The sequence below is a fragment of the Neomonachus schauinslandi genome, chromosome 4 (assembly GCF_002201575.2).
Source record: "Neomonachus schauinslandi chromosome 4, ASM220157v2, whole genome shotgun sequence".
Classification (NCBI taxonomy): Eukaryota; Metazoa; Chordata; class Mammalia; order Carnivora; family Phocidae; genus Neomonachus; species Neomonachus schauinslandi.
The window spans coordinates 132,650,474-132,722,562 of NC_058406.1; the positions used below are offsets into that span (position 1 = coordinate 132,650,474).

Below are 72,089 nucleotides of genomic sequence, written 5' to 3' on the forward strand. Positions count from 1 at the left end.
AGCTCAATTCAAATAGACATCAATTGAAAAAAAAAAATGAATGTAGCACTTACCTGAAGAATCTGTGGATTCTAGAAAAGGCATGGCTGTATCACGGGCTCTTACATCATGAGGTCTTAATTTCTCCATTTCTCCTATGCTTTTTTCTAAATCTGGATTCATTCTAAGGCAAATGACCCCTTGAGTTACCATTATGCCTAAGAATACCTTCAAGTGTACATTTGAAACTTAGAGTGACTTCAAATATTTTTTAGAATATCTTTTATATTTTCTGACTGATTTGTATGATGTATTCAGCCAGTCCTAAACTAACTCCTGTGCCCGTATTCATATGTTGCTTTGATTGGCCAAGATGGGACTCATAAACATCTTTGGGGTAGGGGTATAGTCAAAAGATTCAACCTAAGTGACTTGGACTTGAAAAATAAGAGGACTGTTTCCTAAGGAAAGTTGGGTTACTCTTACTAAAAGCAGAAGAAATAGATGATGAACAGACAAAAACTGAAGAGGTACATGCAAACCTCACAATTCCTTCATATTTCCATTCTCATAACTTTTTTTCCCCATTTGACTTCATCTGTCTTTGAAATGACCATATTTTTTTGTTCCACAGACAAGATCTGTATATGAGATTTTGCATTCTAAATATTAGTTTCTAAACACAGCCTACTATCTTTATACCTTTCCAAACTTCTCATCCTTAATCTTGCTTCCGTTTCCCCCTATACTCATTGTCCCCTTCACCCACAACTGGGGGCCTTATGTAACTTTCTTAGGCTCCAGTTTCAACCCTTTCAATAATGCTTTGATTCCATTTTTGGTTCCATTGCTCACTGTTCTTCCATAATTCCCACGTTGTCAATCTCAAATCAGGGTTATGACAACATTAGCTTCCCCTGTTACTCCTCCTGGGCCCTAATCATTGCTTAGCTAGAAAGGTTATAAAACAGCCCTACTAACTTCCCTCAATCACATGCTAGCCTGCTTCAGATGGGCCCTCTTCTGTCTAGTGATTCTTTTTTTCACTTTTGTTTGAACACTGAACAATTTTCTTTATTTCCTTTTTCTTTTCTTTTCTTTCTTTCATTTTTTAAATTTACTTCATTTTCAAGCCCCCTCCTATGAGCATCCATCTTAGGCTAAATTGCAAAACATGCATACAACTTTTTCCAGTTCAGACTCCCTTGATCTTTTCCCTGCTGATTTCAACAAATTAAACATCTTCAGCAAAAGAAGTATTTTTCCATCTTTCAAAGGCTGATCCCTCAAAAATATTTTTCCTTTTCTCACTCTCTTAATGTCATACTTCCCCATATATCTTAAGATCAATGATCTTTTAAGAATTCAAATTCACCCTCTTATTACTTTTCTTTCCATTATCAGACAATTCTCTGGAGAATAGTCTGTATCATTATCTCAATTTTTTGCCAAAACCTTAGTAATCTTGAATCTTGTTTCATACTTTTTCCTGAGACTATTTCAGTGCTCCCCAATAATGCTTAATGGTACCAACATTTTCCAATATGCAAAATTTGAAACATGAATGATTTCATGATTTCTCCATATTAATTATGTATAGCATCAAATAACATTGAAATTCCTATTAATTATATATCTTTAATACATTTTTGCATCTATCTTATTTTTTCAAAAAATGACGACTATTTTTGTCCTGTGAATTTCACATTGAAGATGCTTTTGATATCATAGGGCCTCCAAGGAGAGAGATGGGACAGCCAGAAGAGTTCTGCAAGGAATAAGAATGCTCTATGTCAGAGCAATTATGGGTTGTTTCATTGGGGAATTTGACTTATTAAGATTAATATGGTGAAACATCAGAAAAGACACCAGTTATAGGAAACTTAGTAGTCCAGGCAAGAATTAAGGAAGGTCAAAGAAAAATTAAGTTAATGCAGACATGATCATACCAGTTTTATGTTCAGTTTTACTCACCTTGTATTGAATATCCTACAGGATCATTTCTAAACCCTTGAACTGTCAAACAAAGCACTCCTTGGTCTGACACTTACCTGTCCACTTCTCTTTTTCAGAGTGTTAAAGAACTTTGTGTTTAAATACTAAAGAACTGTTTGTATGTCTATGATTATGTTAAGATCGCAATCCCAGTACTCATGTATTTTATGCTTCAACAAAAAGAATTGGTTGTATTCATGTAAAAACTCCTCCATGCCATTGTATATTCTCTTCTTTCTGACTAAAATGCCTGGAAACGTCTGGTTGTCCCTTCACATACCCTTTATTTGTGAAATAGCCCCTGACCCCTCCAGGTTGGAGGCAGGCGGTACATTTTTGATGTTCTTCCTGAATGTTTGTCTTATCTCTATTTCAGCTATATCTATGTGGGGCTTTCTACTAAGAGACAAGTCAATTTTTCAGAGGGTAGAAATGAATTGGGCCCAGGAACTCAGACACACTGACATACTCTTTCAGAGATCTGACACAAAAAAGAGTTGGTTCAAGGAACACCTTGTGTTTAAGACAGAAAATCTCTCTTGCTGAGTCATCCTGGTACTTAGCCATGACTTTGGGGAAATGGCCTCAAATGGATAGCGAGCAAAAGAGTTCTGAGACAAAGTTGTTTTCTTTCTTAAGGCTAGAATAATTTATTTGTCACTATAAAGAATGAACATGCTAGAAACTAATTTTCCCATAATCCATTTAAATTAGGGCACAAAAGTATGATCTGATCTTGGCCAAAGTAATCTAGAAGAAAGTTTGTTGGAGGGATTTTCTCAAAAGGATTTTTTCCCTAATAAAAAGATACACAAGAAACAAAGGTCCTCAACTTTAACCAGATGTGATTTTGTTTACATATGAAGCCTGAAACTGCCACAGCCATCTTTAACAATGTGTTTAGAGCAAGCCAAAGAACTAGCTGAAGATGAAGAGCAGTAAATAGAAAGAGCTTTGTCTCCTTGAAGACATTGCTGACTAGTTGAACCTATAGTCTTCTTACCAGATGATATGGTAAATATTATCTATTGCTTAAGCTACTTTTAATTACATACTGTGCTTTCCTGAGACAGAAGTTTCTGGACTGATAAGAACTCTGATCCATAACAGTAGAAATTTAGGCCTAAGGAATATGGGCTGATGAAAACTGATGATAACACTGTAGGAAAGAGTTGCTCCCTCCTCTGCTCTTCCCTCTCCTTGGGCCTGAATAATTAAGGTTGGACCAATGCTTGCACCATGCCTTGATCACTGACATAATCTCTAGGTTAGGTACACCCAATAGTTTTCTGTTTCAGTTACTATGCATTTCTCCATCAATTTAATATCATTGAACAATGAGAAAAAAAAACACACACATTGGTGGCCAAAACACCTATTCTCGACAGCAAAACTGTGGCACAATAACAACAGCAGTCAAAGGGAACAGAATTCTTCACTGACCTGAACATGCTTTTTATTTTAACCACCTCAAAGAGGTAACAATCAAATTTGATTATTTGAATAGAATAATTTTTCCATGGGTGTAGGAGGCTGGACCTTATGGAAGAAGAAGGAATTATATCAGTTATAATTAATTAAAAATACTTCTTGACTACCTATTACGTTGTAAGCTTTGCACTAAGTACTATGGGTAAAAAGGGAACATGACAAGGCAAATTTCCATTTCTTCCATTCTTGGAACTCATACTCTAGTGGAGTTGGCATTGTGCGTGTAGGAAGCTGGGTGATGACAATAACCATGGAAGCAACACAATTTTGAATTGTGCTAATTTTGAGGAAATCAAAACAATGTGAAGGAATAGGGAGGGTTGGGCTGTAGTCACGTTATTCGGATGTTCAAGGAAAGCCCCCGTGAGAGTGTGATATTTGAATTAAGAACTGTGAAGGAACAAATAATAAAAAGACTTAGGGAAAAGGAATTCTAGGCAAGGAAAGAAAGAAATGCCAAGACCCTATGGAAAGATTTACTCAGTGTTAGAGAGATAGGAAGAAGATCAAGTTAAATAGATAGAAAGAAAAATGTTGTGACTAAAAGAAAAATCTTGTGATAGGACATCAAGAAAGTAAACAAGGACCATCACATGGAGTCTCCTAAAGCTAATCCATAATGAATGGTTCAAATTTTATTCTAATTGCATGAGAAGTCATCGCAGAATTTTAAGGAGAAGGGAGAAGTAGTGTGATTTAGGCTTTGTGAAGAAACCTCTGGGCAAGTGCTCTTGGGGGTGGATGTCACCAGAGTGGAAGTCTGAGGAAACATATTAGTCCAATTGAAAAATGAAACTGGTTTGAATTTGGGCTGTCAATAGTAGAGATAGTAATAAGCTATTGGATATTTAGAGGTAAAATGGAAAGAACTGCTAAACAAAAATTCCAGTTGAAGCCTGGATTTTTTTTTAACAGACAGGGCAAGGTGGTGGTAAATCCAAAAACAGAGGTTTGATTTGAAGTGATGTGACAAAATGACTAAATTTCTAGTTACTGCTGTTGAGTATATGCATATGTATATATGTGTTTCTGTGTATTTTGCATATATGTGTTTAAATACTATCTCCAACTACTCTCCCTCATTTGTTGACTTTCCTGTTGCTCCTGCTAGTTAGGAAACAAATGAATAAATACAGAATAAAAAATGGGCAGAGATAAGAGTATAGGTAGGTGGTCCTGTTATTTTTTCTGGGATAGTCATTAAAATTAAAAAAAAAAGTATTAAAAATGCCCCTGTTAACTCCTTCTGAGAAGGAATGAAGAAACCTGGATTTCTAATTTGAGTAACATATGACATTACTTGAAATGAGTGGAATGGAGACATCAAGAATTCTGTTTAGACACATTGAATTGGATATACCTATCAGACCTACATGTGGTGATAATAAGTTGCCAGTTTGATACTAAAATCTGGTCTTCAGGTGAGATATAAAGGTTGGAGGGGTGAAGATACAAATTTGGAACACGTCAACTCAAGAATAAACATACTTTTGTAGAAAATATCTTCAGTGGAATTGTAATTCTCACATTTTGTCCTATGCTTCTTCCACTCTGTAATACGTTATTTGGCCTGAGACACATCTACATAAATAATACGTTATTGAACTCCAATGTGAATTTTTATCTTAAAATACTTTATATACTAAAGCACAGGATTATTACTAAAAATACTGGGATTCTAAATACAATGATCACTAAAAAATTTCAAAGACAAAGTTTTATTGGGAACATTTACTTAATTCTGCAGACTATAAATACAAAAATGAAAAGGTAAATTATATTAGATATATACTCCTTATATTTCAGGAACTGAACGGTATTATCTTCTATTTTGTTTTATATAGTTTGAAGGTCTGTATTTCTTCAATTCTATAAATGTAAGCAATATAATATTTCCTATGTTGCTAATGGAGCTTGAAATTAGGGCAGCAGCTTGTGTATCAGCATTATGATGATGTCAGCAATTCACATGAAAAATGAAACATAACCAATACAACTTCTACAGCCACAAAAAATAGTCAGCTTTCCATATTTGAAATTGGCTGACCATATACAGTAACAGATGGTGCAGGAAACGAAAACATTTTCTTCTCTAGGCTTTGCAAAACCAATAGCAAGCTATTGAGGAATCCTGTAAAGATATGCTCACAGTAAAACATTGACATTTGACTCCAAAGTCTATATTATAAAACTTAGTATTGGGTCTTTATATCATTGTGGGAAATAAAATTATTGATATTTGATAAAGCCCATTTATACAATCATTAATGATTTTTTCAACTAAAATTACATTATAGATTATATTCAATTGTTCTGCATTTAATTCCTAAAAATACAAATGATAACTCGATCTCAACCAAAGGTATACTGCTATGACCAAACAACAGAAATAGTGATATAAATTATCAAAATTTTAAAAAATTAAATCAGTATTCTGAAGCCAAGAAAGTTTGTTTGACATGAATTATGTACATAATTTTACATTAACTTTCTCATAACTTTAAAAGATAACTTCAATGAAGGCAAGAAACATTTTTTGGTGGAAAAATAAAACTGTAGGGGCGCCTGGGTGGCTCAGTCAGTTAAGCGTCTGCCTTCGGCTCAGGTCATGATCCCGGGGTCCTGGGATCGAGCCCCATGTCCAGCTCCCAGCTCAGCAGGGAGTCTGCTTCTCCCTCTCCTTCTGCCTCTCCCCCTGCTTGTGCTCTCTTTGTCTCTGTCTCTCTCCCTCCCTCAAATGAATAAATAAAATCTTTTAAAAATTAAGATAAAATAAAACTGTAAATGAAAACTACCCAGAATCAATTAAAAGACTTACTATTATGGGCGCCTGGGTGGCTCAGTCATTAAGCGTCTGCCTTCGGCTCAGGTCATGATCCCAGGGTCCTGGGATCGAGTCCCACATCGGGCTCCCGGCTCAGCAGGAAGCCTGCTTCTCGCTCTCCCACTCCCCCTGCTTGTGTTCCTGCTCTCGCTATCTCTCTCTCTGTCAAATAAATAAATAAAATCTTAAAAAAAAAAAAAAGACTTACTATTATTGATCATTACTTGAAGACTGGTCCTCCAGTTATAGGATATGTGAAATGTGGCTATAAAGTTATATAATTGATAATTCATTGTCATGAGGGAATGAAGCACCCTCTTTCTTGGGAAGAGTAAAGCATTTCTTTCCACAGGTGTCCAGATTGGTCTCTAGTGGAGCTCGAGCAGAGCTACTATATACCGTAGCACACATTTATCCATTGAATGTGGATTCAAGTTTTAGAAAATGTCCAGCAGAATAAGAATCAAGACTGTGCATAAAGTGATAGAAGAATTCTTCATCATATATAAAGTGTGCATTGGAGATATTGAACTTGAGTTCAGGTTCTGAAGACGACTTAAGAAGGGAGGTTCATAAGGAATTCATATTGCCCTCCTTTTGAGGCTTTCTTTCAGTCCAACTACATCAAAGGAGTAGTAATATTAGTAAAAATCTGTCTCTCTCTGTCTCTGTCTCTCTTTTTCTCCTCTCTCTTCTGTTAGAGCAACAAAATATAATGTGAGAGGAAAATCATCAAATTATTTGGCATTTTGGAATAACATCTCTTATTCGCAGAAAAATTCTCTATTTCCTTAAATCATGTGGTGTCCAGGAAATCTATAAAAATCTCCTGATGATCTGTGAGTCTAATGATCTTATTTGAAAATTATTCCAACAGTAAAGTCACACATTTGATTTATATAAAATGCATAGACAAAGCCACTTTCTTTAAATTTCAGAGTAGAGAATATTCATTTTTTAAAGCTGTGGCAAATACTGTATGACAGAAGTCTTTCACTTTCTTTGAGACTTTTTTTTTTTTTTTTACTCTTCCAGACCTCTGTTGTTTTCCTTAGATTGGATTGTGTTTATTCCTGTACTTCAGTCATCATATATTTAGGCAGTGTAAACTGTGCTAGAATTTCATCTTTTCATTTAGCCTGACTTGCTGCTTGTCAACAATGTCTTGAAATACTTCTATTTGCTTGATGAGAATGAGTTTCCCTTGGCTTACCTTTTCTGGGCCTTTTTCCTTCCTTCTTCTACTGCTTGTATATACTTTGAAAATAGAGAACAGGTCTTTTTTTTTCTCTCTCCAGCTTTATTGAAATATATTTGATATATAACATTGTGTAAGGTTAAGGTGTACAACATGATGATTTGGTATATGTATATATAGCAAAATGATTATGATAAGGTTAGTTAACCAGGCCATCTCCTACCATAATTACCTTGGTGTGTGTGTATGGTGAGAGCATGTAACATCTACTCTCTTAGCAACACTGAAATATATAATCAGTATCCTTAACTGTAGATGTCAGGCTGTACTTTCGATCTTCAGTCTCTCCATATGTAAGTTGTTCACAATGATTGTTCAATGATTCAGGTGGAATAATATAAGGGCAAAGGTTAACTTAAAATGATATGCTTTAATGTAATTATTTTATCTATGAAGGCATGACTAAGGGCTTTATGAACTTGTTCATCTTTCTCATTACCTTTCTGAGTTAAATTAAAGCAATATATCCATGCACATTTTATAAGGTATTTAGAATAGCAAAATTTGTGATTGAGGATGTATTTGACTTCTTAAAAATGCTACTTTGTTCCTCTATGTTCTTCATTCTGTGCTTTCTTTTTTATGTAATTGTCATTCAAAACACTTAATTTATATATACATTTGTTTCAGTAGAAAGAAAGTTCATTGAATCTGTACCTTTTAAATGCAGATTGCAGCAATTACTCCTCAATTTCTTACACTATCTAAATTCTTAAATCTTGCCACCTAGCCAAATCTTAAAGCTCAAAACCATTATTTCCTTTTCCTTGAACAGTAAAATAACAATAAAACCTAAGAGCAAGCAGAATGAAAGAGATAGAGGTGATTATATAAGACATCTTCTAATGTGCCTTAATCAAGGCAAAAGTAGTTCTTTCCACTTGCTAATTTACATGATAGAAATTGATCTTTAATGTTTTTCAGTATCCTGTTGGTTCTTATTGCTCAATAAATTTCTAGCCCTGTAACTATTCTAACAAAATTCAATTATAGCTAAATATTTTTATTGTCTCTGTAATTTTAAATATATTTGACCTATTTTGTCTCCCTCATTCATATTCAACCTGGCTCTTCCCTCTATGATATTTGTACAATTTTAGTATTTTTACTTTTCTCTCACGTATTCTTAATTTCTCATATCCATCTTACTTTACATAAATTTTTCCACAGTTGTCTCTCCAAATTGTCATCTTTATTACATTTTGTATTGCTGCCTTATTTTATCCAGATCATTTTCTTAGTGTCTTTCTCTTCTGTAAGGGACACCCAGACTTTCTCCCCACATTTTTAAAAAAGGTATTTTGCCAACCACTGGAATTACATCTTCCTGCAAATATATGATTTTGGATATTAGGTGAGATGGAGAGGTGAAGTTCTCTTCAAAGGTTTGGATTACTGTAGTGGTTGGTAGAGACTCAATCCTCATTCAAACGCCTTATCTGGATAGACTCTTCTAAAAGGTGGAAGGTAGATTGCTCCATCAGAGACTCTAGCACCAAGTGGGATGTTGGGAATATTAAAAATGCAGAGTGAGTGTGTTGTGTAGAAATGGACATACTTAACTTAATTTGAATTATCCATTTCCTTATGTTTTCCTAAGTGTCCTATTAACTAATAGCAGGTTTTGATATACTGTGTGTGAGTGATTCCCATCACTCACTTCAACAGCAATAAATCTATCATGCAGCTTCACAGATTCCTATTGTCTAACTCTGAAGGCAGACATTTGGTTATTCAGCATTCTGTAGAGTTTTATCAAAGTCTACCATACGCAAGGCCATTTATGATTGATGATATAACAAAAAGCAGGATTTGAATGTTTCAAATCTACCAACTCAACACACTTTTTAAAGAACAGATTGCCTGTCACTTTTCCTTCTCCTTTCACTTTCTGCCTACCCCTGCTTTCTCCTCCTTAAGGACACTCTGATGCCACATGTGTTCCATCAAGCCTTAAAGGTCTAACTGAAAATAAGATGATGATTCTCTTTTACCCTCTCTCACATTAATGTTCAATACCTATATTTTACAAGAAAAACTGCCACAAGAAAGCTACGTGTTTCTTATGTCAGGAGTCATTGATTGTTTTTTATGTACTACACTGTCTTTCTCTATGCTGTAGTTATACATCTACACAACCTACATCATATGTTTTATTTCATTTACAATCCCAGGAAGAGAAAGGAAGAAGTCAATGACACAGTTAGAGTGCTTTGGAAAACTGGTTCATATAATCAATGGACAGCCAGGCTTTGAGTATAACCTGTAAAATTTGAAAGATAAAGATCAGGAAAAGGACAACCAGGTTAGAGAAGGGCCACCTTCTTTAATTGAAGCTAACAACTCATTACTGATATGATTAAGGTGCCTCCCAGAAGTCATTAATAAATGTAAATGAAGATGGAAATTTTTTAAATTTTAATATGAAAAGGGAGTATGTTAAAATGAGAAAAAATGATATAATAACAGGTACAAACTCAATGATGATCATCATCAAAGAGCCTGGGGGTGGGTGGAGACAGAAGTTGAGGAAGAACATATTAGTATGTCTCCAGCACAGTGCCTAGGATGAGTATGCTTTAATGCTAAATAATCAGAAGTATCCCAAAATTTAGTGTATAATTCATTAGACTACCATGTTTGATAGAATCACCCCCAATGAAAATTCTCAATTCTCTTGAACTGATTCTGTATTTACCAAGCTACTCTCTCTCTGGGGGAAAAAGCATCTTGAAAGAGCCTATCTAAAAAGAAATGTACATGACCAGTGTTGATGTTTGCCTTAAATATGTCTAGTGTGCCAATTAATCACTGATTTTCAGCTCTATTCAGGAGATTGATTTGCACGTTTGTAGCGAATTTGTTTATCAGGATCTAAACAAAAAGACTACCTAAGTAGCAAGTAGAGATTGAGTATAGAAATTCAAATTTCTTTCTCTGCTATGTCAACATTACCTCCTACTTGTACTTGGGAACCTTTGAATTTAACACCTCAATTGCTTTATGTTTTTATTATTATTAAGTCCCTCTTCACCGCAAATGATGCTATGAATTCAAGTATGAGGGATAACAATACTTTGAAATATATGAAAAACTACATAAAGCAAGAAATTGTGGTTATTCACATATTTAACCTTAGGAAATATAATAAAATCGAATCTCTAACTATGCAAATGTGCACAATAATGTAAAATCTAAATATACATTCTTCTTAAATCTATCTTGACAGAGCACCCCATGATGTTCTGGAACCTTGATAAGACTTCATAACAAGAAAGAAATGTTGAAAAGAGGTAAGGAAGTCGGTAGAAAAAACAGTCACCCTTGATTCTTGTATAAGAAAAAACAGAGGAGGCAAAAGGTAGGAAAATTTGGATTCTCATTAACAAAATGTACACTAGAGGTTATAACACCTTTCCTTTGCTTCCTGTGCTCTCTGCATTCATCTAACACTATGACTCTTTCTTTCATCATCTAAGAATCTAGGGACCATCTAGAACGCATGATCCATGAATGCAATGAACTTATTTTACTCATCGGTGTATATGCTGAACCAATGAAATAAATAAAAAAAAAACTAACATAAAATTCAATTAATGTTTTTGAACAAATGTCGATTAAATTTAGTCATGGTGCTGAAGCCAGTGTTTTCCATTCTAATCCTTTGCAGCCACTCCTGGAGATCAAAGGAAATAATGCAAACATGAGTTTGCATAGCAGTTGAGAAAGATCATGTTGATATTTTAGCAAATGGTCATTGTTTTCCTATTATAATCTATTTTTTCTTCTTTTAATCCTTCTTAGTTACTGCATAAGAGGTAAACTAAACTAAATTATTCAGATAGTACCACTTACAGATTTATCTTTGATATTACATTTTGCATTTGAAATAGATTGGTAGGAATAATATTATATAATAGAATAACATTACTTATGTGAAATCACTTTCTTTGAAAGGAAAGAGAGATAACAATATATCTATACAATTTAAGATATCCCTATTCTATTTCTAGTAGTCTGACATTGAGAATGTTATTTAATTTCTATATTGCCACAGTTTCACCACCTATAAAATCAGAATATTAATATTCCCTATTTCCCATTGTTGGTAAGTTTATTAAAGGAGATGAACTCAATACACATAAACCACATTACACAAGAGATGGTGCAGAGTGAGAACTTAATAAATATCAACTACTCTAGAATTATTGTCTATTCGTTTCAGAGAATAAGATCAGGTGAATGATGGGATTGCCAGTAACTTCTAAGTACTTGTATGCGCTATTCTGCATTGCCTAGCTGCCCATGGATTATTCCATAATCAGAAATAAGCTATTTTAATTTTGAGATAAATGACTATATTTTAAGAGATATGCTATTGAATTTTGCATAATTCTACAACTTCACTTGAATCAAGTCACTTTTTCTTTTTTTTTTAAAGATTTATTTCTTTATTTGAGAGAGCGAGAATGAGAGAGAGAGAGTACATGAGAGGGGGGAGGGTCAGAGGGAGAAGCAGGCTCCCCACCGAGCAGGGAGCCCGACGCGGGACTCGATCCCGAAACCCCGGGATCATAACCTGAGCCGAAGGCAGTCGCTTAACCAACTGAGCCACCCAGGTGCCCCTCAAGTCACTTTTTCTTTAGCCTTCACTACTACTCTGAACAGTTAAGGCTTCTCTCTGAAATTTGTTTATCCCAGTTTCCTTTGCTTCAGTAGTGCTATCACTCAAATTAAAAAAAAAAAAAACAACTAAATTCATCAAATTTCTACTGAAGACCTTTGTCTATAAAAAAATGCAAATTCTATGGGGTCATTTTTCTCTTTCGGTCTTTATTATTGCTAAACATAATAATTATAAAATTTATATCTGATACAAGAGTATTCATTTATATAATTATGAACTATTACAGGAGAAATGCACCTAATTACTAAGTTATTTTGAATTTTTGAAGTTACATAGTACAAACGAATGCAGCTCTGTTGGGGCCAGGGCTGCTCATTATTCATCTTCATATTCCCAGCCTCTAGCATAGAGCATGATAAATGAAGTATTTAAATAAAATTTGCCTAAATAAATAAATAAAATTTGCCAAGAAAGTTCTCATTTCTATGGTTCCTTATAGTAAAATAAAATTTGATGATTCAAAGAAAAAAGCATCAAAAGTGAAGCAATTCATTCATACCATTTCTCACATATTTTTATTGTGCCAAAGTCAAAGGTAGTACTAAGAGCATAAACAAAAACAAAAACAAAAACTATATATGACTCAGTTTTAGCCTTACTATCAAAGGGTCCATGGCATTAACTAGTTAATTAATAACATGTTCTTCCTAAAATGTTTAAAAGTATTTCCTATATAGTAAGTGTTGCCATGTCTCAGTAAAAAACAAAATAATTAAATAATTAAATAAATTTTTAAAAGGTGACATAATTGTAGATGTATTCAGAAATTGATGGAATAACTACATGATTTGTACAAAAACCTATAATTTTGTTTCCATGTGTAGCTATCAGGATGGGCCTTATAAGTTATTAAGAACAACAGAGTTTTAAGGGCTTAAACATCTAGGAAATACATGGAAGGGAGAAAAGAAGCCAAGTCTCCAGGAAAACCCCTACCATCGTCCCAACGAGAGCAAACAAGGCATTTGCCAACTCATAAATGCTGCAAAAGCTCCCTAACTAGCATTATTGTTTCTTCATGATAAAGTCACTCTATCTTTCCTACATGAGCTTGGAAACATTACCAAACTCAAAAGGAGCTTGGGTGGAAGGATCACTCCTGAGAGCTTTCGCCTATTTCCTGTCGCTAAGGAAACCACTTCCTTTGTACATGGTCAGAATAGCAGGTTCCTTTGAATCCTGCCTTTCAAGCTCTATTTTTTAAAGCAAACATATAGATATATAATCCATTTTTTGAAATGTACACCGATTTATAATGTTTCTACTATCTGGTGAAGAAGTTTCATCCAATTAAAGGTAATACATACACTTTCAGATAGAAACGTTGGAGATAGGCAACTTCTTTTTGTTGTTTTATATTTTGTAAAATCCATAGTGGTTTCCAATCCACAAGAGTCTATAAATCTAAGATATTCCTATGGCCTGTGAATATGTATCTCTCAACATTGGCTGAAATAATTTATAACTCTTGATATTTGATAGAATTGGGAGCAACTATGTTTCATTACTCCATAGTGACAAAGTTATTATCCGTTAACTTGATTGCTTGGAAATTCTTTATTGAGACAATATGTGCCTTCTTCTTCTTTTTTTTTTTTTAAATTTAAAAATATTGTGGCAACGTCCCAAGTTTGCTTGTTTAAATATTTTGTGAAAAGATTAGCTCCAATGCTAGATTTCAGCAAATTGGCTTTCAAAGATAAAAGATGAGAATTGGAGTTCCATTATGCCACAGTGACTGCTGTGTATTTTTGCCAGCCATTAACAACAGCATATGTGGACATTGGCCATAAATACTAGCTGATTTCATAACTTGGATTGTAAATGCTATAATTATATTTTGTAATTCACATTGTATAACTGAGAATCATAGCCCAGTCCACAGCTTTATTACAACATTCTCATTAATGCCCTGTTTATTTGAGATCTTTCAAAGAATTCCTTTGAGCACCCATCATGATATTTTTAATTATACTCTTTATATCTCTTCAAAATGTTTTGGACTTGTCTTACATGCTTTGATGTGCATAGTGCCTTAAAACCACAGACTTTAAACCCGAATTACATCACCACAAAGTTAAAATGGTTTTGATTATGTATCTATAAAATAATTTTCTTCACGTGTTTATATCTATTCGGTGATTATAGCTTCCGCTGAAAAAATTTGTTTTCAATTTCAGTTCTAGAGAAAAGTATACTCCTAGGCATTAAATTGACTTATTTAATTGACTTCTACAATTGTGTACTATTATGCTTACTTATTTTACTTGACTATTGCCTTCAGTCTAACAGCCATTGATATAATGCCACATTTCCTGCAGAGACAATGTTGTTTTATGCACAAAGAAAAATGTTAAAGCATAAACATGTTTTAATTTCAAGGAGACTATTTCACTGACAAGAATAAGAATGCATGATAATTTAGTTAACTCACTGCTTTTTTTACATTAGATGTTCAATGAAGGTATTTGTTCAGTAATGGTAACCATTAACTTTAATGCAGGAAAATTGTGTGTTTATATTCACCTACTACAATTTCGGGGTGTATTCAGAGCTTCACACGTCCACTTTTTATCATCTGGTTAGGATTTGATTTAAAATTTCAATATTTGATACTATTTCATTCTGTAGAGACCCATATCCATTCTTATTTCACTAGTCAGTTATGTATTGGTACTTTGATTTTAAAAACAAAACAATTGCTTTGGTTCATCAGTTTTCTATTTTGCCTCTGGTAGTATAATGTTCGATGGCTTTTGTTGGCTTATTGCACTTTAATTAGCATGATGCTGTGTGCCTTTCGTAGCGTGCTGCTATGCTACCCTTAATTGAAATCTTTCTCTTGTGTCTGTGATCATTATATCACCTTGATGACTGAAACTGTTGCTGTTATGGACTATGTGGTAATGTTGCATTAGCCCTTTGAAGCTGGGGAGTTTGATTAGCAGGATCAGATGAGCTGCTGGAGGGTGTCTGACTCTTAGCTCTAGTATCTTCAAATGCATTTTACAAATTACCTACTTACCTTAATACTATAAATATGCAGATATTACATATCACTTACTGTAAAAAGTGAAATTTTACAGTGGAAAATTCTTTCCTTGCATACACTTTGATCTAATGGTCACAGCATCAGAGTGTTTGATGAAGATATTACTTCCCATTTTGAACCCAATGGAAAATAGCTTCAAATGCAAGGAAAGGTGTATGAAATCATCTTTCTTATCTATCCCCCTTTCTTTTGATTCTAGAATATTTACACAACATATTCTAAGTCGTTGTTTCTCCCTTTGTGGGTTTTCTCCACTCCTATTCTAACACATCAGGACACGTTATTTTTAAAGATCCTCGGAATGCCTCTGTAGGATGATCGGGCCACACATTTCTTACAATTATATCAAAAGGAAAATAATCAAAGGTAGAAAACAAACATTTTAAAGAACATGCAGTATTCCTTTGTCAAGATAAGGATTTTACCTCCCCCAAAATGCATTAAATTGGAACATGAAAATAAAAAAACAAAAGCAAACATTATGTACCTTAAAGACGATATGCACAAAAGTAATCATGAAGCAGAAACCCAAGAGTTTAAGCACAGCTGACCACCATGGAAGATTGGAAGATTATGGAACAGGAGTAGTTTGCAGACTGATAGAAGACGATTTTGAAAGATACACAGGGTCTAGAAATAACTGCTTCCCTTCAATTATTATTTTTTAAAGTAGATAGAAAAATATGCAGCAAAGAGGAACACAGTGTGCCTGAAATGAAATTGTCCCCTTTCTTCAACAAAACTTAAGCAACATATAATCCACTACATTTTGAAGAATTGAACTTGGTCAGCAAACAGCTGGGCCATTCTCATGACCTGAGGGTGGCCGATGGGTCCAAAGTTTTGGCCCTTTGGAACCCTGGGTGACCAAGTTGGAACTTAAGAGCAGGTAGTAGAAGTAAATCCTGAAGTAAAAAGCCTAGAAATAAATAGACTTAAAGTCAACTGTATTCTTTGATGATATGGTTGCGGGTGATTTCCTTCTACTTTGTAATCATTTGTATAGTACAAGTTTTATACAATGAACAGGCAAATTTAGTTATATTTTTCTTTAAGTTGATAAGTCACTCATAAATAAAAGAGTGGCCCCTAGAAGAAACTGCCCTACATTTTCACTGATCAGGTCCTTGTAAGGAGAATTTGTCAGCTGTATAAACCAGCTAGTAATACTAACTAAAGTATTAGTTAAAAATTGCACATGTGTGATGTTAGCTACAATATGCATGACTTAAAGTTTTATGTTTCAGTTGAGTGTTTTAGATGTATGTTGTGTGAAAAAGAACATTGCCTAATTTAACATGTTAGCTATCATATACATGAATGCAGTGAACTGGGGAGCCTGGGTGGCTCAGTCGTTAAGCGTCTGCCTTCGGCTAGGGTCATGATCCCAGAGTCCTGGGATTGAGCCCCACACGGGCTCCCTGCTCTGCCAGAAGCCTGCTTCTCCCTCTCCCACTCCTCCTGCTTGTGTTCACTCCCTCGCTGTGTCTTTCTCTGTCAAGTAAATAAATGAAATCTTAAAAAAAAAAAAAAAGAATGCAGTGAACTGTTTGTGAGAACTTGAACACTTTATGGTTCATCCTTTGTGGTAATAAGGGCAAAAATATTAGTAAATAGGGCGCCTGGGTGGCTCAGTTGGTTAAGCAACTGCCTTCGGCTCAGGTCATGATCCTGGAGTCCCGGGATCGAGTCCCGCATCGGGCTCCCTGCTCGGCAGGGAGTCTGCTTCTCCCTCTGACCCTCCTCCCTCTCATTCTCTCTGTCTCAAATAAATAAATAAAATCTTTAAAAAAAAATATTAGTAAATAAAATAACAATGCAGATAAACCTTGCCCATCTTATCTAAGAGAATATAAACTAAGTTTTTTAAAAAATTACACAAGAGTGCCTGGGTGGCTCAGTCAGTTGAGCGTCTGCCCTTGGCTTAGTTCATGATCCCTAGGTCCTGAGATCGAGCCCCGCATTGGGCTCTAGCCCCGCATTGGGCTCCCCGCTACGCAGAGAGCCTGCTTCTCCCTCTCCCTCTTCCTGTCGCTCCCCCTGCTTGTGCTCTCTCTCTCTGTCAAATAAATAAATAAAATCTTTTAAAAAATTAAAAAATAAAATAAATTACACAAATTTGTCCATTTATATTTATAAAATTAAAGACTCACCGTATATTATAATATATACATGCATATGTAAGTATTTATCTGTTCTAAAATAAGTATTAGGACAATTAATAAAAAATGCATAGTAGGTTGAAACACATGGAACTGTCATCTTTGTAGGTCAAAAACTACTGCATGCCAGTCTGTGTGGATATATTATAGGCTTGTTATTTAAAGAAAACCTGGTTTCTGCTTTTACAAAAGAAAGCATATCATGTCTTTCTTGCTTTGATAAATGGATATTATAACATATCAAAAATTCTTACAGTTTTATACACTAGATCTAATAAATTGTTTGCAATTATTTTTTAGAAATGAATATTCTGACAAATTTGAATATACTGAACTCAAATTATAACTAGGCGGACTTGGAAAATTGTTTTTAAAAAAGATAAATTATTAAGGTTCCTCCAAGTGAAACATTTCCAAGTAAGAGAAAACAAACAGTTTTTTTTTTTTAATTTGGATAAACTATTGCTCACTTAATATTTTAAAATTTCTGTTTAAGATCTCAGAAAAATCTTAAAATTTACTTCATACCTGAGTCATGAATCTTCAAGTTATAAAATGCCAAACATATAATAAAGGAGAAATCATGTTGTACAATTCTAAACATGTTAAATATTAGGTTAAATAATATGAAATTGGTTATATCTTGTCATTTGGGGAGCACACAAATACACCAGTTTGCTAATGTAATTGATGGACATGGTAGGAAGTGTTTCTGAGTAGAATTAAGAGGCAGGGATCCCAAATGTATACAAAAGAGGAGACTATGCCCCAGAATACAAAATCTTTATGTGGTGAATATTAGTTGAACTTTGTGAAAATGTCAACACTTGAGCATTTTTGGTCCACTAGTGTTGCAATTTCATATGGTATAACACAATATAAACAATGAGATACATTTTGAGTTGGAATAAGGAGCAGATGTATTTTCTCAGTTTCTTCATGTCATATGTTCTTGTACACACATCTATGGGACATGAAGAGGTGGCTTTAAAAAATGGCAAGACGGAAGTGAAGTATAGTAAACAAAAACACTGAGCCTTATAGCGAGGAACTGAGTTCTGGTTTGTGTTCTGACGGAGAGTAATTGCGCAAGCTCACATAAGTGAGCACAATGTCTCTGAACTTCAGACCTGTCTTTTCAATCTATAAAATGTTCCTGGTAATTTGAGTAAAAAAAAAAAGTATTAATATATTGATCTCTCTTGTTCTCAGTCTATAAAAAAGCTCTTTAAAAGAAGAAAATATACGGTGTTTTTCTGCCTCCCAGGACCTCCTCTCTTTAACTCCTAGGAAAATCAAATCTTTACCTTCCTAATTCAGGGCTTCCTTGTCCCAGGAGTTTCAAATATCTTTTGTATTTGTCAGAAAAAAAAAAAATCAGATTCTGGAAGGCAATCTTCATGAAAACTTTCTCGTGAGCCTAGGTCCATATAGGGGTATTCAAGTCTTTCCCGCTGGGTTGATTCACAACAAAACTAATGAAGCTAATGCTTCAGGATTCCATTTGCAAATTGTTCTTCGTTATGTATGTCTTTCTAACAAGTGAACTTTGGTAGTCAAGGGAGTGGCATTTTTGAGATCTAGCTGATTTTATTTGGGGATATTTTATTCTGGTTTAATGGGATACGTGTGTGTGGTTTGTAGTCACTGCTACTAGTTATCAGTAATTGTTCCAGTATAGGAATACAATCCTACCCGCTGTGTAACCCATCTGGTGTCATAACCAAAATAGGCAAGGAAAGAACTATCTGGCAATGTAAATATGTTTTTTAGGGTCTCCTACCAAAAGTGTGTTGGCAAAGGTGGAGAATTGTACAGAAGTTGGTCTGAGGAAATTTCTTCTATTCATCAGACATGTAATATTTTAAGTAGAAGATTGGATTTTCATACAAACCCAACATTGTGGAGGTACTTTCCTGTCAAGAATACACATGCTTAAACAACATATACAAGTATAAATACATCACACATTTTTACAGATAGACTCTTCACTGAGGGAATCACATGTGAAAAGAATTTTTCAAATTTCTTATTTAAGACTTCAAACCTGCAATATTACAAATCATGAATCTATTTTCATGTGATAGTGCCTATTTTATACATTCCAACTATCAATGATAAAAAATTAATAGATCAAAATACATCTCTGTAATTCGACAGAAACTTTTAAAATTGTGTATTTTAAAAATGCCCATTAATTTTTATATTAAGAAGGCTTACAAATAGGAAAAAAAAATGTCCTTAAGATATATTTTGTGTGTATTAATTTTGTGTGTATTTTCAAGAAATAAAAAAAAAAAAAGTGTATCTTTAATTTTTTCTGAGTAGGAAAAGAAAAGTCCAAAGAAACAAATAAATTTAAAAACAAAATGGGATGGACTTGTGGTTTCCAATCCAGTAGATAAGGAGCTTAGAAACTGTCACTCCTTCCAAACAAGTAAAACCTGAAAAAACTGAAAAATAGACAAGTCCTCTTAGATTTATCACAAAAATGAGGTCACAGGGCAAATCACTGCCCTGTGAGATTGGAGATGCAGGCAGATACGGAGAATCACAACTTACTGGAGTAGAAACCCACAAGCAAAACCCTCCATGGGAACCAGTCCCTGTCTGGGTGGGAAAATCTGAACTGTTATTGACAAACTGCTGGAGGCTCAATGTGGACAAGTCTGTTAGTTCAACTCCAGAGGACCCCGTCTTGGAGGGAGGTGGGGAGACGTACGGGCAGTCTTGTGAGTTTTACCTCCAGGAGCTCAACTTTGATCTCACATTGAATATTGAAGAAAAATTCCCTGGTGCTTCCAGCAGGAGGGGAAAAGAACCAATTTAGAATGCCCAAAGGCATTCTGTTCTAGATTACAAAGCCTGCCCTCAGGAGAAACTATTTTACTATAATCTAACAGGAAAGCGCTGGGGTCTTATCAGAGCCTAACTGACCTCTGGGAAGGAGAAACCCCAACACAAGCTGTTGTCATGTCCTATGGAAGGGGGGGGAGGGTGTGACTGAGAAGCCCTAGTGAAGTTCAAGTCCAAGCGCACAGGCTAACTAAAGGCCAAGATCTAATCATTAGACTGTAAAATGTTTCCTCTACCCCCATGCTTTACTATTAAATTACTAAAGACCTGTCCACCAGTTTTCTTTTATATAGCACATCATGTACATATTAAAAAAAAAAAAAACAGGCAGTGAAAAAGGCAAAAAAACAGTTTGAAGAGACTGAACATGTATCAGAATTAGTCCATGATGTTAGAATTATCAGACCAGGATTTTTTTTTTTTAACTATGAATAATGTGCTAAAAACTTCAGTGAAAAAAAGTATACAACACATAAGAATAGATGAATAGGGCGCCTGGGTGGCTCAGGTCATGATCCCAGGGTCCTGGGATCGAGTCCCGCGTCAGGCTCTCTGCTTCTTGGGAGCCTGCTTCTCCCTCTGCCTCTCTCTCTCTGTCTTTCATGAATAAATAAATAAAATCTTTAAAAAAAAAAAAAAAGAATAGATGAATAATATAAGCATAAAGATTAAAATTTTAAGAAAGAATAAAGAAGAAATGCTACAGAGCAAAAACAGCATAACAGAAATGAAGAACGCCTTGATGGACTCATTAGTAGACTGAACATGACTAAGCAAAGAATCTTTGAGCTTGAGGATATGTCAGTAGAAACTTACAAAATCGAAAAGCAGAGGAAAAAAAAAATAACCTCAAAATATCTAAGAATTGTGAGGCAATTACAAAAGGTGTAACATACACTTAATGAGAATACCAGAATGAGAAAAACAAACACACACACAAAAGACAAAAAACAAATAAACAAAAAACCCAGGAGCAATATTTGAAGCAATAATGACTGAGAAATTCCCCAAGTTAATGTCAGACACCAAATCAGAGATCCAGGAAGCTCACAGAACACCAAACAGGAAAGATGCTCCCAAAACTATACTTAGGCACATCGTGTTCAAACTTTAGAAGATCAAAGATAAAGAAAAATATCTTGAAAGAAGCAAGAGAAAAAAACACAATGAAAACAAGTTATATTTTTTCATTGTTATCCAACTCAATTACACTTCCACCCACATTTAAGAGAAGTCACTGTCATGGGGCACCCGGGTGGCTCAGTTGGTTAAGCGTCCGACACTTGATTTCAGGTCAGGTCATGATCTCAGATCATGAGATGAAGACTGCTGTTCAGCCCAATCAGGCTCCACACTTAGCACAGAGTCTACTTGCAATTCTTTTCTCTCTCTCCCTCTCCCTCTGTCCCTCACTCCCTCATCCCTGTGAGCATGTTCTCCCTCTAAATAAATAAAACAAAATCTTTAAAAAAAAAGAGCAGGAGAAGTCACCATCATTGTGTACAATAATATTGCTTGGTAACTTATTTTCCTCTACTAGTATATTGTAAATGCTAACTCTAACATAATTTATAAATATTGAGTTATATTTTCATATTGATTCTAACCCCAATGAAGTTATTACTCATCTTTAAGCAAACATTTATATGTTCTAAATGATTTTATATTTTAAAGAAATTCATTTATGACTGTACAAAAAGATTTTTTTAAAAAATAGTATTTTTTAATACTATTTAGTATTTTTATTCAAAATACTATTTTTTTGAATACTATTTTATGTATTCAAATACTTTAAAACTAAAAAATAAAATTTAAAAACTACATATTAAACATATTTAAAGGTCTTAGTCAAAGCTTATCTTAATCCTACTTGCAATCAACACACACATTATTAGCCTCTAAGCATATACTAAAAAGGGGGAATAGTACCTGAACTATTAATATGTATAATTCTATCCTTTTTTACACTTAAAGTTATGTCTTTCAATTTTTATCATGTATTTCTGTTTATTCATTCTATTTTACAGATGCATGGGATTTTATTGTATGGATATGCTATAATTTATTTAATCAGTCTCCTGTTGGTAGACACTTAGATTGTTTTCAATAGTTGCTATTATGAAATGTTTCAATGAGTACCTTGCATATGCATAATTTTATTTGTGCAAAATATATATATACCTAATAGATTTGTATTGTGTCAAAAATCATATAAATTTATTGGGGCACCTGGATGGCTCAGTCATTAAGCCTCTGCCTTCGGCTCAGGTCATGGTCCCAGAGTCCTGGGATCAAGCCCCGCATGGGGCTTCCTGCTCAGCCGGAAGCCTGCTTCTCCCACTCCCTCTCCCCCTGCTTGTGTTCCCTCTCTTGCTGTCAAATAAATAAATAAACATCTTTTAAAAAATCATATAAATTTATAATTTGGTATACTGACAAATTGTCTTCCATAAGTATTGTCTCAGATAATACTATAATTAGCAATGTTTTGAGCCTAATTTCCCAAAACAGCATCTGTGTTATCAAATCTTTGAATTTTGTCAATCTGTTCAGTAAAAACTGCTTATTCACCATAATTTTAATTTACATTTGATTTTATTTTATTTGATTTTTTTAATCATTAATTTTCATAGGTTTCAAAGGCTATATTTCCTTTCTTGCAAACTCTTTGTAGATACTCTTTATTCATATTTTTCTCTTTGGTTTTTGGTCTTTTTCATATTAGTTAGCAAGAGCTCATTATATATTAAGGAAGTTTATTTGTAATGTGCATTATATTTTCTTTTAGCTTTTCAATGATCTTTTGACTGCTTATGTAGTCTTAATTATTTATTTTTTTGGTCATGTACAGGATTATAAGCTGTGTAATCATGTAGAATGTCTGGATTTTGTTCATTTTTAAAAATCACGGTAATAGTAGGCATTCTTGTATTTTTCCAATATTAGTGGGATGCCTATAGTATCACCCCACTAAATTTGAGGGTTGGGCTTGGGACTGATACAATTATATTTTTTATTATATTAAGGAATGTTTTATTTATTACTGTTTCAGTAATTACTTTTCCTTTCATGTATGGTTGTTGAAGTTTATCAACTTGTTTAACTTGTAAAGGGATGGGCATATAATTTTAATACCACATTCTCTTTGTGAGGTTTTGGAAATTTATCACTTTATAGAAAAAAAACTTGTAAGTTTCCATACATTTGGTTCTGAAATTCTTTTAAATAGCATTACAATGATATTTTATTCAATGACTTGATGGCAACTCCTTGGAAATATATAATCTTGATTTTTTTCAGGTGAGATTGATCCATAATAGCTTTCTTTATATTTTATATGAAAATTTCTGAGTTTACACAGTTTTTATAAATTATATTTTCCTAGGAAATTATTCATGTCATTTGGATTTTTTTTTTGTTATTTTTTTAAAGATTTATTTATATGTATGAGAGAAAGAGACAGAGAGAGCACATGCAAGTGGAGGGGCAGAGGGAGAGACTCCTCAAGCAGACTCCCTGTTGAGCGAGAACCCCAACCCAGGGCTCCATCTCACGCCCCATGAGACCATGACCTGAGCTGAAACCAAGAGTCAGATGCTTAACCAACTGAGCCAACCTGGCACCTCATCATTTGGATTTTAAAATGTAGTTTGAAAGAGATAAACAAAATGTTTCTTATAATTTTTGATTATTCATCAATTACAATCGTATTTGTTCTTTTTCTATTTTTCTAAAATTCTCATACATTGATTTTCAAAGAATTCCCTTTAAAACAAAACAAAAATAATCAGAAATTGTTTTTGCTCTTTTTTCTTATTCTAATCATTATATTTATTTTTCTTTCATTTGTTCTTTTTTCTTTCCTTCCTTCTTTCTTACTTCTTTCCTTTCTTCTTTTCTTCCTTTTCCCTTCCTTCCTCATTTCTTGCATCCTGCCTCCCTCCTTTTCTCTCTCTCCTTTTCTTTCTTTGTTTTTCTTTTCTTTTCTTCTCTTTTTTTTCTGTTAAATATATGCAACTCTCATGGCCAGTTTTTGTTAGTAGTTTGCTCATCTGTTCTCTTAGTAATGGTCAAAATATATTCTGCGATTGCTTTTTCAAGAATGGCTAAAAAGCTAATTTTAACTTGTATATTTGAGGGACAATTTCACTGAAAATTTGTGGTCACCTTTTCCATGGTTCAGGCTCTTGTGGATGATTCCCCATTGTCTTCCAACACTGAAATTTTTATGAATAAATTTGATATAATCCAGATATTTTTCTCCTCAAAAAAAGTGTTTTGATCTTTTCATCGAGATACATAAAAAATTGTTTTTATCTTCAAACTCTGAACACTTCATTAGGACATAACATGGTATGATCTCTTCTGTGTGAATTTTAATATGTCTATTCAAGTCTTTTTTTTAATAATATAATTATATTTTAAAATATTATTCTGTCCTTTAGGTGTTAATTTTTTTCCTTTTTCTCTTTTTAAATTTTTTAAATTTAAATTAAATTAACATATAATGTATTATTGGTTTCAGCGGTAGAGGTCAGTGATTCATCAGTTGCATATAACACCCAGTGCTCATTATATCACGTGCCCTCCTTAATGTCCATCACCCAGTTGCCCCATCCCCTCACCTCCCTCCCCTCCAACAACCCTCAGTTTGTTTCCTGTGATTATGAGTCTCTTATGGTTTATCTCCCTCTCTAATTTCATCTTATTTTATTTTTCCCTCCCATCCCCTATGATCCTCTGTTTCATTTCTTAAATTCCACATATGAGTGAGATCATATAATTGTCTTTTTCTGATTGACTAGGAGGGTTGGACTCCATGAAATAAATGTTGAATCTTTTTTGTTTCTTTTACCAACACTTTTTTCTTTTTATTTTTTCATCATTTTGCTTTCATTTGTATATTTTTTTAATTTATATTTGCTACATTCCTTCACCTTGATTTTTACAGTATCTATTTTTCCACAGGCCCTTTCTTCTTTATCTTCCTATCTGTAAAATGTTTTATTATCCTACTGTTGTATGTGAAGTTTGATAGTTCATATTTTATCTCTTATCCCTTTAGTGGACTCTATTCCTTGAAATGATTACTGAATTAAATTTTTTAAACATTCATTGCAAAATGTTTGGTCATAGTTTTCATCTGCTTCACGTTAAGAACTTTTTCTAGTGAAGATTTTATGTTCTTGTATTGCTCTTTGTTTTTACTTTTTATTACAGTATCCTTGTATAAATGGTATGGAAGATGGAGTTCTAAAAAGACCCTCAGTGACCCATGCCCTTGTAAAACATCTCTTCATGAGGGCAGATGGAACCTCTATCATACCTTTAGCCAGTCATATATGGCAAAGGTGAAGGAACTTTGCAGGTAAAACTAAAGTTTCTAATCAGTTGATTTTGAGTTTAAAAGTGAGATTAACCTGGGGATGACCAGACCTAATCACTTAAGTCTTCCATAAGTGGACTGAATTCTTCTTGGAGATAGATATTCTCCTTCCGACTTTGAAGCAGTATGCTGCGCTGTTGTGGGAACGTTACATGTCTAGGACCTGAGTCCTGACTGTAGGAGTTGAAAGTAACTCATGGACTATGGCCAGCAAGATAATGGGGAACTGAAGACCACAGTGTGCAGAGAATGAATTCTGCAAAACCAGAATGGTCTTGGAAAAGGGCCCCAAGCCTCAAATGAGATTGTATCCCCAGCTGACACCTGGTCTCAGACTGGTGTGATCTAGCTAATCCCTGCCCACACTCCTGATCAACAGAAACTGTGAGATAACCAATTTGTGTTCTTCTAAGCCTCTAAGTTTGTGGAACTTAGTTTTGCAGCACTGGAAAAATTAATACGAATGGCATGCTTGCTCTATATATGTTACTCATTATTTAATGTGCTTTATTTTTCTGTATGACATTTCTAAGTCCTTCCTGAAGGCCTTTCTTCTTTTTATGATAACATAGAAACAGACTGCTCTCTACACATATGGCTCACCTCCATCACCTCTTGTATAGGCTTGAATCCTCTGCTTCTATGAAGAAAACTGGCTTCAGAAAACCTACTACCATCTGGTATTACCTACTACCATTTTCACTCTAGGGAGTGCACCCATTATCAATCAGCACTGCATGACGTTTACACTTCAGGGTGTAGTCTTTTTCCTCAGGAAGTGTGATACTGTGGTTGTACTGTTAGATTGAACCATTTGGTTCAATAGTAAATGGTTCACGATTGAACCATTTTGCCACTCTCCACCTTCATGTCTTCATTTCATCTTGGGCAGCTGTTTTCTCATCTCCATTAATTCTGACTACCATGAGTTGTCCTTAAAGAATATACCTGAAATCCCAAATTAGTGCAAATTGGAGTTATCAGAGTTTTCTACCCTTTATTCTTTTTGCTTTTTTGATACTATCCAGAAGGAGAGAAAGAGGTTAACTTAGGCAGACAACCAGAGACAAATATGCTTGTTAATCACCAGTGATAAATAAGCTTGTTAACAATGATTCTAAGTGAGGGCAAAGACTCTAATATTTTGTTGGTATACATTATCACATATAAACACATCTGTCCCAGTTCTAAAACAATGCTATGTTACAATAAACACAGTTTCAACAACAACCAGTTCATTGAAACATATTTAAGTAACTTCTGATGTCTCTGTTGACAATACACAGCAGTAGTTTCCCCATTGCCTCCCCTCCTTCCCTGCCCATCCACTACCCTGTGACCACCCTGCAAATCTCTCTCTTCTACTCCTCAACTCAGCCGGTTTTGTAGTTTTCTCAGAATTATCTGTTCCTTGTAGCTTTCTCTGCTTCCTGATAATAATTCTAGACTTCCTTGCATCTCCTGTTCTTCCCCACTGCACATTTCCTTGACTCTTCACAAGAGAGACCAGAAAAAGAAGAAGAAAAGAAAAAGATAGTATTATTCATAATGGTAGAGAGTGAGAGAGGGAAGCCTGAAATACGTGTCTGTTAATGATTTTGCCCATCAAGCATATGTTGAGTTTGTATACAATATTTTATTAGGTTTGTGATTTTTCTATATATGTAACAATGACTTACTTTCTGAATAGCACCTTCTAAATGTATATTTCAAGCTATAATCCCTTTATCTTTCTCTATGGCTCTAGGTATTTTCTTCTTTTTCTCTTTCCTGTATTTGCTCCCTTCGCCTCCAACTTTTACCCTCATTTCCAGTTTCATAAGTAATTCCTCACACGTCTTTTGGTTTCTCACCCTTTCACCTCACAGTGCAAAATTACTCTTACTCCCCTCCCAGAAAATTACTTTCTCTTTCATCTTGTACCTTTGGCATTCATTTCCTGTGGGGTTTCATCACAAACAGCAGCAGGTGATGTTAACTGTTTAAAAGCCATGCAGAAAAAAAAAAAAAAAAAATCATGGGCATCTGTTGCCATAGCTGAAATACATACATTCATTCTGGGTGCAGTAATTTTTTATAAACAGATTTACGTTAGTTTTCTAACTTGATAATTTATATTATCCAATATTAGCATATTAAAACGGAGAGGTAACTTAAAAAACACTAATAATTTTCTTTTGTAAGATTCTCAGCTACACTGCAAGAATCGAAGTAGCCAGGGTATAACTTTGAAACAGAGCATGTTTGTATCAAGCAACAAATGTTCCAAGTACAATTCAAAATCTCATTTGACATGGAAGTCCCTTTTAAAAAACCCTCTCAGTCTCCAAAATCCTTTTGACTGTTAAAGCAATGTCCTAACACTGCTGGTTTGAGTTTTTTATGGACCATTAAGTTGAGTGCAAAAGTCATAAATTATCTGTAAAAGCTACCCAAATTATAGCTATCTGTGGTTTTTCGATAAAGGCCAAGAATGTGTTTTAAAAAACACACCCCATTGCATGGAAAACGGCCAACCATGGAAAATATGTCTACTATTCTACTTGTTTAAAATTCTAAGTCGCTTAAGTGTTACCATCAAACTCCTCTTCAACAAGAAAGTCCTCACCGATGCAGGTTTGCAATGCATATTATCAATATTCTTATTATTTGTGTTTAAAAGAGTCTGCCATCTGAAAAAAGGTAAACCTCTGCTTTAAATTTTTTCTGTTTTGAGATGATCTTCAAAAAGCATTTATATATAAAAATAGCACAATTATGTTTTTCAACTTCACAAGATCATAAAACTCCAATCTACCTGAGCTAAACTAATACAGCTGAATCTCATTAATATGCTTACCCAGAACATTCAAACATCAAAGACAGAAACATCTGCATTCTAAATCAGACTTTATTTTATTTAAGAAATAAAAATTATGCAGTTCTTTTCATTTTTATGTCTAACAAATTTCCTGGATCCCAGTGTTTTATGAGTTATGACCACAGCATTGTCAAGGCTGGAGACACTCGGTAAAGTCGATAGCAGCCTTTCTGTGCTAATCAGAATGAGAGATAAGAAGATTATTTTTTGTTTATCCGTATCCCATTTAAGATGGTTTTTCAGTATGCATCTTTCCCCGCATATGTTTCTATAGTAGTATCACATTTAGTATATATCATAAATAGATTTAAATAAAATATATATATATAAATCTTAAATTGACATTTACGTAGAATATGATATATTATTTACTTGCTTTTAACAGTGCATGGAACAGTGCTCAGAAAACAAAATTGTGGATTTTGCCCCTAAAAACTACAGAAAACCATGATTGCTATGAATCTGAAAAGTGTAGCAGTTGTTTGCCAAGTTTGATTTCTCAACAGAGGGATGTTTGTGTTTTCACACATGGAATATTGCACAGAGCACTGATCCATGCTTTGTGAATATTATGCACACATTTGTCAGTAACTTTAGAACATTTATTTATTAACATGTCAATCGACAATAAGAACAATGAGGAGGCTTTATGAATACTAAATTGAAGTCAGGGCTTAGAGAAAAATGGTTGCAATTTTTTTTTTTCAGGATCATTGTCCATTTAATTTCTGGTTTTTTGTGTGTGGTGCGCTTATCAACAATCATTGTGATTCATCCAAGCAGATAGTTGCAAATGTTAACTTTTTTTTTTTAATAGCTTACCTTCTACTTTCTGCTTAATCTTCAGTTAAACTGATCCAAAAGCTAAAGAGGAGTAATGGGTTTAAAACAAAACTTTAATGCAAACAAAATCCTCATATTTGTTTTTGGTAAATGTTTAATATAGAGGAAGGAGATAATTTTCTTAGCTAGTTTATACGATAATTTTTTGATAGAAAAATAATGTTTTAAAAGTACCCTGTAATATCATAGTTAATCAATTAGACCATATAATTATTTTTCCAGAAAGGTCAAGATTATTCCTGCTGAATACTGACTTATTTCCAAGTAAGTTATATGTATTTTGTTTCAAGAGTTGAATTCAAATTCTGTCATTGCTATATTACCAAGCATGTGACATGTATATTACCAAATACTGTCAGAGTTGGACATAAAAAAATTAACAGCAAGATCTCAGGTGGTTTATCATGTTCTTGAGAGAGAGATTTAGCTAATGGAAATTTCTGTATTGATGTATCAATATCAAAATTGAACCCTATCTATTATCTCTCTCTCTCTCTCTCTCTATTTATCATCACCTATCTGGTCCTATTTAAATATTCAAGATAACTCCTGCTTTCGAGATACCCAGTTATTTTAACATAGAATTGTAGTTTTGTTCTTGCTGTCTATATAAATTCACTAAAAAGTTGGAAATTTCATAAGAACCTTCATAATATTTACCATAAATAATAGGTATAGGATGCCAAAATCTCCTTGATAGTTAATTTTATAGTTTTTGTAACATACAGTTTATGTAACATACAGTGACTATGTGGAAATATTTCAAAATCAGTTTTTTGATAAATCCAAGGCCTCTGGAATTTTGACACTGTTTTCATATTTTGTTCAGAGTTCACATTTGCCCTGTTAACTAATTTATCTGTACAACCATACCATATTTAGCACATGCTTAACACTTGCTAAATGTTTATTTAGAAATATTAAAACAAAGGAATGAATCATGTATAAGAATAACTTAATTACATAATTTGTCTTCTATGAATTAGTGTGTATATGGTGAAGACGTTTACAAAGTTGCATATCTTATTTGCTTGTATCAAGTGTAAGAGCAGCAACATAGATATAAAAACTTTGACAAAAGTCTTTATATGAGAAAATCTTTGAATTCCAAATGTCAAAATGAGCAGATATCTATTAAGAGCAAGGTACAAATATCATGTGATTGTAGGACACAGAAAAATGCAGGTCTAGCTATCAAATACACCAATGTAAATGCCAATAGTACTGGGTTTAATACGCATCCCCATCGAATGTATTCGATTTCCCCTCAAATACAGATGTGCTTACTTTGAAGAAGACAATTCAATTTCATATTCAAATTTTGTCTAATTAAAATGAATAAGACTAATCTTTTCATATTGCAAAACTGTGAGAAACATCATTTTCCTGCATTTTATTTTCTTTCAAATAACATTAGAAACAGGCTGTGCTATAGAACTATTCTGCAAAATTTTACTGCATGAAACCCACTATGAATTTGTTGTGACATACAAATCCCCAAAGTTAATAATTAGAATCATGCTTCTGTCCTATTTTGTTTTGTTTTCTCTCATTGAATGACCCGACGTGAATGTTTTGGCCTAGTTGCTCTCCTTTTATGTTTCTTCACCAGTTTGATCAATGTGAATCATTCGGTGTTGTTAACAGTGATCTTTCTTTTCTTCTTAAACCAGATCACTCTTGTTATATCCATATCACACAGTCTTTCTGCTTTCTATTTGTAATCAATTACCCTTTCCTAGTTTTAAGGGCATTTCACCTCAATAAAAGAAAGTAACATTTATGAAGTATATAAGACAAACAAAAACCCTTGCAATAAATACTAATGTAAACATAGTGCACGATATCTCCTCTCAGATTTTGTTATTGAGCAATCCTAACCCTGAGGAAAACACACATTGAGCAGCCACCCCTAAACTTGGTTCTCATTTAATTGACTTACAAGCATATGGGCTATAGATTTTTTTTTTAATTAAATCTTTTTTTACTGAAGCTTGATTCAGACTTTTAGGGAATGCCAAGGACATCCCTGTACAAAAACAACCCACTGAAAGGCATTTGAAAACCTCTCCTCTGGCGGAGCACTGCAGTGCTGTTACATGGACATGAGCGGCCATGGTTTGATTTGGCCTTCATTTATTTTTTTTTTTAATTTTTTTTTAAGATTTTATTTATTTATTTACTTGAGAGAGAGAGAGAGAGAACACAAATAGGGGAAGGGGCAGAGGGAGAAGCAGACACCCCATTGAGTGGGGAAATCCATGTGGGGCTCGATCCCGGAACTCCAGGATCATGATCTGAGCCGAAGGCAGAGGCTTAACCGACTCCGCCACCCAGGCGCCCCAATTTGGCCTTAATTTATAACAATGTGAACAATTGCCATTTACTGAGCATCATTATGTACTCTCTGACTTCAGTGATAATTTTTATTTATTTATTTATTTATTTATTTATTTATTTATTTATTTATTTATTTAAGAGAGAGAGAGAGAGAGCAGAGGGAGGAGCAGAGAGAGAGATGAGCAGACTCCGCACTGAGCAGGGAGCCCCATGCAGCCTGGATTCCACCACTCTGAGATCACATGACCTGCACTGAAATCAAGGTCAAAGGCTTAATCGATTGAGCCACCCAGGCACCCCTTCAGTGATAATTTTAAAGGCAGATATTGTTCTTCCCATTTTACAATTGAGGAAACAGATTGAGATATGTTAGGTTATTGCCTGAAATCACAGTTACTAAGTGATAAAATCAGGATTTGTACCAAATCTTATGGACTCCCCCGACTCTAGTGTCCGGGTTCTTTCACCCCGCACCCCCTCCCCCTCACCTGCCACATTTATAAGGACTTTCTCATGCTTATAAAATAAAACACATTTATTTCATGACTTTCAAATATGTCAGTTATTAATAATTTAGAATTGTGTCTTTATATACACAATCAATAATACTAGTTTAACAACATGAGGTTTTATTACATATTGCTTTACAGTATACTTGTTCACTTAGCAATGTGGGTAAAGTTTGAAATGATTTTGTACTACTTCATTCTGCAGTGTATCATAATTTATTTAACGATCTCCATATTCATAAAGTGTTTTTCAAATTTTTCATACTTGCCCCCAAGTAATATCAGCAACAGAAAAAGATAATTTTGCTTGGAAACTTTTCTATGGTTACTGAGTTTTTAAATACTAAGAATGCTAATGAGGGGAGTTTTAGTTGCAGACAAATACAGCTGTGAACAAAGGATTTTACTCTTCATTTGGTTTCTTGCTCATTTTTATCATGACTTTCTCTGGCTATCTCTGAAATACTAATACCAAATAATTTGTTTAAATTATATAAGTGTTAGGAGATTTGTTTTATAATAAATAATTAATGCAGTAGAAGAGTTTGTTAGCAAAGAGGTTGTAATTCATATTGATGTTTCAGTTATCTCTTGCTTCCTAGCAGAGCTCTCCACACTTAGTGCTTAAAACAACCACTGTTATTTATTTGCTTATGATCTTGCAATTTCACAGAGCCTGTCTGAGCCTCTCTTCTATGTAGTTTGGTTGTGTCAGCTAAACTAGGAATAGATGGTCCACATGTCTTCATTCAAATATCTGGTGTCTCAGAGAAGATAACTATAATGGCCAGGAGTTAGCTGACACTCTCTCTCTCTCCCTTGGTAGACTCTCATCCTCCAGCACACTTTTCTCTCCACATCTCCCACCAGCAAGGTGAGTTGGACTTCTTTACAGGACAGCTGTTGTCCAAGATGGAAATGGTGTAAGTTGGCAGGCCTCTTGGGTCTAAGCCCGGAACTGGCAAAGCATCATTTCCAATAGATTCTATTGGTCAAAACAAATCACAAGGGACAGCAAAATCCAAGGGAAGGGGGAATAGAATTCACCTCTTTGTGGGAGGAGAAGAATATGTATATAGGGATGAGAGACATTTTTGGCAGCCACCTTTGTACAAGATCTATCACAATTTGTTAAGAAATGGGTTCATAGTCTTCAGTCATGTGTTAGTTGAGTAGTCTCAGGTAAATCATCTGTCTAACTTTCAGAATTCCTAGTTGCACAAAGAGTCTAATGTTAATCTTTCTTTCACAATGTTGTTGTGAGAATTAAATGAGATGATATATATACAACATTAAACACATTAGCAAACACATTGTTCGTTTCAATAAATGGAAATTATTTAAAAACATAATGTGCAATTCCCATTAAATTCCACACTGTTTTGATATCATGCAGATTTACAGAATTCACCAATTTCAGAGAATAGTCTGGACAAGTAAGATTTAAGTATATCGAAAGTTTTTATTTTCAGCCCTCAAAAAGTCTGTTTACACAATGGATTCCCTCCACATTTTATGTAATATCAAGAATAGTAGGGTTGAAAATTCCCACATGGAATTGGCAGAGACATAGCTGTTTAAAATACTTGCCTACATATTGCTTGGCCAGCGTAATTGCTAAGTATTAAATTCAACCACTAAACTTTTTTAGATGGGTAACTATAAATAGAAGAATTATGAAGACTTTTTTTTAAAACCTCCAGACACTATTGTAAAATAGCACATCAGAGATTATACTAGCACTTTCCCATAAGCCAACTACTTCTTAATAAATTAATGTATACAAAGGATATGAAATTTTTCTTCTTGGTAGATATACATTACATCAGATAGGTATATATTACATCAGAAGACTGAGGTCTAATAAAGTCAGTGTATCTATTAAAATCAGTATATCTAATAAAGTCAGATAATCTATTAAAATATAAATGCACATTTTAATCTCAGAAATTTCTATTGTTTTTTTTTTCCCCTTAGTCAAGAAGTCAAACCTTTGTTTTCCTTTGCCTCAAAGAAAACCAGATTAAAAGCAAAAGCTGCTTAAAAAACAATCTCTATTCCCATCTGTTAAAAGCCTCCTTTATTGAGAATTTTATGCTACATGCCTTGAGTGGGAGGACAGAGAAAAGACCTTGAGTGAGGTGGGAGAGAGGAAAATTACAACCCAAGTTGGGAAGCAGACAGTGCCTGGATTTTCATACTTAAACTGAACCCTAGGAGCAGCTTGAGAGGAGAACTGATCCTGACTCTGCCCTTCTGTAGGTCCACATTCTTAGAATGTCTGTGACAGTCTAAGATGAGCTACTCTGTTACATGGACAAGAAGTAACACCGAGTTCCCTTTAAATGAGAATTCACCATGAAGGAATAGGGACAGTTTGCGTGACTTGAGCAAAAATCCAAGGCTTTGATAGTATTGGGGAAACACTGATTTTAGCTCAGTGCAGCTGAAGTTTGAAGCCCCCTCTGAACGTGCAGACATGTGCTTGGGAATGATGGCTGTATGTGTAATGTGGACTGAAGGACCAGCCTGGGATACGGAGCACATTTCAGTTTGTGTGGGGAAATGCATGAGAAGGCCATTGCTGCAGCAACAGGCGGTACCACACAGGACTGCGCCCACCCTTCTCATCAGCAATAATAAGTGTCTGGTCAGATTCTCCTTCTGGGTGCTTTGGAACATGTGCTAAGCCTTTGCACCAAATAAGCCCACTAATTGTTTGATATTTTATTGGAAGTGTGTGAAGGCTGTCAGAACAAAATCACTGGACTCGATGCTAATAGGTTCTCAGGCATTATGTCAACCATATGAGCTGCTATGATATAATAAAATGAAAATATAATAATAAAAGGGGCGCCTGGGTGGCTCAGTTGGTTAAGCGACTGCCTTCGGCTCAGGTCATGATTCTGGAGTCCCAGGATCGAGTCCCGCATTGGGCTCCCTGCTTGGCAGGGAGCCTGCTTCTCCCTCTGACCCTCCCCCCTCTCATGTGCTCTCTGTCTCTCTCATTCTCTCTCTCTCAAATAAATAAATAAAATCTTTAAAATATATATATATATAATAATAAAAGTATAATCTAAAAATAGCATTATCGAATGAAGTATAAACAGGAACTCTCACTGAGTCCTATTGATATGTACTCATTTTTATTTTCATTTGCAAGCTGAAGACACAAATATAACAGAAGTTAGGTCACTAGCTCAAGGGAATATACAATGTGGCAAAGCTAAAATTTGAACCCAAATTTCAAAAACATCATGATCTATCACTTAGCTACCTTATAAAATTTATTAAAAGCTGTATCTCATGATGGTTAGACTTGGAAAATGCTTATTGATATCATGGAAAGAAAAAAGATGAACAAAGTTTTATACTTCATTTGTCAAAATAGGTCAAGTATGTATTCGTGTGTATGTGTGTGTGCAGTAAGAAACCAAACACAATAAGAAACCAAGCTTTTTTCTATGAGATTCACCTCTTTATCCTTAGGTGATGGTACATCGGAGGCAATAAATATCTGAGTTGCTAAATTAATGTGTGTATGCAGTTGTGTGTTACCTAAAAATAAATACTCTCCAGGCAGACTGGTAGGAAAAATGCAAGCATGTTTTTATCAGTGTTTATATCTGGGTTATGGGATTGTGGATATTAGCTGTTTTTTTTTTTTTTAATTTTTTAACTTTTTTCAATAGGTGAATCTTGATCATCAGAATAAATATTTTAAAATATAAATAAAATGACAAATATAACTTACAATAAATTATCTTATAAGATAAACACAATAAAAGGTAGGAATGTGGATAAGTAGTATGTGAAGAAAAGATCTACAGTGCCACTTAACTGATTCTCATTATGTTTAAGATCACAAGAACTTGCAGTGGGTATAAAATTCAACATACCTAACATGAAGGCCCTATTGAGCCAAATTCTTAATTAAACAGTATTAAACAAGTAATTTAGCCTAAGAAACATCCTTCACCTGTAAAATGGGAACATTGATGTTGACCACGAAGAGGGGGCATCTGGCTGGCTTAGTCAGTGGAGCATGCCACTCTTGATCTCGGGGTTGTGAGTTCGAGCCCCACATTGGGTGTAGAGGTTATTTAAAAACAAAACCTTTAAAAAAAAATGTTGACTAAGAAGAAACTTGGCGGGGGGGTGGGGGGGTGGGGGGGTGGGGGGTTTCGGGGGTGGGGTGTTAGAGCTGTTTTTTACATTGTGTAGTGTAGTTTTGAGCTGGCTCTCAATTACTGTTGCCTATTACTGTTATTTACAACAAAAGTTAACTCTTTATATGTATGAAATACATGTGTATATTTACAATGATCATAGACTTGAAGGCCTCCATGAGATGTCCCCAGTCTTGAGCTAAAGAGTTAATTTTTTATTTCCTTAAGTATTGAGGTATATGTTGTTTCTGAATGTGCATTAACTACTGATTCGACATCTCTCATCAAATGAGGAATCTGAAAACCTGCAGGGTTGAGAGTATATGAAGAGCATATACTCCTCTTTCCTATAAAATACCACTTAAAAAAATGTATCAGAAGTCAAAATCCAGAAATAAACATTTATAAGAAGGCATGGTCTGTTTGCATCATCGCACATGGGAGTCAATGTCTCTATTTCAATAATTAAAAAGAGCCAAGTAGCTACATATGCTTATTTGAATTTTAGTGCATTTATCTGACTGTGTTGTGATTTAAATATGCTCATGTGGTGTAATGCTTTATTTTACAAGCACTTATTTAATTGAATCTGACATTTCACATTCCTATGTATAAAGTGGATTGACTTGGAGTATGTGATTAATAAAATGCATCTAGTGTTTGCTCTATTTCCTATTCTTTTTTTTTTCAAGGCAGAAAAGGAAATTAAATACCTCAAAACCTTTCACCTTTGTGATTTTGTAACTTATGCTTTAGAAGAGTAATTTTTTTTAAGTTTAACCTTAGTTACTGTACTATGCATATCAGCTGCTGCTCACATATCTGTTAAGAAATAGAGTAATGTGCTATAGATTAACCAAATGCATATGGAATGCACCCATTTTGGTAGTTCTAAGTTGTAAGGTGCAGTGGTCTGACTTTGAACTTCTAAGATTTCAGGTACAATTGTACCCTAATTGCAGGGTTGTGTTGCTCTTTTATTTGAAGCTTCAAGAATAATCAGAGATAATTATACCATAAAAAAGGAGACATTCGGGGTGCCTGGGTGGCTCGGTCGTTGGGCTTCTGCCTTCGGCTCGGGTCGTGATCCCAGGATCCTGGGATCGAGTCCCGCATCGGGCTCCCTGCTCCGCGGGGGGCCTGCTTCTCCCTCTCCCACTCCCCCCTGCTTGTGTTCCTGCTCTAGCTATTCTCTCTGTCAGATAAATAAAATCTTAAAAAAAAAAAAAGAGACATTCTCTGTTAACAATATTACTAAATTTTGAACATGCAATGTTTCCTATCCAGATCCCATACCTTTAAGTCCTTAAATACTTAAATTAATGGAATATTAAAGCACTTACTTGCTCTTTATATGTGTTTTGATTTATATGAGGGCTGCTCTAGAGTAAAGAGTGGCTTCTTGCCTCAGAAATAAGAAGGATCAGATAAGCTCAGTAGGCATATAATTCAGAGTCGAGGAACTTCAACTTATTAAGAAACAAATAAATAAACCACAACAGCAACAACAGTGAGCAGCAACTAAACATAGTCAATCATATTTAAGTACATGGAAGCAAAACTCTAGTCTATTTTGGATAGATGGACCAATGAATAGTATATTCTCCAGACTTTGTGCACTATTACAAACATCAAAAGACATCCTGGATTTCTGAAAATTAATTGCTGCTGAGAATAGTTTTATTAATTGTGGTTTATAATATGGGTGATGAAAAATTGATTTCACATGTACCAGAGCCACTTCATACGATTTCAGAATGGACCAGGTTTTAACCAACTTTGCAAGGTGATGAATTCCATCCTTCTAGGTTTTCTTGTATGGAATGTCCTTCATTATCCTACTCATCATCCTTCCATAACCCAGGGTCCTGTTAAAGTTCCACTACTTCTGTGGGGTTTTCCTCACTTATACTAATATTTGACCACCTATCCTGGAACTTTCATAACATTTAATTACATACATAGTGCCTGGAACATAGTCAGGACTCTATAAATACATTTTTTTTAAGTGAGAATAAATAATTATGCTTTGGAATACAGAAGTAAAGTTATGCTTTGTAGATGGCAAATGCAATCTTGTTCAATAACTATTGATGACGGTCATGTGCCTCTTGTATATTTCACTTAAAAGGACCCAATGTCACTTTTGTGGTTTTTCTGCCAAAAATACACGACCTGAATCTAATAATGAGAAAATATCAGACAAACCCAAATTGAAGGACATTCTAGAAAATACGTGGCCTTTGCTCTTCAAAAATGTCAAGATCATGAAAGATAAAAAAATACAAATTAATAGAAAAACTGAGAAATCGTTCCTGATTAAAGAATATTAAAGAGACATGAGAGCTAAAGGCATCAAGTGACTCTGGATTGGACCACAGATCAGATTTTTTTTCCTAATGAGAGAAATATTTATATTTGAATAAAGTATGCTGTTAGACAATAACATTATGTCAATATTTGTTTCTTGGTTTTGATAATTATAACGTTGGGTTTTTTTTTTTTTTTTTTAGATTTTATTTATTTATTTGAGGGTGAGCAACAGAGAGCACAAGCCTGGGAAGCAGCAGGCAGAGGGAGAGGGAGAAGCAGGCCCCCCACTGAGCAGGGAGCCGGATGCTGGCCTGGATGTGGGACTCAATCCCAGGACCCTGGGATCATGACCTGAGCCGAAGGCAGACACTTAACTGACTGAGCCACCCAGGTGCCCCTATAATGTGATTCTATAAGAAAGTATCATAGGTTTTATAAATACACATTGAAATATTTAAGGGCAAAGTTCGTTACATGTAACTTACTCTCAAATAGTTTAGGAAAAATAGTGACAGGGTGAGGAGTAGAGAGAGAGAGAGAAAGGAACAATGACAGAGACAAAAAAAGATAAAGCAGATTGATAAAATGTTAACATTGGGATCTAGATAAAGGGCATGTGGGAATACTTTAAACTAGTTTTTCAATTTCATTAAGTCTGAAATTAAATAAGTATATAAATTTAAGTGAACATTGATAAAAGCAAGTACCACTTTTCTACTTACCACATGTGACTAAGAAATAAATTGCTCTTTTTAAGTCACCTTGACCCCTGTAATGTCTCTGTCTTCCCTACCACCACCCACAGCCAAATTTACACATAAAAGAAAAAAAATGGGAACTGATTGATTTCACACAAGGCAGAAATTTAAATGGGTCAAAGACAACTCCAGGCCTTTGGAAGAGAAATAATTAACGAAGGGTATATGGAAATTTCCATGGGTTCCTGATAAATTGGTCAATGCATTTTCATTCTTCCATCACTCACTGATGCTCACTGAGGCACACCATGGGCTGGGCTGTATGTGTGCATTTGTGTTTGTATACATGACTTGATTCCATTTGTGCCCCCAAGTTACTCCACTGAGGGTCGTTGCACAAAACACAACATTTAATGCTGAGTGACCACTATCGTTTCAAGGCACAGGTGGGATATCTTCCAGGAACCTCTATTTTAGGGTTGTTTGCTTATTATCTAATGAAATACCTAAATGATATCCATATTCTACTTTTTCTCACTCTAGGCCCTTAAAAAGGCAATTTTAAGAAATCTAGTTTACTTCATTGTCTTTAGGTAGGGCTCACTGTGTATTTATGAATTATAAAAGCAATATACTTATGAAGAACAAGTATACATTTTTTCTGGAAACCTGAAGTATTGAAAATTACAAACAACAAGTACACTATAAACTAAAGATCAATATTTTATTGAAAGTAGCTCAGTGGACATTGTCCAGTATTTTTTTTAAGAGTAAAGCAACACAGACAAAATGCTAAAGTGTCAGAAGTTGAGAGAATTAGAATTTAGCAGCATTTATTTATGTATTTATTTATTTATTTGAGAGAGGGAGGAAGGGAGGGGGAAGAGGGAGAGAAAATCTCAAATAGACTCCATGCCCAGCACAAAGCCTGACACGGAACTCAATCTCACAACACTGAGATCATGACCTAAGCCAAAATCAAGAGTCAGATGCTTCACCAACTGAGCCACCCAGGTGCCCCAGCATTTTAAAATCATACTGCAGCACTAACAAAAAAAAATTGTAAAGCAGAAGTTTATTTAGATACCTATTTTCACTACTGTATATTTTGCTGGAAGTAAAGTTTACTTTCCTTTGGTTGTGCTCAGCAGGTCCAGTTCAATACTGACTGCTCTTTTAATGGCTAGTACACCTTTGATTTAATATTTATCAAAGAAGTGTAGATTTCTATATTTCCTAAAACATGTAAGCAAACTTCATTTAATCATAGAGCCCTACAGATTTTCAGGGTTAATATTACACAGAAATTCTATTCTAGGACTATTTCATTTTCATGCTATTTGGACTTTCTTTTAAATCTGTGTTTTGAATAGCTCGGTCTTTGTTTATTTGTTTGTTTATTTATTTATTTATTTTAATGCCAGTATAGTTAAGACACAGTGTTATATTAGTTTCAGGTGTACAATATAGTGATTCAACAATTCTACACGTTACTCAGTGCTCATCGTGATAAGTGTAGTCTCAGTCCCCTTCACCTATTTCACCCATCCCTCCACCCACCTCCCCTCTGGTGACCATCTGTTTGTTCTTTATGGTTAAGAGTCAGGTTTTGGGGGGCACCTGGGTGGCTCATATGGTTAAGCGTCTGCCTTCAGCTCAGGCCATGGTCCCAGGGTCCTGGGATCGAGCCCCACTTCGGGCTCCTGGCTCAGCGGGGAGCCTGCTCCCTCTCCCTCTGCCTCTCCCCCTGCTCATGCTCTCTCTCTGTCTGTCTGTATTTCTGTGTCTCAAGTGAATAAATAAAGAAATCTTAAAAAAAAAAAAGAGTCTGATTTTGGGACTGTCTCTTTTTTTTCTTTGTTTTGTTTCTTAAATTGCACATATAAGTGAAATCATACGGTGTTTGTCTTCCTCTGACTGATTTATTTCACTTAGCATTATACCCTCTAGATCTGTCCATGTTACTGCAAATGGCAAAATTTCATTCTATTTTATGGCTGAACAATATTCCATTGTATATCTACACCACATCACCTTTATCTATTCATCTATCAGTGGACACTTAGGTGGTTTCCATAATCTGGCTATTGTAAATAATGCTTCAATAAACATAGGGGTGTATATATCTTTTGAATTAGCATTTCAGTATTCTTTGAGTAAATATTCAGTAGAAGGATTACTGGATCATGTGGAAACTCCATTTTTAAATTTTTGAGGAACTTTCATACTGTTTTACACAATGCCTGTTCTGACTTGCATTCCCACGAACAGTTCACAAGGGTTCCTTTTTTCTCCACATCCTAACCAACACCTGTTGTTTCTTGTGCTTTGAGTTCAGCGATTCTGACAGGTGTAAGGTGATAGCTCAGTGTGGTTTTGATTTGCATTTCCCTGATGATGAATGATGTTGAGCATCTTTTCATGTGTCTGTTGACCATCTGTATGTCTTCTTTGGAGAAGTATCTGTTTACGTCTTCTGTCCATTTTTAAAATTAATTATTTATTTTTTGTGTTGTGTGTGTTGAATTATATAAGTTCTTATATATTTTATTTTTATTTTTTATGTTTTATTTTGTTTACTTATTTTTATTTTTTTATAATTTCAAGGTTTTATTTAAATTCCAATTAGTTAACATACAGTGTAATACTAGTTTCAGGAGTAGAATTTAGTGATTTATCACTTACATATAAGCCCACTGTTCATCACAAGTGCCTTCCTTAACACCCATCACCTATTTAACCCATTCCCCCCCGCCCATCTTCCCTCTGGCAACTCTCAGTTTGTTCTCTATAGTTAAGATCTGTTTTATGGTTTTATGGTTTGCCTCTTTCTTTCCCCACCCCCATGTTCATCTGTTTTGTTTCTTAAATTTCACATATGAGTGAACTCATATGGTATTTGTCTCTTTCTGACTTATTTCACTTAGCATAATACACTCTCTCTCTACCCATATCATTGCAAATGGCAAGATTTCATTTTTTTTTAATGGCTGAGTTATATTCCATTGTATATATATGTTACAACTTCTTTATTTATTCATCAGTCAGTGGACATTTGGGCTCTTTCCATAATTTGGCTATTGCTGATAATGTTGCTATAAACATCGAGGTGCATGTATCCCTTTGAATCAGTATTTTTGTATCCTTTGAGTAAATACCTAGTAGTGCAATTGCTGGATAGTAGGGTGGTTCTATTTTTAACTTTTTGAGGAACTTCCATACTGTTTTCCAGAGTAACTGCACCAGTTTGCATCCCCACAAACAGTGTAAGAGTTTTCCCCTTTCTCCACATCCTCGCCAACATCTGTTGTTTCCTGTGTTGTTCATTTTAGCCATTTGGACATGTGTGAGGTGATATCTCCTTGTAGTTTTGATTGGTAGCTCCCAGATGATGAGTGATGTTGAGCATTTTTTCATGTGTCTGTTAGCCATCTTTATGTCTTCTTTGGAAAAATGTCTATTCATGTCTGCTGCCCATTTCTTAACTGGATTATTTGGTTTTTTGGGGTGTTGAATTTGATAAGTTCTTTATAGATTTTAAATACTAACGCTTTAGCAGATATGTCATTTGCAAATATCTTCTCCCATTCTGAAGGTTGTCTTTCAGTTTTGTCGATCATTTCCTTTGCTGTACGGAAGCTTTTTATCTTGATGAAGTCCCAATAGTTCAATTTTGCTTTTGTTTCCCTTGTCTTTGGTGTTGTATCGAGTAAGAAGCTGCTACGGCCAATGTCAAAGAGGTTCCTGCCTGTGTTCTCTAGGATTTTGATGCTTTCTTATCTCACATTTCGATCTTTCATCCACCTTGAATTTATTTTTGTGCATGGTATAAGAAAGTGGTCCAGTTTCATTCTTCTACATATTGCTTTCCAGTCTTCCCAACACCATTTGTTGAAGAGTCTTTTTTCTATTTGGTATTCTTTTCTGCTTTGTCAAAGATTAGCTGACCATATAGTCGTGGGTCCATTTCTGGATTTTCTATTCTGTGCCATTGATCTATGTGTCTGTTTTTATGCCAATACAATGGTGTCTTGATTACTACAGTTTTGTAATATAGCTTAAAATCTGGAATTGTGATGCCTCCAGCTTTTTCTTTTTCAAGATTGTTTTGGCTATTCGGGATCTTCTGTGTTTCCATACAAATTTTTGGGTTGTTTGTTCTAGCTCTGTGAAAAATAGTATTTTGATAGGGATTGCATTATGTGTAGATAACTTTGGGTAGTATAGAGATTTTAACAATATTTGTTCTTCCAATCCATGAACATGAAATGTTTTTTCCATTTCTTTGTGTCATCTTCAATTTCTTTCACAAATGTTCTATAGTTTTCAGAGTACAGACCTGTTATCTCTTTGGTTAGATATACTCGTAGGTATAAGTTCTTTATATATTTTAGATATTAACCCTTTATTGGTTATATATAATCATTTGCAAGTGTTTTTTCTCATTCAGTGGGTTGCATTTTAGTTTTGTTAGCTATTTCCTTCTTTGTTTTTTGTTTTGTTTTGTTTTTAGAAAGGGAGAGAGAGAGATGGGTGGGTGGGGCAGAGGGAGAGGGTGAGAGAGAATCTTTAGCAGGCTCCATGCCCAGCACAGAGCCCAATGGGAGGCTGATCTCACAACCCTGAGATCATGACCTAAGCTGAAATTAAGAGTTGGATGCCCAAATGACTGAGCCACCTAGGCAACCTTTGCTTCCTTCTTTATGCAGAAGCTTTTTTTATTTTGGTGTAGTCACAATAGTTTATTTTTGCTTTTGTTTTCCTTGCCTCAGGAGACATATCCAGAAAAATCTTGCTATGGCTGATGTGAGAGAAATTAGTGCCCATGCTCTCTTCTAGGATCTGAATGGTTTCAGATCTCACATTTAGGTCTTTAATCAATTTTGAGTTTATTTTGGGGTATGATGTAGGAAAGTGGTCCAGTTTCATTCTTTTGCATGTAGCTGTCCAGTTTTCCCAACACCACTTGTTGAATGTACATAAATATATTTTAAATGATAGGTTTCATGTAATAGCTGCCACTATCAAGGATAAATTTATCATTTTTATCTCAAGGAGCTTATTTTTATTACAGTCCAGAGTTTTATTTCTACATATTTCATTGACACCATTGGGCCTTCCACCATGTTGTTGTCAGGTTTAAAATAATTTTCCAGATTCCACTTGAATAGAATCAATAAAGGTTTGTCCCATATTTATTTACATGTATAGCTTCCACTATAACTAAAGTAAACATCGTATTTGTGAAACAAGAAAAACTTTTTTTTTTAAAGATTTTATTTATTTATTTGACACAGAGAGAGAGAGTACAAGCAGGGTGAGCAGCAAGGAGAGGGAGAAGCAGACTCCCTGCCGAGCAAGGACCCTGATGCGGGACTCGATCCCAGGACCCTGGGATCATGAACTGAGCCAAAGGCAGACCTTTAACCCACTGAGCCACCCAGGCGCCCCAAGAAAGACATTTTTAACCACTAAATCATAATAAAAATATCTCTATATTTTCCATAGTTCATCTCCTAAAATAAGATGAAATGTTGCCAGAAATCATATTTGTCTCTCTCATAAATATCTTTTTTTTTTAAGATTTTATTTATTTGATAGAGAGAGACACAGCGAGAGAGGGAACACAAGCAGGGGGAGTGGGAGAGGGAGAAGCAGGCTTCCCGCGGAGCAGGGAGCCCAATGCGGGGCTCCATCCCAGGACACTGGGATCATGACCTGAGCCAAAGGCAGATGCTTAACAACTGAGACACGCAGGTGCCCCTCTCATAAATATCTTTATCTTTTAAATACTCTAGGGTTCTTAGAATATTATAATGAACCCAAAATTAAATCTGTATTTGTTTATGTCTAATGTATCTATGAAACATTTCTTCAGAAATTATGCAAAACTTAATTCAAATTTAATTCTGCTCTCTATTTGACAGTCAAACATGTCAGTAAAGAAAATTAAATAGGCAGGAAGATAAAAATCAACCTTCGTGGGGTGCCTGGGGTGGCTCAGATGGTTAAGTGTCTGCCTTTGGCTCAGTTCATGATCTCCAGGTCCTGGGATCCAGCCCCATGTCGGGCTCCCAGCTCAGCAAGTAGTCTGCTTCTCCCTCTCTCTCTGCCTCTCCCCCTGATTGTACTCTCTCTGTCTGTCTCTCTCTCAAATGAATAAATAAAATCTTTTAAAAAAATCAACCTTACCTATACCATAACTTCTGCAAATTTGATTGGATAATCATAGGAGACATTATTACTTACATTTTTAATTTTTCTCTGTAGATTACTACCTTCAATAGGTTCACTGTATTCTCTTGACTCAGTACTGGTGGCTGTAATTCCAACTTCTCCCCTAATAATATATGTAGTGCATAAAATATTTCCAACACAAAAAGGTAAAATGGAAAATTAAAGCCATAATCTAGGATGTTTCAATCAAAATTGTCTAACTTCACCTAAATTATGCAGATAATTGAGGCAAATAATGCCATATTATTTTTTCTACCTGCAGCAAGGATTTTGTTTTTTATTTAGTTTATAAAATAACTTTAGGTTTCTCTTTTTCTTCTCTTTACTTCTTACCTAAAATTCTGCTGCTATTGTGTTTGTTTTCCCCTTCTTGGTAAATAATAATCATGCCAATTTTTGTTGTCCTATAATTCTAATCTGATTACATATTACCAAAATTATTTCCTAATAATTAAAATAATTCATAATTTTTCTGTACAGCAGTAAATGTTAAAGTTTTACTTGCTTCGATAAAGATATTATTAAATGAGTATAGATGAGTTCCAGGGTCACTAAATCCACCTCATTAATGACCTATATTATATATTTTTGGCATAGTCTGTTTTAACATTTTAGCTACATCTTTGGTAAAAATGTGCTAACAGAAAAACTTATGAAGCTACACTTCTGTCACTAGATATTATAGGATTAATCTTTGTAGTCTTTCTTTGCCAGGAATTAAGAGGAAATAGTCCCCTCCTATTGTCTTTCTAAGGAATGATAATTCAGACCACATAAATCTTAAAATAATGTGACCGAACTAGAAGTAAGAATTTCCTCTTGATTTTTTTTTAAATTTTATTTATTTATTTGAGAGAGAGACTGAGAGAGAGAGAGCATGAGAGGGGGGGAGGGTCGGGAGGGTCAGAGGGAGAAGCAGACTCCCTGCCGAGCAGGGAGCCCGATGAGAGACTCGATCCAGGGACTCCAGGATCATGACCTGAGCCGAAGGCAGTCGCTTAACCAACTGAGCCACCCAGGCGCCCTTCCTCTTGATTTTTCACTCATCAGCCTGAGCTAGTTTTCTCCACAGTACTTTTTTTAAGATTTTATTTTTTTAATTTTTTTTAGAGATTTTTTTTTTTAATATATTTATTTGAGAGGGAGAGAGAGAGAGTACAAGAGAAAGACCACGAGCATGGGGGAGGGGTAAAGAGAGAAGCAGATTCCCAGCTGAGGAGGAAGGTCCAACGTTGGACTCAATCCTAGGACCCTGGGATCATGACCTGAGCCAAAGGCAGATGCTTAATCCACTGAGTCACCTAGGTGCCCCTCTCTACAGTATTTTAAATTTATATTCAAATTACAAATATTTGTTGGTTTTCAACATTTTTTCATGCATTCCCCCTCCTAATTTTTATAGTTTTTCATGCATTTCACCTCTTAAATTTTATAGTTCATATTTCCCCTCCCCCCCCACCCGTAGTTTTGTGGTTAATGGTTCACATAACTGGAAATAGGAATTTTTTACCCAGGATGATTTTTATATTTAATAGTGTCCTTTAATTTTTCCTTGCCTGGATGGTATTATAGCTAAAACACTACTGAAAGTTGTATGACAGGGTGTCAAATTTTAAAACAAAATTCTCTATGAATATTCAAAGTTTATGGTTCATAGTTAACATTGTTACATTTTATATGCCCATTAGTTTAAATATCCTTTTTAAAATTACTATAAAAATAAAATAAAATCACAACATACAAATCAATATTAGTTATAATAGTTTGTAACAGCATAAATTATATAACTACATGGCTAATTTTTTATTGCATGGTGTTATACCTATACTGTGATATTTAAAATTTAATTCAGATGCACACATAAATACAGACAGACACTCCTTGCAATATACGGTGGTCTTTCTTACCTGTGGTTTTGCTTTCCCGTTTCAGTTACCCATGGTCAGGGGCAGTCTGGAAGCAGATGATCCTACTTCTGACATATCAGAAGGTTAGTAGTAGCCTCAGGTTATCTCATAATGCCTACATCATTCCCTTCGCTTCATCTCATCCTGTGGGCATTTTGTCATCTAGCATCATCACAAGAAGAAGGGTGACTATAGTATAATAAGATAATTGAGAGAGAGTGACCACGTTCACACAACTTTTATGATATCATTAAAGTTGTTCTATTTTGGTATTAGTTACTGCTGCTAAACTCTTACTGTGCCTACTTTATAAATTAAACTTTATCATAGGCATGTACATATAGGCAGAAAACATAGTACATATAGGGTTGTTTCTATCCATGGTTTTGGGCATCCACTGAGGGTCTTGGAATGTATTCCCCATGGATAAGAGACTACTGTACATATGTTGCAAATGAGATTACCTAAATTTGTGGCTTGACATAAGCAAAAGACTGTAATCTCTTTATTAAAATTAAAGGGAAACATATTGAAGCATTGTAATCCTTTCAAATTTCTGGGTTTTTTTCTTAATAATATGTGCTCTTATCAATTTAAATGTAGTAGTTTACAAAACTATGTTTTGCTCATATTAGAATAATTAGGAGAGCAAGACAGTGCTCCTTCTTCCTATGGAAACACCAACTCAACAATGATACATGAAACTATGTCTTTTTGAGCAATCTATACACCAGTTAAGAGGCTTTTGTCACCAAGGAAAACAAAAGCAGCTACATCAAAGGTGGTAGGAAAATTTGTGGTACCCTCTCACTATCATTCTCCCCACTGGCACAGTACACACAATTGGGAGGAAACTCCCAGCTCCTGTTTTCTCCCTAGGGACAGAAAGAGAAGATTGGACCATTTGTCCAACATTCTGACTTTTCACAGGGGCTGCCTTAGGGACTGGCTTCGGTCTTACTCATCTCAGAGCACAGATAGAATGCTGTCTGCTCTAGATGCTTGGCAACCAATGCCATAAACTGAATGTATGTGTTCCCCCAAATTCTCATGCTGAAATTTAATCCCCAATGTATTTGCAGGTGATGTTTTCAGATATGGTTAGGTAATGAGATGAAGACCTCATGAATGGCATTAGTGTCCTTACAAAGAGGTGTCAAAGAGTTTTCTCACCCTTTTCTTCATGAGGAGGACACAGCAAGAAGGTGGCCATCAATGAACCAGGAAGAAGGTCCTCAGCAAATGCTAAATCTGCCAGTGCCTTGATATTAGACTCCCCAGCCTCCAGAACTGTGAGAAATAAAGTTTGTTGTTTAAGCTGCCTGGTCTTCGGTATTTTTGTCAAAGCAGCCTAAACAAACCAAACAGTGCTAAGAACAAAAATGAGTTGAGTGGCATGAGAATTTATGATTGTCTTAGTCACCAAGAGAACAAGAGATTACAAACTCCTGGAAAATAAAAGCAAAAATGGCATATGCCTCCAATTAGAAATTTATAGAGAAGATATAGCCACAGAAATGATTTAAGAAGCCCACAGAATCTCTAGCCAGGCTGATTTTTGAAGGTCTTTCCTGTATAAAACCCATCCATAAAGACTGGAAGAGGTGGCTGTTTTTTTCAAATGCATGAACATAATCAAAAGTTACAAGGAATACAAAGACAAGAAAAAATGGCCGTATCAAAGGAACAAAATAAATCTCAGATACTGACTCAAAAGATACAGAAGTATATGGATTACCTGACAAAAAATTTAAAATAACAGTCAAAAAGATGCTCAAGAAGCTCAGAAAATCAATGCATAAACTATGTAAGAATTTCAAAAAGAAATAGAAAATGTAAAAAGAATCGAACAGAAAATTTGGAGAATGAGTTTAGTCCAGAATGCAATAACTGAACTAAAAAAAAAAAAAAACAAAAAAACACTAGAAGGTTCCCCAGCCCACATTATGAAACAAAATAAAGAACTGGCAAATTTAAAGTCGTTTGAAGTTATCCAGTCAGAGGAGCAAAAAGAAGAAAGAATGAAAAAGAGAGAACAAAGCCTAAGAGACTTATGGAATATGAACAAGATCAATACATGCATTATGAGACTCACAGAAGAAGACAGAGATAAAGGAGAAGAAAACCTATTTAAAAAAAATAAATAATGACAAAAACTTTCCAAGTATGGGGAAAGAAAAGGACATCCAGATTCAAGAAGCCTCATATCTATTAAATAAAATGAAACCAGACTTAAAGAAGTCTGCAGTGAGCTACATATAACAAAATTTTCAAAAATCAAAAACAAAGAGAAAATTTTGAGAGCAACAAGAGGAAAGTGACTCATCATATACAAGGGAACCCCCATAAAACTCAATAGAATTCTTAGCAGAAACCCTGCCAGAAGAGAATGGGATGATATAGTCTCTGAAAGAAAAAATCGCCAACCAAGAACATTACATCCAGCAACTGTTCTTCAAAAATGAAGGAGAGAAAGCATTTTCCAGATAAACAAGAGATGAAGGAGTTTATCACCACTAAAACTGCCTTATAAGAGATGCTAAAGAGAGTCCTCTAAATTGATACAAAAGCATGTTAAACAGGAACACAAAATCATATGAAAACATAAAGCTTGCTGATAAAGGTAAATATACAAACAAATATAGAATACTGTGATACTGTTATAGCAGTGCATAAGTCACTTTTAATTCTGATAGAGAAGTTAAATGACAAAAGTATAAAAATAACTATGACTATAAAAATATGTTCATGAATACGTCAATAACATAAAGTGGATCAGGGGAGAAGTAAAAGTATAGACTTTTTGTATGCTACTAAACTTAAGCTGGTATCAGCTTAAAATAGATTGTTATAAACTGTACGATGTTTTACATAAGCCCCATGGTAACCACAAAGAAAATACCTATAATATATACACACATCAGTCAATCAATAAATAAGAAATCAAAGCATGTCACTATGAACGATCAATGAAATAAAGAAAGAGCAAGAGAGGAAAAGCAGGGCAAAATAACCACAAGAAAGATGAAAAACAACTAACAAAATGGTTATAGCAAGTCTTACCTAACAATAATTACTTTAAAAGTTGATGGATTGGGGGCACCTGGGTGGCTCAGTTGGTTAAGTGACTGCCTTCGGCCCGGGTCATGATCGTGCAGTCCTGGAATCAAGTCCCGCATAGGTCTTCCTGTTCAGCAGGGAGTCTGCTTCTCCCTCTGACCTTCCCCCCTCTAATGCTCTCTCTCTATCTCATTCTCTCTCAAATAAATAAATAAAATCTTTAAAAATAAATACATAAAAGTAGATGGATTGAACATAATAATAAAAGAAAAAAAGTAAATGGATTAAATTCCCCAAATGACAGAGTGATTTAATAAATTAAAACAACAACAACAAACAAGATTTGCCTACATGCTGTCTACAAGAGACTCATTTTTGTTATAAGGACATACATGGGCTGAAACTGAAAGGATATTTCATGAAAATGTTAATCATAAAAGAGCAGGGATGGCTGTGCTTATATGAGACAAATTAGACTTTAAGTCAAAAACTATCACAAGAAGGACCTTATATAATGACAAAAGGGTCAGTTAACCAGCAAGATAAAACAATTATAAACACATATGCACCCAACACCAGAGCCCCCAAATCTTCGAAGGAAACATTGATAGAACTGAAGAAAAAAATACAGCACAATAATAGTAGGAACTTTCAATACCCCACTTCCAATAATGGATAGAATATCCAGACAAAAGATTAAGAAGGAAACAGAAGACTTGAACAATAGTATAGACCAAATGTTCCTAATAGACAAATACATAACATTCTACCCAACATCAACAAAATAAATATTCTTCTCAAACACATTCAGAACATTCTTCAGCATGGATCACATGTGAGGTCACAAAACAAGTGTAAACAGATATAGGAATACTGAAATCATGCCAAGTATCTTCCCAACCACAGTGGAATGAAACTTGAAACCAATAACAGAAGGAAAACCGAAAAATTCACAAATATGTGAAAATGAGACAACATACTTTAACATAATCAATGGGACAAAAAAATCCAAAAAGGTAATTATAAAATATTAAGACCAATAAAAATGAAAACACAACATAGCAAAACCTACAGGATACAGCAAACATGGTATTAGGAGAGAAGTTTATAGTGATAAATGCCTACATTAATAAAGAAGAAAGGTCTCAAATAAACAGCCCAAATATATACCTCAAGAAACTAAAAAGAACAAGATAAGCCCAGAGTTAGCAGAAGGACAGAAATAATGAAGAATACAAAAGAAATAAAACAGAATAGAAAAACACTAGTGAACAATATCAAGTTGGTTTTCCAAAAAGTTCAACAAAATTGTCAAACTTTTAGCTAGACTAAGAAAAAAGAGAAGAATCAAATAAACAAAACTAGAAATAAAGAAGACGTTAGCGCAAAACTGATACCACAGAAATAAAGATAAGAGACCATGAAGAATAATTATACCAACAAATTCATAAACTAGAAGAAATGGATAACTTCCTAGAGACATACAACCTAACAAGACCATATCATGAAGAAAAAGGAAATCTGAACAGACCTAAAACTATTAATGATATGGAATTAATAATGAAACCATCCCCACCAGCCCCACAGACACACAATAAAAGGTAAAAAAGCCAAGACCAGACAGGTTCATTGGTGAATTCTTTTGAACATTTAGAGAATTCTATAGAACATGCCATTCTTTCTTAAATTCTTCCAACAACACTTAAGTGGAGGGAACCTTTCTAAATTTATTTTATGAGACCAGCATTACACTAATGCCATGGCCAGAAAAAGGCACCAGAACAAAAGAAAACTACAGATCAATATCCACAAAATGGATGAAAAATCCTTGCAAAATAACAGCAAACCAAATTCAACAGTATATTAAAAGGATCATATACCATATATGCAAGTGGAACTTATCCTTGGGATGCAAGGATGGTTCAACATCAATCAATGTGATCACCTCATTCGTAGAACAAAGGATTAAAACTTACATGATCATCTCAATAGATGCAGAAAAAGTATTTGACAAACTCAACAGCCTTTCAAAAAAGACTAGACAACTAAGAATAAAAGGAAATTGCTTCAACATAACAAAGGCCACATATGAAAAGCCAACAGTTAACATCATATTCAAGGATGAAAAACTGAATTTGTTTCCTCTAAGATGAGGAACGAAGCAATGATGCCAACTCTCTCCACTGTTATTCAACAAAGTACTGGAAGTCCTAGACAAGTAAAAGAAATAAACACATTCAAATCAGAAAGGAAAAAGTAAAATTATTTCTGTTTGCAGATGATATGATCTTTTATGTAGAAAACCCTAAAGACTACACACACACACACACACACACACACACACACACACACACACAAACTATTAGAACTCAGATAAGTTCAATAAAATTTCAGGGTACAAACCAAGATACAAAAACCAGTGGCATTTCTAACACCAACAATGAATAATCTGAGAAGTAAACCAAGAAAATCCCATTTACAACAGCATCAAAAAGAATAAAATACTTAGGAATAAACTAAACCAAGGAGGTGAAATGTTTGTACACTGAAAACTACAAAACAATTTCAAAATTGAAGAAGATAGAAATAAATGGAAAGATATCCTATATTCATACATCAGAAGACTCAATAATATTTTTAAATGTCCGTACTACCCAAAGCCACCTACAGATTCAATGCAATCCCTATCAAAATCCCATTCCAATGGCATTTTTTACAGAAATAGAAAAAGCAGTCCTAAAATTCATATGGAATCACAAAGGATCCTGAATAGCCAAATAATCTTGGGAAAGAATAACAAAGTTGGAGGATATATTTCCTAATATTAAAAATACATTGCAAGGATACAGTAATAAAAACAGTATGATACTGACAAAAACACAGACATATAGACTAGCAGAACAGTATAAAAAACCCAGAAATAAACTCATACATAGACAGCAAATTGATCTTCCACAAGGATGCCAAGACTATACAATGGGAAGAAGATAGTCTTTTCAACAAATGCTATTGGGTAAGCTGGATATCAATGTGCAAAAGAATGAAATTGAACCCGTATCTTATGCCATACACAAAAACACTTTCGGGGATGCCTGGGTGGCTCAGTCGTTTAAGAGTCTGCCTTCGGCTCAGGTCATGATCCCAGGGTCCTGGGATCGAGTCCCACATCGGGCTCCCTGCTCTGCGGGAAGCCTGCTTCTCCCTCTCCCACTCCCCCAGCTTGTGTTCCCTCTCTCACTGTCTCTCTCTCTCTGTCAAATAAATAAATAAAATCTTAAAAAACAAAAAAACAAAACAAAACAAAAAAAACACTTTCAAAAAGTATTAAGGACATAAATGTAAGACTTGAAACTGTAAATCTCCTAGAAGAAAACTAAGTGAAAACTTCATGATGTTGGTCTTGGCCATTATCTCTTGGATATGACACCACAAGTAGAGGCAATAAAAGCAAAAATAGACAAGTGAGACTAAATCAAACTAAAAGTTTCTGCGCAGTAAGGGAGACAGTCAGCAGAGTAAAAAGGCAACCTACAGAATGGAAGAGAATATTTGCAAACCATATATCTGATTAGGAGTTAATATCCAAAATAGGTAAGGAACTCCTACAACTCAGTAGCAAAACAAACAAAACAAAACAAAATAACCTACTTTAAAAATGGGCAAATAGGGCGCCTGGGTGGCTCAGCTGGTTAAGCGACTGCCTTCGGCTCAGGTCATGATCCTGGAGTCCCGGGATCGAGTCCCGCTTCGGGCTCCCTGCTCGGCGGGGAGTCTGCTTCTCCCTCTGACCCTCCTCCCTCTCATGCTCTCTGTCTCTCATTCTCTCTCTCTCAAATAAATAAATAAAATCTTTTTAAAAAATGGGCAAATAAATTTCCTAAAAGAAGTTATAAAAATGTCCAATAGGTATATGAAAAGGTACTCGATATTACTGATCATCAGAGAAATGTGAATCAAAATCACATTGAGATATCGCCTTACTTTTGTTTAGATAGCCATTATCAAAAGAAACAGAAAGTAACAAGCGCTGATGAAGGTGTTAAGAAATTGAAACCATTATGTACTGCTGGTGGGAATGCAAAATGATACAGTCGCTATGGTAAATAATACGGAGATTCCTAAAAATATATATAAATTAGACTTACCATAGGATCCCAGCAATCCTACTCCCAGGTATTTATCAAAAAAAAAAGAAAGAAAAAGAAATTAGGATCTCGAAGGGATATTTGCACTCTTAACATTCATTTTAGCAGTACCCACAATAGCCAAGATGTGAAAACAACCTAAATGTTCATCTCTGGGTGAATGGATAAAGAAAATGTGTTATATCATGGGATATACATTCTTTCAGAAAAAAGAAGAAAATCTAGTCATTTACCACAACATAAATTGACCTTGAAGACATGCTTAAGTGAAGTAAGACAGTCGCAGAGGACAAATATTGCATGATTGCACTGATATGAGGTATCTAAAATAGTTCAATTTACTAAAGTAGAAAGTAGAACCGTGGTTGCCAGGGTTGTAGGTTTGTGGAAATGGAAGGTTGCAGTTCAATAGGAACAGTTTCAGTCATGTAACATAAAAAAAAAAAAAAAAGTTCTAGAGCTCTGCTTTGTAACTTTGTGTTTATAGTTAACAATACTGTGCTGTTCACTTAAAAATTTATTCAGGAGATAGATCTTGTAGTATGTATTTTTACCACAATTTTACAAATCTACATTAATTTGTAGTCAGCAGATAACAGGTTATTTGTTGGTCTTGTTATTGGAAAAAATAAGATTGAAAAATGATTAATGAGGAAATCTAGGGGAGAGGATTTTGAATAATCATCTCAAAATAGGCAATAAAAAATAATTAGAAGGGAATAAATTACACAAAATACCATAACCATGCTAAACACAAATCAATCTTTCCATGGTGTTTGCAAATCTTTGATGTTCAAAATTCTTCATTGTTTCATTCCAGTATCACTGTTAATCAATTTAAATAGAATACCGCTCAAAATGAATATGGATAAAGAATTGGAACATTATATCCATCATTGGATTGAACAGCATTACTTTTTTTGAAAAAACAAAAACTCTAATACTATTCTTTCAAAAAGGAGGTTGGCATGATGCATGTCTAGTTTGGAACCGAATACACAGGCTTCAAAAAAATGTATCAACACAGACTCATTTTAACATAGACCGTGTAGGGGCACCTGGGTGGCTCAGTTGGTTAAGCGTCTGCCTTCAGCTCAGGTCATGATCCCATCAAGCCCCACGTCAGGCTCCTCGCTCAGAGGGGAGCCTGCTTCTCCCTCTGCTTCTGTCTGCTACTCCACCTGCTTGTGCTTTCTTTCTCTCCGTCAAATGAATAAATAAAATCTTAAAAAAAAAAAAACATAGACCATGTATAAATTACTCTTATGGAATAGAACTTAACAATCTTGGTTCTGGTTGGTTTTAATATATGTGTATCCTATTAAAGTAGAACCAAGTTAGCATATGAGAATTGCAGCCCCCATTCTGGTGACCAGATGGCCAGAGGAATATCTTTTGTCTTACCACTGCAGCTTCTTCTACTGGGATTTTACCTCTTCCTCCCATTCTTCCATCATAATGGAAAGAGGGTAGGGAGTCTGGGCTTGTTTTCACCCCCAGTGATGAATCCATATGATGAATCCATAGCTTTTCTAACCACATTTCCACATTTCCCAGTTTGCTAATCTCGATGTTCAGCCATATTTCAATCATTTTTCTGTCCCTTCCCCTAAACTGGCAGTTACTGCTCTAACATTTACACAGTTAATATGACACTGTGTCATAGTCTTTTAAATAAAATCACTTTAACTATATACTTCCATTTTTTCCTTAGTATTTTGGGTATTGCCATAATTACCAGCTGCACAGTTACAGATTATCTTTCTCCCTCAATCTCCAGTGGAAGAAATCAAACTGAATGGTTGTATGTATGTCTGTGTTTGTGGGTTGTGTTGTGCTGTGTTTGTGTGTAATAGGAGAAGCAGGGTTGATACATAAACTGTGGCATACTACCCACTCTCAAATTCCCAAGCATCCTGCTTCTTTTTTCTTAAGGATTTGTAATAAACTTCCAATACCTTTCCTGAAAATGGTAAAAAAAAAAAATACTTAATGTCTATTTATAGATTTTAGAAGAGTTAAACATTTTGTCACAATCATACAGACATACTTTCATCAAAGTAATTACCATTTGCCATATTAAAGCAGGTTTGGGAGTGACCTTAAAAGCCCTTTCTCAGATTATACCCGCCAGAAACTGCCAGATCATTCCAGGTGTGTATCAGTGGATATGGAGATAAAATAGGAAACCTACCACTTCTAGATCCTTGGGAATGTAAACATATAGTAATTGGTTTTATATTTTAAGCAGTAGAGTTATGTGATTCAATGCAAGCAATTCCAAATATCTTTGCACTGTCGAAACAAGCTCATCTGTGTGGGAACAATGATCTACCTGAGCTACATATGGTTAACTTAAGCTGGGAAAAGGTAGCACTCCTGACAACGAAGGCAAGGAACTGAGACATTTTGACGCTTTACTTGTTCTGAAAATACTGCCAACATTAGTATACCCTTAGAAAACCAGAAAAGGATTATTGGTTTACCTCAAGGCAGAAGCATTCTCTGTGAAGATACTCTCTGCCTCAATAGTCCAAACAGAAGAAAAATCCCTCTTGAGAAAAGTTGATCAGAGAAAGACAATTATATGATTTCACTTATATGTGGAATTTAAGAAACAAAACAGAGGAACATAGGGGAAGGGAGGGAAAAATAAAATAAGACAAACTCAGAGAGGGAGACAAACCATAAGAGACTCTTAATCATAGGAACTGAGGGTTGCTGGAGGGGAGGGGGATGGGGGGGGATGGGATAGCTGGGTGATGGACATCAAGGAGGGTGCTTGATGTAATGAGCACTGATGAATCACTGACCTCTACCTCTGAAACCAATAATACACTATATGTGAATTAATGGAATTTAAATAAAATTTTAAAAAATTGATAGAAAAGTGGGAAGACTCAATCCCGAGTCTGATTAAAACAATAATAAAAAGTAAAAGGGGAATACAAATATGAAACATTTTCTTAAAAGAGTTGGAATAATGCTAATAGAGTCTGGGATGGCCCACACATTCAACCCTGAACATTTGAACCTTCATAGTGAAAAAAGAAAAAAATCTATAGGGACTTAAATGAGACAACCACAAACATGGGAATAAATACTCATTGATTAAGATTCTTTAATTGAAAGAAAGTTGTGGTAGCTGGCTAGATTTAGAGAGGTTTCAACTCCTCCCGACTGGAAAGACTACTGTGGTCAGTTGACTCCAGGCACCGTCGCAAGCAGAACAATCCATTGTAAAGAATCTGTCATTACACACGTGTAGCATTTGTGTTCTTTGAAGTAGTTGAGATAACATCTGTTAGTTACAAAACTTAATTTTCTATTGACAAATCACAAAATATGTAAGCTTGTACATGTATTAAGGAAAATCACAACAATCAATAACTTGTAAGTATATGATGATAGCTGATCACTAAATCTGCATGTTAAAACCCCCTTTGTTTACATCTCTCTTACATGTAGACATCCTTAGAGCTGCGTTCTCATCTCTCCTAGTCACGATCCATCTTGTACTCACATGCTACTTAAAATACAAATTTTAATTTCCCTTATTAACACACTCTTGGTACATTCTCTGTGTACCATATGCCCACAGGCGGCTCTTACTGTCTTTTACCATCTGGGCTGCTGAATCTCAAAGTTTCTCCTCTCCTCTCTTTTTTAGTGACTATGAACAATCTTTCAAAGGCAATGCATCTAGAATATCACTGGATATGCGACCAGCTGCTTTGTTTCCACTTTAGGCTTTTGCCCTATCTGAGGCCCATGCATTATTAAAGCATGGTTCATGACAAAGCATGGATGAAATGTTCCCAATGAACTTGAAAATTTGAAATCTTAAAAGCAGTATTGAAACTCAAAATTTAAGAATTAAAACTGGTTACATGGCACATACTACTTTGAGGGAAAAAAGCCTCAAACATTTTCCTGTGGTTAGTGTGAGTTCTAGAATACGTCTTCATCATCCTCTTTGTAGGTCCCTCAAAATATTTTGACGGTGTGGTGAGACAACCTGCCAAAACATTCTCCAGAATGAAGCTGAAATTAACCACCCAAACAGAGCTTCTAGTCTAGATCCTGGTCGTACAAGCCATTGGCTATGGGCAGGGTCCGCTAATCGAGGGCCCACCGTCACCGTAGTTTCAAAACAATCAAACTAACAACAAAACAAAACAATTATCAGTTCAGGTTTAGAATACATGAGCCTGAACACCACGTTTCCTATGTTCCCGCGAATTGCTGCTCACCAATCTCACTATTCTATGTTTGAGTAGGAAAGACTGTACTCGTCCGACTGACATGAGAGGGAAAGAAGCATCCAATGCTCACAGCAGGCAACTGTCCAAGCTATTGTGGTTTAGCGAGGACGTGTAGCAGCCCCACCTCTCTTATTGCCGCTCGAAAAATGCAGGATGACAATTACACCTTCCCCACCCATTTTGAATCACTTTCTGAAAAAGTGTTTTGCGAACTTTTACATTTTTTTAACATTGCTTCATATAAACCCACACTCTTCACAACTCCCAAGGTAGAGTATTTCTTATTTCTATACCTCTGCATACCTAACTGATACTGTATATCTTTGTTTAGAAGCTATGGCTTCTATTAAATTTAATTACGTACCCCTGTGGCTTTAAATTGAGGGTGGCTATAAAACAAAGACGGCTTCTATTAAATTTAATTACTTTCCCCTGCGGCTTGCCTAGGAAGGGTGGCTTCTATTAAAAACTGCATGGTATAGGTGTGGCTGCTAATCAAAGATGCTTCCAAATGAAGATATACAGTCTGTGGCAATAATTAATCAAAGAAGAGGATGTTAGATCTAGAAACAGGATTGCATGATAAACACCAATTCTGAAATTTATTAAAGGAATTGTAGTTCTGAAAGAATTTTCATAATTTATGTTGTTCTGCTTTTCTTAATAAAAAATATAGGTTACATCTGCACGTACTATATAGGATATATTAATGTTTTATTGAGGAAGGTAAATATTTTTAAACATTGCACCCTATCAGGTAAAGAGTAAGGCTTTGTGATGCTTTTAACTGATTTTTCCCCTTTTGATAGTAGCTGAATAAAGAAAATGGCTTACAGATTTAGCTATGTATATAGTTTGAAAGTAACAACTGAAAAATGATGTTCATAATCTGAATTGCAATGAAACCAATTATCTGTACTGTGGTTGTTCACATGGGAATTCTCCTAAAGGTTTAGTATTTCTTAAAAGAAATTAAAAACAGCTGTAAAAATACCATAAAACAAAAATAGCAGCTGCAAAAGAGATTAACATTCCTAAATTTCATTTGAACCTGATATGTTATTTTTCCAACAGCAACATATATATTCTGATTTTTAAATCTATCTTTATGAAATTTTACCTTTAAAAAAACAAGACTACTGAATACATTTTTGATATTACCATCTCTAACATTCATGTGAATTTTATAAAATTTTCTCCCTTAAGATATTATTATTATTCTATCTTTCTGGCTAATCCTCAAATATGAGCTATCATTGTAGAATAATCTAAATTCACTTAAGATTTAAACATCACTAAGTAAACAAATTACAGCAAACTGTGCTTCTCTCGTTCTTTAAAGCTGTCAATTGCCTTTCACACTGAACCATGAAGACCAAGGGCCTTTTTAAAATTTTATATATGTCTGCTTTCCAATTAAGCAAAGAAGCATAGATAAAAGTATACCTGGTGTTTCATATATACATATATGCACATATATGCACGTATATTAAAACTAAATGCAATTTATAAAACAAATCTGGAGGTGGTGACAGTATAAAACAGTTAGTTTTGCTGTGCTGTTCAAAACATATGGCAGCAACTTTTCTAGACTTGAGCCAGATGGAGGCCTTTAATCTATCTGGTCTGTTATACCGTATGTTATTTCTCCATTAAAAGAGGTTCCTCCTTCTCAATTTATAAATACATTGCTAAATTTTTAAGTGCAAGAAGCAGTACTTTGCAACACAGAAATAAAAACTTGAGAATCTTTATTTTTAAAAAGGCAACAAATTATTAAAGAGATAAAAATTACCTGGAAGTTTTATTTGTGTTCTTTTAGCAAAACTCTTGTTAGATGTTCGGAATTAACACACATTCAAACATAGTTTATGTATCTTATTTGTTTGGTTTATTTTTGGTTTGGTAGCCAAATGCTTTCGGACAGGAGTGTTATTCTTGACAAACTCTCTAGGAAATATTGCTAATATTTATAGGGTCAATTAATTCAACTCAGTAAAAACTTTAGTAATTACTTAGCATTATCAAAAATAAAAATCACTTTTCAATTGGATCTCATATTAAAATACTTCCACATTTTCCATACAACGTTAAAATCTATGTTCCCAAAGAAATATGTAAATCGGCTTCATTGCCACTTAAAAAAATAGGAAGAAACATTACTTTAGATACAAGGTAGAAAGATTTTATGTATATTAATGCCTGAAAGACAAATTCAATAGAAAAATACTGCAGCTATAACACAAGAATAATTACAGTTTATTTTATCTTAAATACATTAGTGAAGCCAATTTTCTCTCTCACACACACGTATAATTTAAAAAATATGTGAAGAGCTGAGAAATAAGAATATAGCGTTTTGGAATAGTTTATTGCTATTGTTCTTTTGTTATAAATATTATTTGTGACATAGGTTCAGATTTTGAAGTAAACTAAGATGTATTCATAACAGAAATCAAATGAAAGCAACTACTCTCTAGAGAAATATGCAATCCTTTTGTAGAACCCAACTTTAATGTAGACCAGTACTTAACATATTCACAGCTTATAACAACTTATGAAATGGGTAAATGTTGAAACAAAATATCAACCAGATCTATTCTCTTTAGCATGTTTATTTATGACTACTTTCTTTTGCAAGGAACCAGGAGTATGATAATGGTCACACACAGACTAAATAGGCTGCGTTTTCATGAGCAGTAATCCCATACAAATACAAGAGAGAAAAGCCATATTTTTCCAATATAATACTACAAGGGCAAATGACAGCCTTACCTGATGGCTGATATCTTTTATAGCACAACTGTGACATATTTTATGCATCACAAAGAATGATCAAAGATGTCTCTAGAGGCTCTCTCTGTCATGGAATGTGGCCCCACAGCCCCTGTCTGCCTTTAAATCAGGCAATAATGCACCTTTAAAATAAGTTGGGCATGCTTTCCAGAGTGATGATTATTTTGGATATATCTGAGCATGATTTTGATTTCTCTTTCAGTTATGTGATTTCTAAAATTATATGTGTGTTTCATTTGGTTGTGAAATGAAAAGTGACTAAAATAAACATGAGATTGTATATTTTTAAAAGTCTATGTTTAACATATAGTTCTGCTTGTTTTTACTCCTTTTGTAATATAATGTAGTTTAGAAAAGAAAATGCAATTCAGAAATTAACGAAACCATTTCCATTTGTTTCCCATTAAAACATATTAATAAAATAACTTCAACATACTTTTTGTCCTTACATAGAAAATTTTGCATTGCAGCTATTTTTTTAATCAAACAAATGACTATTTAGATTTTCTATACAAATTGAAAATAAATTGGAAAATTGTGGCAATCACCCAGTTAATTTTAGCACACAGCCACCAATCTTATAATATTTGGATGATTTCCAAAAATGTTATTTTCCTAAATACTTTGAAAGGTTTTGATGAAATGTCTTGTTACTCAGTCTTATCTAGATAATTTAATTCTCTCCTCTGTTTAAAATTTGTCTCCACACATAACCGAAGACCAAAAAAAAAAAAAAAAGATGTTTTCACTACATTAAACCCTACTAGATAGTCATAGTGAATATTTTGCCAGGACTACATATTTTTAAACAAATAAATTAGTGATCAAAACCTGGTTATAATTACTGGTTAATGGCCCTTGTTAATGAGAGGCGGTCATCAGTTGCATGAATTAGCAATTTTGTTGCAGTGACAGAATTAAATTTGTAAAAAAAACAAATACCTCTGCCTCCATGATGGTACTTTCATTGAGATTTTCATTTAGTGGTAGTTCTTAGGTACTGAAGAATTCTATGTCTTGTTAAACCTGTCCTCAAAACAATACAGAGCCAGCCAAAAGATTATGAACTCAGTTAATCAGTCTTGTTGGCAAAAACGCTCAAAACAGCGAGTATTCAAAAAATATCATTTATTTCTAAAAAACATCACACCTAGTTGCTAGTGCTCTGCAATCTATTTTTAGCGAGGAGGTCATTATCATATTACCTTCCTAATCTTTAAGAATGATTGTTAGTACATTAAAATTGTAATTCTATTCAGTCTTAGCTCAATTAAATAGTTATATTTGAATTGGTTGTAATGTTTGTTGGCATATTAATGGTCTTATACAAAGTTAGTTTCCTTGAAATTAATTATTTATGAAAATTTATTGTAATTTGTCAGAATATATAATTTTTAACGTTCCCAACTGCACCTGAAACCAATAAAAGGTCGTGAAAAAAGGTAGCAGGAAAAATGTATTTTTATAAGAACCTGTTATTCCTTTGGCTTTTCAGAGACATGAAATACACATTGGTTCCCGATTTTACAAGATTATCAGCTTATGTGTCCTGACTTTTCTGAGATTTAATCAATTTTATAGTTAATATTTATAACAATGTTTTATTTTGAACATAGCAGTAATATGTCATTATTCTCTGTGCACCTAAAAATACTTTGAAAACTGTAAAATATTAAAGCCCTATGTGATTATTTGCATTGAACAATCATAAAAATATCTTCTTATGCCTGACAAATACTTTAGCACTGGATAATATCTTTCTGCTGGTCATCTTTCAAAATCCCATTAAAATGAATAAAGCTCAAAATAATAATTATGAAACACTATATTACTAGGTGAAAATTTTCAGAATCAATATTTTTTTTATTACAGCATACCTGCTCTGTTTACAAGGAGTCCAGAAGAACATTGTAGAAAAAAAATTGTTAAAATACTTTTAGTGAACAAACGTTTAGATGTTAAACTATTTTTGGGGGGAGAAGATGAGAAAGACAAAATAATTTTCTTCTACGATCTTTGCCATTAGCTAGTATGTGTAAAATTTGATGTCTATAGCTTGTATAGTTTTATATATCCTTAGTTTCAACATCTGCAAAATGAGAATTCAATAAAATATTCGTGAGACCTATTCCAGCTCTAGAATTGGGGGGCTTTAGTTCAAGAAGGAAACCTAAAGTTCACCTAGCTTTTAACATCACAAACAGAGCATCAGTCCTCCTACCAAAATATTAAAATCTTCTATATATATTTCATACATTCATAGATCACAAAATTCGTCAACATGTTTCATCTCAGTTCATTCATCCAATAGCTCCCCCAAAGCAAGTCCCATTATCCTTCTATAAGATAATGACAAATCTTGGACTCAATGAATCACTCTTCTCTCCAATATCTCCAGGAAGTGGCCAAGTGCGGAATAGAAACCAGGTCTAGTTCATGTATCATATGATCTCACTGATACGAGGAATTCTTAATCGCAGGAAAGAAACTGAGGGTTGCTGGAGTGGGGTGTGGGGTGGGAGGGATGGAGTGACTGGGTGATAGACACTGGGGAGGGTATGTGCTCTGGTAAGCGCTGTGAATTGTGCAAGACTGTTGAATCTTAGATCTGTACCTCTGAAACAATGCAATATATGTTAAGAAAAAAAAAAAGAAGAAGAAGGTAGCGGGAGGGGAAGAATGAAGCGGGGGAAATCGGAGGGGTAGACGAACCATGAGAGACGATGGACTCTGAGAAACAAACTGAGGGTTTTAGAGGGGAGGGGGGTGAGGGGATGGGTTAGCCTGGTGTGGGTATTGAGGAGGGCACATTCCGCATGAAGCACTGGGTGTTATGCACAAACAATGAATCATGGAACACTACATCTAAAACTAATGATGTAATGTATGGGGATTAACATAAGAATAAAAAAAAAAAAGAAACCAGGTCTATTTCAAATGTAATGTTCTTTGCACTGTGCTGCCTTCTGTAGGATTACTTAAATACCCTTGAAAAATCATAATTCAGCTTTTGAGTGACAAGGAGCTCATTATGGTACAACTCAGCCTATTTCTTTTCGAGGCTGCCTTGTAATAAACTGATGTGAAAGCTAATAATTACTTCATGGTGATCCAAGTATGGCTCCTTGTAAAATGCAGCCATGGTTCTACGTCTGCAATCGCACCACGCCTTAATCTTCTCAAAGCAGAGAGCTCATTTATGTCTCTGCACCTTCAGCAACAAGGCAGTAACTGCAACATAGTAGATGCTCAATGAAGAGTTGTTGGCTATATTGCTTCAGATTTTTTAAAGTGATCCTGCCCAAAACTGTTAGAAGTTTGTGCAAGTGTTCTCTCTGCTTGCAGGTAAAGCTTCTCCAGCCATTTCAGCAGTGGTTAAAATAGTCTTGTCCACAGATACATTGTCAGCACCTGGAAGAGTGTCTGCACATGGTTGGCATGCAACTATACACATGCACAGTGGAAAGGCATGGAATGAATAAACCATAACTAATAAAACTGTTTTCAGACAATTTATTTTATTTAGATCACTCCTAGAAGACATTCAAGCTTGTCAAAGTCCCACTGAAAATATGCCGTTCGACACAAAACATATGAAGAACTATGTGTAGTGGATCTTTTTTTTTTTTTTAAGATTTTATTTATTTGCGAGAGAGACAATGAGAGACAGAGAGCATGAGAGGGAGGAGGGTCAGAGGGAGAAGCAGGCTCCCTGCTCAGCAGGGAGCCTGATGTGGGACTCGATCCCGGGACTCCAGGATCATGACCTGAGCCGAAGGCAGTCGCTTAACCAACTGAGCCACCCAGGCGCCCCATGTGTAGTGGATATTTTCTAAGAATCACTAAAAGAAGTGATTTTACCCGATACATCTACTTTGATTCAAAAAATATCTAGTCAGAAAGTATTTTTTATTTATGACTTAGCTACACGAATCCAAGACAAGTCTATATTAGACTACCATAAAATAAATTTGTAATTAAACTAAAACCACTAGAAAACATGGAATCTAGACAATTAAAAACAAGGTTATTCAGAGAAATTTTTTAGTGTATATATTTAAATTGTGCTAACATTTAAAATCAGCAATTCTGGGCGAGTGAAAATAATTTTATTCGACTATTTAATAACTTATGTGATCCAAGAGGTTTAACTTCAAAGTAATAAAACTATTCAAATCTCACGTGAAAATTCAACCTATTTATACCTATTTTCTTCACATTTCTTGTATGTGGAATTATTATAGTGATTATATTTCAATATTATACTTGGAATTAGCCTGCTTAATTAAATATTTTTCTAATATTGGGTACATTATTCTCATTTCATTTTCAAAGTATATTTCCCACTCAGTGGCCTTTGTCAAAAACAAATAATTCTAAGTCTCATACAAGGCCCACTAATGTATTTTTACATAATTTGTATCTAAAAGCCCAAGAATATATATTTATAAGATAGAATAGTGGCCCTTTAGGAGTCATTTTAACTATAGAAGCAATACTTAAACAGGACATCCTGAATAAATTGAGAATTAGTGCTTAAAGGCAAATTGAAATTACTCTTTTCATAAATAATGAATTAAAATATCATAGCAACAACAATAGAAATTCCTATATTTAAGATCATTAAAGGGGGAAATTTAATAGTGAACAGTAAGTTTTAGTAATAAGAAAAACTGAACCTTAAATATTGGACGTCTCTCTTGCAACAACTGTGAGTCCCAGTACTGAAATCAAGGCCCAGAATTATGGGTCCCTGTGCTAGGAAAAATAGCCTGGATTTAAATTTTCCTACCTGGAACTTAGCTGTGTTTACCCAAAGTAAAATGAGAAATGAACACAACTAGCAAGATAATTCAATAAAAAGCAAGCACATAAACTGATACCCATAGCCATGTTGAAATGTTCACAAAATTTAGGAGTAATGGGATGGGGTGTCTTGTGTTGAAAAGGAGCAAGTTTGCATTTAATAAAATAAGACAAACCATTCAGAAAGGAATGGATGCATGAAAGAAGTGAAAGGGTTAAATTCATAAAAAGAGATTCAGATTCACTTTACAAGCCTTATTCAAATTACTGTTTTAGAATGTATTTTGGTCTTTTAAAGGTAATTTTCCAGACACAGTACTCCAAGGTGAGTGAATAAACACCAGAGCTCTTGCCTTGCCCTATCCTGCCAACCTTTCTAATACCTTATCTATAAGAGTCATGTTATGGATATACCTTCTCTACAGAAGCCATGTATGTATGTATATGCATATGTGTTTATGTATATGAATGTAGTTTTTACAAATTCAAATGAAAAGTGAGGTATTATGTGTACCCAAAATATTTGTTTGCCTAGTCTTACAGATATCTCCAAGCAAGTAGAAAAAAAAAAAAAAAAAAGTCAAATCTGACATAATCTGAGGCTTCAGAGAAAGTCACTAGCAGATATTGCTGATGAAATGCAACAATTTGGGTGGGTCTCAAAGATAGTATGTTGAGTGAAAGAAGCCAACCTCAAAAGGCTACATATTGTACAATTCCATTTTTATGGCATTCTTTAAAAAGTAACATTACAGTGAGAGAGTACAGAGCGATGGTTGTCAGGGGTTAAAGGAGAGAGTGAGTACACAGGGGTAGCATGAGGTAGTTCTTGGGGATAATATAACTCATCTGATTCTGAATTTGGAAGTGGGTCCCCAAATTTATGCTTTTGTTAAACTGATAGAACTTTACAGCTAAAACTATATACATATATATATTTACATATATATATTTATATATTGTGCATTTAGTCATATATTCATATATCCTTTATATATACACTGAAAAAATAAGAAGCTATTCTAGAAACCAATTAGACTGATAGGCCCTGGTGGATGGGAATGATTCAGATCAAGAGAGGAGACAAAATGAACTGTCTTAGTTTCTTTCTTGTAATATTGTTTTGATTTTGAGCCATGTTATTGAATTACTACCTATTTTAAAAATGCAATTAAATTACAGAAACAAAATCAGATCCTTGGCTCGTTGCTTCCAGTTTTTCCCTCCAACAGAAACAAATTATATGCTTAATACTTTTTAATTAGGTAGGTGCAATAAAAGGTAAGTGTACACAAATTCCACTGGATTCATTTTTTTCGTTTGAGTATAGCTGACACACAATGTTACGTGAGTTTCAAGTGTACAACATAGTGATTCAAAATCCTTGTATGTTAAGCTATGCTCACCAGAAGTGTAGCTACCATCAGTCATCATACAACGCTATTATAATACCATTGAGTATATTCCCCATGTTGTCCCTTTTATTCCCATGACGTATTTTTCCATAACTGGTAGCCTGTATCTCCCACTCACCTTCACTCATTTTGTCCATCCCCTCCCTTCTGGCAACCATCAACTTGTTCTCTGTATTTATGGATCTGTTTCTGGTTTTTGTTTATTTGTTTTGTTTTTTTACATTCCACATATAAGTGAAATCATATAATATTCATTTTTCTCTGTTTGACTTATTTTATTTAGCAGAATACACTCTAGGTCCACCCATGTTGCTGCAAATGGCAAGATCATATTCTTTTTATGACAGAATAATATTCCATTGTATATACCACAACTTCGTTGTCCATTCTTCTATCAATGGACACTTAGATTACTTCCATATCTTGGCTATTGTAAATAATGCTGAATACATTTAGGGGTGTGTATATCTTTTCAAATTAGTGTTTTTCTTATCTTTGGGTAAACCACTGAGTTTCGTTTCTTGAACAATATATTTTTTTTTTACCCTATGTAGAGAGGCAGGTAGAGCCCCATGCTCAGTAGGCATTTCATGGATCACTCTTGTAGAAACAATTCCTCTTATGACTGAATTAGCTGCTTTGAAATAAAAGTGGAAAAAACAAGAAGGTTATCTGTTTATTTGTTAAAACACTAACACCCGTAACCATGTGTTTTGGCTTATTTTCTAAACAAGCTTCTATTTACTGTTTTGTAAAATCATCTGTGTTTTGTAGTATGTAATGCTAACAGATTACAGAATGAAATAATAGCAGTTAAGCTGCTTTATCTAGACAATGGGAAATAGATTATTTTTCTACTCACTTGACCTCGTTGATTGTTTTAGTCTTGCCTAAACTGTCCAAATGTGAAACTTATCTAAGAGAACCTATTAATATCCATGGATAGTCATCTTTTGGTGTCTTCTCTGAAAATTAGATAAGCTAATCTCCGAACCCAGACCACTAAGGGCTTAAGTTTCCCCATATACTTTTATAATAGGCACTACATTTGCTCCTTCAATTTTTAAGACATATAACTTTTAATTGATTGATTTTTTTAGCCAAAGTATAATTTCCATTGCCAATTATAAATTATAGATATATTTGTCCCAACTCCTTCTGGAGGAAGAACAGTTTCTTCACCATTTTGAGGATAGGCTCCCTATCCTTTCAAATATCAGTGAAGGAACGAAGGACATCAGGGGATTGAACAAGAATTTCCAATTTTCAAGGACCATGATACACCACATAAAGAACTAATTTAGTCAAGATCAATAAATTTTGTCCACAAAGCCAACTGCTTGTTTACTGCAGCTATATTACTATTTTAGGTTTTGGTCTTCAAGCTTTCCAAAATGTTCTGGAAAAAAAAAATTCTGTGCATGGCGTTTCTCTTGCTTAGTAAAGATTTGTAAAAATCAATGCAACTGATGTTCCCATAGAGGGAAAAAAACAAAACAAAACACAACACAGTGGTGTGAATCCAGTTTCCAGAGTCCAAATAAGCTACCATTTTAAAGCACAATATAGAATGATTTTATTTTTATTTTTTTAAATGTAGAATGATGTTAAACCATGCTATGTTAATTTATCATTAACCATTTTAGACAAACTGCTCCCACAATATTCTTCGTGAATGCAAACAGGGAGCTGGAGAATTTTTGTCATGATTTGGCACTCTGTGCACTGTACTAATTAATAGCAATTCCCTTAGTGTATTATATTAACAAATCAAAGTAGACAAGGAAGACACAGAAGAATGATAGGCAAGCAACTCATCAGTATTTTATCACACCAAATCTTGACTCTTTTAAAACCCAAGCTGTCTCTCTCCCTAGGTAGAAAGATAGTACTGTGGTAGATTGTATATGAGGTCTTATTACAAAGATGTCAGTTTTAGTTTGAAACATAAACATATTTTTATTCATACATTAGTCCTTATAGTGATCAGTGATTGTGTATCTAGCATACTAGAATTTGTTTTTGATCAGTAAAAAAGCAATTATTCATAAAACTCAAAATATAGGCAAAGTTGTGAAAGAAAAGAATTATAGGTTTCTTACAGGGAAGGTAATTTTAATATAGACGAGATTGGTCCAAGTTCTGCCATTTGGATTGATAGATTATCTAGGAGAACTATCATTTCAATAATCTCAATGACAGTATAGCACGGGATACTTGGTACAGTATTATAAATTAAATTTACTGCAAATGTTATTGCAGAGAATATGGAAAGAGATCTATTATTTGTGTTTGTGAAAGTTTAGATAGGAAAAAATTTAAGATTCTTTGACAAATCATAACAGAAATGATCTATATGATATAGCTATATTGCCAGTTGTCAAAAAATTCACTTTAGCCATTATTTCTTCATCAGCATCCTTGAATTATAGTGACATGATCCTCTTGTGAGAGAAAATATTATATTAATCAACTTGAATGTTACCCCTGTAAGGTGGTGCTTTGCAGTGTTTGGCAAGGTTAGATGCAGTTAACTTTTTAGAGAAATGTATTAGCTTCTGTTTATTTTGTCTAATATTGAGAACTTGTAGTTTGTACAATATAAGGTTGTTGGTAATCCCTGCATACTGATAACAAAACTGTAATTATAGCAAATGGAATTTATTGTATTCATGCTGACCAATATTAACATGCACACATGTATCGTTATTAACTTATCAAATACTTTTTTATTCATATCTCAAAAACCATATGCAATATAGCTAAAAATGTAATTTCCTATCCATTTGTCTATCATCTAGCCATCTATCATCTATCTATCTATATCTATCTATCTATCATCTATATATATTTTTGCTTACCTAGTTAACTTTACCTAAAATAAAATTAAAATCAGTATGTATTTCTCAGGTATATTTTTTATCATCAGAACATTCATCCTACATCATAATTGTCACATTGTATCTATCTTATCTGCTGGTTTGTAAGCCTCATAAGAGGCAAGGACCCTGGGCATTCAACACACTGTCTGAAACACAAGGGAATAAATAAAATATTGTCAAACTATCAATTTCACCTTCCTCTGCTCCTCCCATTGGACACACTCATATACACCACCCACAAACCATCTTTTGTACTAGGCAATGAAGCAACAAGAGGCACAACCACACCATAGTAAATGCTAACATTTATTGAGAGCTTATGACATGCCTGGCTCTTTTCCAAAAATTCTAACCTTCCTTAACAACCCTGTCAGTAGATACTATTATTGTGTTTGTGTTAAAAGTGCGGAAACTAAGACATGTCCCAGATCACATAGCTAGAAAGAAGAGCCAGGATTAAACAGTATACTTTGAGGGGATACAGTGGAAAGCAAGTTGAAATTCAACTCTTTGCATCTTAGTTTCCTAAGCATATGAAAGCATATGGATATCAGACCATAACATCCTTACGACCCCTTCCATATTGATGCTTCTAAGAAACTGTAGAGTATGCATATCATAAAGGTTACAAAATAGCTTTCTAGTTGCTAATATATCTGGCATTTTAAAATGTTGCATACTTAAGAAATCTCATGGCAGATTTCAAAACTTAGAATCTATTAGATAACCAGAGCAGCCATCACACTAGAAGCTTATCTCAATCAAGTTTCCCTGTTATCATTGTGAAGTTTGCCCAGATGTCTCACAGACTCAGAAGAATGAATCCATAAAATAGCGGATTTTACATAACATCTTGATGATGTAAATATGATATAAGCCCTTACATCGGAGAATTCCATATACACACAGTGCTACTCAAGGGGAAACCTCATTTCTCAGATAACAAACACCACATTTCTCTACTATGTTGACTGTGAAATCTAAAACACATTCAAGGAAAATAATAATAATTAGACATCCCTATAAATAGTATGTCCCCCAAACTCCTATCCATACACCCCCACCTCCACCCCCCGCCCACACACACACACACACACTGCCAGATTGTGAGGCAAACTTTAAGAGTAAAAGAGGGATAGATTTGGAGGAAGATA

At 34.5% G+C, this 72,089-nt stretch overlaps 1 long non-coding RNA gene across 1 annotated transcript; it reads left to right on the forward strand.

The window, feature by feature from the left end:
- The first annotated feature begins 28,272 nt into the window (after positions 1 to 28,272).
- Positions 28,273 to 47,615, forward strand: LOC110578797. The gene is made up of 3 exons (XR_002480196.1): positions 28,273 to 28,306; positions 29,616 to 29,657; positions 47,592 to 47,615. It is a non-coding gene; the product is annotated as an uncharacterized LOC110578797 (long non-coding RNA).
- The last annotated feature ends 24,474 nt before the right edge of the window (positions 47,616 to 72,089 follow it).